The sequence below is a fragment of the Ylistrum balloti genome, unplaced genomic scaffold (genome assembly GCF_031769215.1).
Source record: "Ylistrum balloti isolate Yb309-2 unplaced genomic scaffold, AGI_CSIRO_Ybal_v1 Utg370246, whole genome shotgun sequence".
In the NCBI taxonomy this organism is placed as follows: Eukaryota; Metazoa; Mollusca; class Bivalvia; order Pectinida; family Pectinidae; genus Ylistrum; species Ylistrum balloti.
In genome coordinates, this window is record NW_026782198.1 from 647,928 (window position 1) to 720,016 (window position 72,089).

Genomic DNA, 72,089 nt, shown 5'->3' on the forward strand with positions numbered 1-72,089 from the left:
AATTACAAGTTGATGATATGTCAAATACATACATATATATATGTAAGGTCAATTACATATTAATTAAAGTGAAAAGTCAACATTTATTATTATTTTCATTACATACATGTATTTACAATTTATATGAAATAATTACACATCAAATTCATATTAGTCTAGATCTTAGTAACCAAGTAAGTTCAAGATTTTGTTGTCATGCAAAGTTAAAATAACCCCTGATACATACTCCTTGGTAACTTTATAAGCATACAAACAACATCCTTTAGATTATGTACTTCCAATATTCCACGTGCTATGCATAAGTAAATGATGAGGGATAAAAATATGTAGTGTGTTGATTTTGTCATGTGTTTTCTCTAATATACGTTGAATGTCAACAACGTATCAAAATTTAATACCAGGTGTTAGTTTCTGTATATCTAATGAAGTATTAAAGCAGTATTCTGTGATCGATTGAATAAGTGTGGTGTTATTGAGCTTATTCACAAAAATATTATTCAAGAATATACAGCTGCGAGGTTTATTGAACATTTCGAGAAGGTTTAAAGATGCGTACGGTCAGCTGTAAATTTCTCCGCTAACCTGTCAATGTTGGAATGTCAGATTTCAATTGTTCTTTATCTCAAAGTCTGTAACGATTCAACAACCATAACGGTTTTTGAAAATTGAGTTATTGATATTTCAAAGATGTGATAAATTGTCATTCAAATGAGAAATGAGAATAAAATTTCAAAATTTGTTTATCCAGTTGCCTGAAAGTTTTTCTTAGATGAATGTGTTTAACGAAATATCCTCTTGATGTTTCGAAATACGTATGAAAAAAGAAAACCTGATGACGTGAAAAGTACTACATGAACATAAGAAAATCGCATTCAAAACCACATAGGCCTTGATTGAGTATAAGCTATGATCGATCTAGCAAGTGCTATTTACCACCCAAAAAATAAATATGTAAAAACGAACATTCGAACTATAGATTATTCGTATTTAGTACAAAAATGCAGTGTCTAGTTCTATGTTGTAATATATCATTCCAAAATGAAAATATTGCATATGAATAAGTTTGATTTCTGTACCTAAATATACAGAATAATCTCAATACTTTTGTTAGTGCACGAGACGACAATAGCTGTTTTAAAAAAGAATTTGTTTTGATAATGTCTTTTCGATTTTACGAAAATCAATCAATCAAGAATTTTATAAAAAGATCCAAAATGGTGTTTCATAGAAACTGAAATATCTGTTATTGATGAAATGAATCACACAACAAATATTAATTCAATTTCTGATTGTAGTGAATATTTGTTAGTGATTGGAAAAGAGTAATCACGTGTCAGATTAATACTTTGCAACATTAACTCCACGTCCAGTCCATCCAGACTTGTGACGTCAGACAAATTATAACGCTGATGTCAAGACGCCGCGTGTCCATTCCTCATTTCCTTTGATGAGATATTGTCTTAAGTTTGGTTCAGTTCGTATATATTCGTAATAATAATGTCCTCCGGCTCCGGTTAATAAATATCCATATGAACAGAGGACAATAATTGGTAAGTTTGCACTGAAGTACACGTTGAAAACTTACCATAAGAAACTCCAACAAGGCAGATATAGACATTGATTCTAGGTTTTATGTAGTGTAAGGATCAGTGTCATGAAAGAAGTTTATCCGATGGAATAAAATGTGTTAAAATAATTTTGCATTGTTTATTTGATTCAAACGTTATATGGAGATGTGAAAGTAATGATTAATTTGTTGTGAATCGTTTACGAAAGAGTCATTAAAGAAATGTATTTTACGAATGTGTGATGAAATGTATATATGTATTTTTCATTCGAACATATAAAACTTTTTTCTCCTTGTCAGATTTATTTGTTCTGTTTTTACCATGTTTCGATTATGGAACACTCCGTATTGATTGTGGGGTCTATCGTCCCTTTAGTAGCCAGAGTCATTTTGAGGCGGGGTCGCTGTAAAGTAGCTCGGTGGCTATTTCACTTACCAGTATACGAAAGGCCAGTCACATGTCACCCAGAGCAATTAGGGTTAATGTCCTGTCCAACCACAATCAAGTCAACGGAGACCCGTCTGTTTCTCAGTTTCCTGAAAAAACACCGACGCGTACACAGCCAGGTTCTTTACTTGAAGTTACGTAAGCCACAGCCTTAACCTAATGAGACTAATTATTAATTCAGACAATTATGAATCATAAAATAAGATGTTAATAATCTTGTCATTTCTTATAAATAATAAATTAAACTGCAACATTTGTTATTATTGATTATTATTTCTAAGATTGTATTTCTAATTATATTAGAGTAGAGCAATAGCAGATTTTATCGATATCACACAGAATTTATGAGGCGTTAGTTTGCCACAATAACTACATAAGCCACGTTTGAATACACAGTGTATTCATGTATATTTATAATTTACTAGAAATGGAGTTGAACCCAGTGCATCACACTTAATTCGTACGAATGTCAAGAAGTGCTGTTGGAATACTTTGCTGTACTTTAGGTATAAAGCATTTTCTTGAAGTCATTTTTTGTTGAAATTTACGAACCTAATTGAATGACAGTATTAGTTCACATCTTCATATAATATAAATTGGCGAAAATTCTAATTTTGACTCTCTGGATTTCACTATTAGGCTATTTTCGGTTTATCTATATTTAAATATCGAGTTTGATTTTACAAACTCAATAATTTTTATCACTTATTTAGCAGGATTGAGGAAAGTTGTCTGGTGATGTAACACTCCAGTTAATGCTTTGTATAGCTTTACGGCAACTGGCCTTTAATTTCGCATTGTTGCATTGTGTAAGATTGTTATCTACCACGTATCCAACCAATTCTTATTGATATAAACTGACAATAATACTCTAGCGCCCTGTACTATATTTGTACAGTGTCGTATTGTACATTCTTATAACAGTCAATTTATTGATTGGCGTGCTTCTTACTGTTTAATTTTTGTTCTTTTCGTTATTCGTGTGCTTTCATATTCAAAATACTACAATGTTTATGGACGGTTGATGTGGCGAGTAAACAGCTTCAAGACATTCGAATTCAGGGCTTTAACGAAATCGACGGAAATACATCTTCCAGAAACATTAAAGTTTTTTTCAAAATGCATTAAAAATGAATAATTTTAGGTTGAATGCAAGTTTTGTATTTCTGTCCTATGATGTTAGATCAGTCCTTCGCTAAGCAACTACGTTTGTGGTCATACTGCAGTCTGGTCACTGTATCACTGTTGTTTCGAAGGGAACTTTAGCTATAGTAGTATAGTGAACGTCTATTGCTTTGAGATCAAATATCATTGGACATTTTAACCCTCCCGTGTGTCAATAATACCAATATACCTACTATTATTTCTACAGAGGACACATAAATTAATTGCTTTCAATACACACTAATATAGCCAAAATTTAAGTGCAGCTGCTTCGTCCTTTTAAGACTTGGAAGTGATGACAGGGGTTTCAAATTTTGAAATGTAGTTGGCGACTTGTGAGAAATGCAAACCGATCTCAAAGAATGTTAAAAAATGGATATGGAGGTGCAATATGATAATAGAAAATTTTTACGGAGTTCAATAGATTTCGTTTTTTTTCACTTTCCATTATATGATGGTTTCAAAAGAACGTGAAATTTGTGTATATTCTGAACCGTGCCATTATTCAAATAAATCAAAACGTGACATGTGGGTTAAGGCGAGTCTTTGACTAAAACCCACCACAGAATCCTGCTCACTGACATTTTCAAAAGACTGTGAAAAAAGAAAACTAACTGACCCATTACGTAATGCTCAAAGCAGGATTGTTTACTTATCAGTGACCAGGTAAGTAAATGAAATGACTTGCCTTCTGGTCAAAATAAGTAGGTCAAATCGAGACCCGAAACTATCTATATGCAAAAATGGTTTCGTATGTTAATATGAACTTAATTTATGTTACATTTGCGAAAAAAATTGTAACAACTTATACTAATCACTCTTGTTTGCCCGGAGAATACCCACGTGATCGGGCATGTGACCATTTCACGTCCGTTCCAGGAATTTGTAAAGAGTATTATTGATGAATGCGGATTGTCTTATGTATGGCAAAATCCTATTAATGTCAATAGTACTTGGTTAAGAAATGTTTTGCGCTCTGTTTTATATAGTTAGTTTCTACAATCCTGGGAAAGTAAGATTATGAATATTTCTAAATGTATAAACTACAGAATGTTTAAAAATGTACTGAAACTTGAAAGTTATCTAATCAAACTACCTATTAAAAACAGAAGGATCTTAACAAAATTTAGAACATGTAACTTCAATCTTACCATAGAAACTGGAAGACGAAGAAATGTACCCAGAGAAGACAGGAAGTGTTTGATATGTGATTCAAATATTTAAATGCCAAAATCCAGAACTGGTACAGTACAGAAATTTATATATTCACCCTCGATATCGTAACATACCAAATTGTATTAATTTCTACAACTTGATGAACTGTTCAAACTTCAGTACATTGCACAACCTATGTAAATTTCTTACTATTCTTAAAGATAAACAAAACCCTCCTGGGTAACCTGTTGTACATTGTATAGAATGTGTAGGCTATCTATACATTATTGTATAATCACATGTTGTACCTTCTCAACACTTATGTATTAAGTTATGAGAATAAAGAACTGATGATGAGGGATCGAACACCGGACGACTAGCTGAAAAGCAGTGCGTTATCGCTACGCCACCCGACCACCCTAAGTACCGTTTCAAATAACTTAACCTACTTTTCATCGGTGTGTCGGTATTGGAAACAACGGAGACTTCGAACGTCTTCTTGATACAATCACATCGAACAACGGTAGCTGGAAATGTTCCTATGAAGATACCACAACTGCATAATTGGCTACGTCGAAGCAATCGTTGAATACAGTCGTTTTTTTTCTTGGAAAATCCCAGCTTATCACGCTTATCATACACCATAGTGGTAGCTGTTCCCTTTGATGTTGTGTAAGAAAGTATCAATCAAGCGACTGGTACAGAAGACTCTGTCGTGTTATTGGTTTCCAGTTCTGGCGGGAATTTATATTAACACAGTGAGAATTGAATGATTTTTCCAATCGTTACACATTTGACTGTGATATATTGGTTATAGAGAACCTTATATTAATGTTGAGGAAATATGGAATTTCAATGATTTAATAGGTCTTTTAAAAGAATGAAATATCAAATTATTTTCCCAACAATATCCTTAAAACTCAATGCATTTATAGCTGGTAAGGGCGTTTGGAAATTTAATAATAGTCTACTACAAGATCTTGAATACCTTAATATTGTGAAAGCTTGTATATTTGAGACAAATGCCCAATATTGTCTCCCAGTTTATAATATTAACAATTTAAGTAGTATTTCAGATGATGACATTTTGTTTACAATAGATGATCAATTGTTTCTTGAAACTTTATTAATGAATATAAGAGGTAAAACTATATCCTACTCATCACACAAGAAGAAACAACAAAATATCAGAGAGGACATCCTTAGGAAAAAATTCAGGCTATGGAAGAGCAAGATGTAACAAATATTGTGGAGTTGGAAGTTAAAAAAGAGAATTACAGTCAATAAGGGAAAAGAAAATTAAAGGCAGCATAATTAGATCACGTGCAAGGTGGATTGAAGAGGGAGAAAAGCCTACAAGTTATTTGTTTTAATCTAGAAAGTAGAAACTTCACTTCTAAAACTTTACCTAAATTACAATTAGAGGATGGAAATATTTTAACAAATCAGGACAATATTTTGAAAGAAGTTTATAAATTCTATGAAAAACTTTATGTTTCAAATGGTGATTTAGATGATATTAATCTGAATGATCTTTTAGAACCATACAATATCAATAAAATTAGTCCATGTGATTCTGAAAAGCTTGATGGTCCTATCACACTCCAAGAAGCCAGTGAAACTCTGAAAGGTATGAAAAATAACAAAAATCCAGGAATAGATGGCTTTACTTCTGAATTCTTCAAATGATTTTGGAAACATGTAGGGAACTTTGTTGTCAGATCTATTAATCTAGGATATAAAAATGGTTGTCTATCTATTTCTCAAAGGCGTGGCATTATTTTATGTATACCAAAGGGAGATAAACCCAGGCATTTTATAAAAAATTGGAGACCCATTTCATTACCTAATGTTGTATATAAGATTGCTTCTGGCACCATTGCACACGGAATAAAAAATGTGTTAAACAAAATAATTGACAAGGATCATACAGGCTTTTTAGCAGGACGTTATATAGGGGAAACACTAGACTTGTTTATGATGTTATGCAGTATACAGAAGAAAATGATATCTCAGGTATGTTTTTAATGATTGATTTCGATTCTGTGTCGTGGGAATTTATTGAAAGGGCTTATAAATTTTTTGGTTTTGGAAATGGTTTAATCTCTTGGGTCAAAACATTACATAACAAAGCTAGTGCTACAATTAATCAGGGTGGGAATCTGTCTTCTTTTTTTGAAATAAAAAGTGGCTGTCGACAAGGGGACCCAATCGCCCCTTATATCTTTATTTTGTGTGCAGAAATATTGGCAATTAAACTAAGAAATAATGAGAAAATTAAGGGTATTGATGCTGATGGTTGTCCTATACTTCTGTCACAGTATGCAGATGACACTTCACTGGCACTTGATGGCTCAGAAAGGTCACTGAGCGAATCGATTACAGAGCTTAACTTTTATGCAAATATATCAGGATTGAAAATTAATATCTCGAAAACTCAAGTGGTGTGGGTTGGCAGCAAAAAAATCAGCACAGACCAAATTCTTCCTGAACTTAATTTACAATGGGGTAGGGATCACTTCACTCTTCTTGGAATTGAATTTCATGCTAACGTACATCGGATACCTAAACTTAACTTTGACAAAAAACTTATAAAACTTAAATCACTAATTAATTCCTGGAAAAGACGATTATTAACCCCAATTGGTAAAATAAATATAATTAAATCACTTTTAGTTTCACAATTTAACCATCTAATTATCTCACTGCCAAACCCTGATGACAAGTTTCTCTCTAAATTAAACTCATTGCTATATGAATTTCTTTGGAACAATAAAACAGATAAAGTAAGAAGAGATGTTGTTACCCAGGATTACATTGATGGTGGTTTAAAAATGGTTAATGTTAGAGCCTTTATAGATTCTCTGAAGCTGGGATGGGTCAGATGACTTTTTCAATCAACTTCGAAGTGGCAAGTAATTTTAAAAACATATTTAAACTTGGACCTTATGGCTAATTGTGGTATTGATTACATATAACGCTGTCAAAATAAATGTAAAAATATGTTCTGGTCTGATGTTTTTAAAGCGTATAAAAATCTACACTATGCTAATAACTTAAGAATAGACAAAAATGAAGTTTTCCTGAAAACCCCTATATGGTTCAACAATCAAATAACTGTTGACAAGAAATCAATTTTTATTAAAGACTGGTTTAGAAAGGGCGTCGTTGTTGTGAATGATCTAATAAAAGACATTAATTCTGGAATATTCTATACTTTTCAGGAATTCACTCATACGTACCATACACAAACTAATTTCCTTCAGTATCATAGAGTTCTAAAGGCTGTGAAGCATTTTAACCCTGAACCAGAGTTTCCTAAAATAAAATTAGAATATCCTTTTATCCCCTTGAACTTGGAACCCTTCTTTAAAGAGCTCAAAGATTCAAAATATTTTTATAGAATTTTAATAAGGAGCAAGGTTATTCCTTCAGGTCAGAAAAAAAAGTACCAATGGTTCCAGTTTAGAATTAATCATCACATTCTTACAACTAATTCTTTTCTTTTTAAAACTCGATTAGCTATATCGCCACTATGTATTCTTTGCAACTCTGAGATTGAAAATATAACTCATATTTTATGGGAATGCAATGAGGTTCAAAATCTTCTTAGTAGCTTGGAAGTTCTATTAGATGCACTTATCTTCCCATTTAACTTCAATAAAGAATCCTACTTATTTGGTTTCTTAACACAAAAATTGAATAATAAAATTGATAATGAAATACTAATTGTTATTAAGCATTATGTATATAAAATACGTTGTTTTCATAACTCTTAATATTAACGCCTTAGTAAACACAATCAAAGATTATTATAATGTACAAAGATTTATTGTAATAAGGAAGGGAGATAACTCCAAGGAAAAGTTTGATAAATATTGGAAAAAATGGGAAAAACTTATTGCATTATAAATCATTCTTTACTTGTTTCCCCTGCTTTGATTAGTTAGTCGAATCCAGTTAATCCTATGTTTATCTTCATAACAGTTATCCATCCCTCCTATCTTTATCCTTCACCCCTCCCTCTCGCTAATCTTTCCTCCCCCCTCTCTCTCTCTCCCTCTCTCCCTATCTCTCTCATAAGTCACAACACAATTGTATGAAAATGTTTGAAAACTATTTCTGTAAGTAAGTATACATGTAAAAGGTATGTATGTCTTCTGATTATGGCTGAATTATGAACACAATGGGTATGTAAGATGTACATTATACATGTACATTCACTATTCTCCTATAGATCTATATATGCTTTATTAATAACCCAATACTGTTCAGAGGATGCATGGACTCATACCAAGTACATACATTATTGTTTTAATCAGTACTAGTGTGCACTTGGGTTGTCTGTTGGTATGTGTGTGGTGAAAAATGAATGATCTGCTTTGTGTGTGAAGAACATAAAGTCAACAAATTTGCTGTAGTTTGAAGATTTATGATGTACAATGTATTGGTATGTGTTTGTGATGATGAAACTGAATAAAAAAATAAAACATAAAAAAATAAATTATTTAATTAGTATTAAAAAAAAAATCCTTTTAAAAGAAACTTATTTCGACGCTGACGGTGCGTTTTTCACTACCGAAACAATGACGTGACGTCATCAAGACGTGATTTATCTATATCGTCACAACATTGTTACTGCACGTCTCTCTATTTAAGACATGGTAGTATGACATGACACAAAAGGTCAAATATGCAATAAATATTTAAAAAGTAGTTCTTCTATCAGACACATATATATATGACCTCCGTATCTTTGCCCGATAGCGATATTTGTTTGAAGGATTTAAGTCGAGCTAAAATAAGACTCATTTATAAGCATATTTTAGACATGCACAATATATCCATCAGTCGTCTCTTTGGTTTTCAAATTAAGGACCTCCGCAGCATTGAAGAGGTCTTGATGCACGAAACATTAGTTTGATATGAATCATTTTAATGGTGATGAATTGCATTTCATTATTTGGTCATTAATGATGCTACATACATTAGTTTCATTTGAGACAAACTAATTTATCGCTGCAATCAATCAATGAAGTTTTAATTTTGGTTCTATACATTATTCTGTAATATATGCACATGACCACAGAAAAGCTTTAAGACGAAAACAAAATTACAACCATCCAATGTAAAGACTGATCGCCTATTTGTTTATACAATCCATCTAAGTTTTTTTTCAATTAGTGTGCATCGTCGGAAAACATATCGAAATTCTTAGAAATGAGAATCAACTGTTTCTCAAATAAACACGTAAATAAAACGATACAATATCAACCAAATTACTTTTGTCAGTTTGGCAGAAAAAAAGCAAAGTGCACGCCAGCACGATGGAATTTGGGCTTTAACCATAAACACGCGCCATGTTATAACACATAAGTACTTTTATAAGTTCCGTTTAAAATACTGTAACACAACTATGAATAGAGGAATTTACTTGAGTGTTGATGTGATGTGGAATGGATTAAAATAGTTCAATGATTTAATGTCTTTTAGCGAGTTAAATGTCAAGTTATTTAGCAAGTTTGATAGAGAGCAGCACGGACGTAAGTACGCCGTATATATTAACGGACTATCCGACCCATCGGACAGGGAATCAGAAGAGGACTGTAAAGAAAGTTGTAGAATTCTCCACCATCTCAATGTGCCCACAGACTAGGGAAGTTCGACAACAGGAAAAGAAGCGTTATAATGAAATCCACTCATTACAGGAAAAAGCAGGAGGTGATCAGGGCAAGACGGAGTCTCAAGATGTCTGGATCTACAAGAGCTTACAAAGCAATACATGGACGGTAAAACTTTTGAAATTTCCACGGCACAAAGCTTACAAAGCAATACTTAGAAATTTAGTTAAACTTCAATTATCGGAGGAAGTGATTTTTTTGTGGTGCTTTGTGTATCTGTTTGAAAAGGTTGCCACAACTTGGCCTTGCGCTATTTTCGACCTTTCTATGAGAATTTTATTATTTCCTTACTATTACTGAAGTCAATTTATTCATCTCTAAAATATGTGTGTTGTGCTTCTCATACGTGTGAGATTGTAATAACTTTGAAAATAAGGTATACAGGGAAAACGGGATTCAAATGGGAATTTTTAGCTACTAATATTGAAATTGATATTCATTGAACAACACTTATAAGTCTTTATGATCAAGATAAACCAGTCTGAAGTCCTTACGTCTACCTGCTGGAACACTCATCTTAGGGGCTACTCTTTTTCCTGGCTTTGGCTCTGGCCCTGGCTCAGCTCTGCGCCGTGTCTCCGATTTCCTCAGCCCTGATGACTTTGGCGTAAAAAAGGCGTTCCTGAGCCCCTGTAACCCCCTCATCCTCTCTGTCCTGCACCATTCCTTCCTCATCGTGAGGTATGTGTGCGAGAAGGTAGAACGTTAAACGCCTTATTTACCTCTGAGATCTCTCTCACTCTCTTGTCGAGGTAATCTCCAAAAAGATTTGAAGAAATAGGCATCTTCTTGGCACACGAAGCATTATATACTGACGGAAGGGCAGATCTCAGGATATATCTACGCTTTACTGACAACTGGTGTACAGTATTACCTAGCTTGATAGAGCATCAATACAGAGGGTTCTAAACGTGTCCCTGAAATCTGGATGGAGTCATCAAAGCCTCAGTGAGCGACATCATTCCATCAGACACGGCCTTCTGCGCCTTCTGAAGTTGATAACCTCTCGTTTGTATGGGTTTCCGAAGTTTTCCCCCAAATCGTAGGGTTTCATTGATGCACAGTCATATCGGCGAAATTCGCCTGTATCGGGTATTTCTCCGTCATCTTAGTGACATCGAAGATCCTGTACAGGTCATATTAACAAGTCTAGCTAGGCCCTCGTGAACGCTCGGACCAAACTTAGTGTCGCCAAAAACTTGGTCCGGGACGGCAAAAATATCCTCTAAAAGCTCTCGAGTTGTTGGCAAAATATCGGAACAAACAACTTCCGTGTCACAAGAAAAGCCCTTGTCATGTGTTTGCATACCCGGTGGGTCACTTAAATTGCCGAAATTTGTATCAATCTCATCACCATCGAAATACCCACCAAGACTGGCTTCGCTACTCTCCAATGTCGAACGTAAAGCGCCCGCCAACTGTTCCTCTAGAGCCTTCATCCCCTTCGCCATAAGCTGAAGCTCGCTGTCAGCGGCAGCATTATCACCAGTCCTTTTCAAACCCGTACGGGTTTGTGAACAAACTGATACAACGCCTCCAGTGCCACCATAACTGTTGTCTCAAACTACGATGAGCGTGAGCTCATTCCCAGTGTCTGAATCAAAATTCGGAAAGGGGTCTGAAGAAAAATCAGTATACCTTCTGTCGCCGTCTCTGCCGGATGGAAAGAGAGGAAATCGTCGAATTAACACCGCGGGCAGCGTCAAATGTAACAGCAAGAGGAAACCGATCACCACGGGTCTCATTACGATGAATCTTTTCTTTTCTACTTATATAAAGCGAAAGTAAAACAAATCCAAATCCTACACACGGAACAAAGGAAAGGAATCAAACAAAATAAAAACAAATATAAACAACACCAATACAATTTGTATAAACACAGCTGATACAGCGCGATTGTTCCCTGTCCGATATGGCTTTGTTTGTCATCATGATCGACAAAAACGCGGATGATGTTGGATGGTTGTGCCGTACCTAGGGTGAGCTATGGTGGGGTCAGGCACGTGTAGTGATGTATATTTTTTCAGTATTGAACTTCAGTGCCACGCACTCAACAAGTTGACAAATGTATATTTAACCTGAACAGCCGTAGGGCTGAATGGAAGAGAACCGAAATTTTATTTAAAAAATAATTCCTAAGCTTCAGACAGATGGCAAAACTATTTCCAAACAAGAAGATATTCTAAGATGAAATATATTTTTTCATAAAAGACAGATTTAGGGAAGTAAAGGGTTGCAATTTGGACAATTTTCTTCAGGGTTGTAATGTTCCAAATTTAAAATTGAATCTTGGAGTCTTGAGGGTTAACTTTCAATAAACGAAGCAAGAAATGTTCCAAAAAATATGAAGAGTTTTCTTGAAACATCGTAATTTTTTGTTAGATCAGTATTTCAGTTTGGCAACTTTTCATTACACAAAGACAAGGTATGATAACTTGTATTTCCAAGGGAGATAAACTTCTTCAATTTATAACAAAAAAGGAGACATATTTCACATCTAAATACCACATACAAAATAGCTTCTGGGATTATCTCACAAAGATTTAGGAAAATTTTAAATAAATTAATAAATAGTGACCACACAGGTCTCAAGGCAGGGCGATATACAGGGGAAAATATGCGAACATCATATGATGTTATGCATAGAATATTCCTTGTATGCTACTCTCAATAGATTTTGAAAAACCATTTGATTCTGTCTCATGGGTGTTTATTGAAAACATTTTAAACACTTCATTCTAACGTTTATTCATCAATAAATCAAGGTGGTAGTATCTCTGCTCGTATCAACATCCCACGCGGATGTCGTCAAGGCAACCTAATTGCTTCATATATCTTTATTCTGTTTGTAGAAGCACTTGCTGCAAAAGTGAGAGGAATGAGAATATTAGCGGATACAAGTGGAAATGTACCTTTTTTGAATTTACAGTATGCAGATGAGACTGGTTCAGTGCTAGATTGTTCACAAATATCCTTAAGGGAGTCCGTTAATGAATCAAACAGTCTCGGGACTTAACAACATTACTGATAAGACAAAAGTTGTAGGTTTGGTTGTAAAATGTACAGCAAAGAAACGTTTTACCAGAATTGATCATATAATGGGGAAAACTAGGTTCCCTTTTTCAGGAATTGACTTTTCTGTTGACTTGACTGGGATCCCTAAGTTGAATTATGATAATTTTTTAGTGACAATCAAGTCTTCAATTAATGCACGGAAAAAGCGGAATTTGACTCCTATTGGTAAAATGAATGTCATAAAATCTTTCTTGATATCTCAGCTCTGTTACATATACTTGTTTATTACTTTACTGAACCCTTCAGAGAAATATATTTGTAAACTTAATTCTCTTATTTTTATTTTCATTAGAATGAAGTGCCACATCAGATAAAAAGAGATGTTATTTGGATATACGGGGTTTAAAAAAGATTGATGCTCAAGCTTTCATGGGATCTCTTAAACTTGGATGGGTTCGCAAGTTATCTAAGTCAGATGGAAAGTGTATTGTACTCCTTAACACTATGATAGACCAGAAGAAGTTGCAGAATTAAGCAATGCTTTTATTCATTTATGTAGCTCCTCCCGTGCTAATAAATTCTGTGTTCATAACTGGGAAAAATGAACTAATCACACTCTTTATGAGGGATTTAATATATCGTGATTCTATTGTGAGAACTTCTATCTGGTACAATAATGATATACAAATTGGTAATAAATTCATTTTTTACCAACACTGGTTTAATATAGGTTATTTACATTAATAACTTGATTAAAAATCCGGTAAGTCTTATTTTTGATACACTTCAAGAAATTCTTAGTCTATATAGAGTTGACACAAACTTTTTCCAATACCATGACTTAGTACCGACAGTAAAAACGTTTTTTGAGAAATTTGAATTCCAGATGGCGAAACCATCCCAACCTTTTATACACTGCCAATGGAAATATTTCATAGAAATAAAAAATAAATCATTACACCAGCATCAGTGCCAACAGGTACACACATATGGAGGAACTCTTTTTTCTTTGATTTAGTGAAATGGAAAAATATTTTTGAAATTCCCTTTAAAGTCTCACAGTTACATTGGTTTCAGGTCGGAATTATACACCATATACTTTCTTTTTAAAATAAGAGTCTCTCCAGATAAGTTATATACATGTACCTTAATACACTGCTAATGGGAATGTAGAGAAATGCAAGTGTTATTACAGGAATTTGAAAATCTTCTTGATATTCTGTGTATTGATTTTCTTTAAGAAATAAAGAAAAAATTCAAGTTAGAATCATATCAACACATGCCAGTTCAGTTGATCATGAGATCTTTATTCTAATCAAACATTGTATTTATCAAACTAGATGTATCAACAAAGCTGTACATCTTGATGCTCATCTTAATGCCATTCAAAAGTTTTCAAACTGAAAAGCAAAAAAAAAAAAAAAAATTCGGTTGAGGGATTAGAATCAACCACAACACAGCACTAATCTAAAGATATTTATGCAGATTTAAACTAACTGTAAAAACATATACAATAGATCAGAAGAACAATAAAAATAAAATAAATTGTGAATGAGTATGACCTTCAATATCTTTACAGGTCTGAATACATTTATAATGAATGTGTTTTTCATATGTGTGTCTTTATGTACAATTGTCTTCTAAGGGGATATTATGCCTAATTGGAGATTACATTAAGAATTTTGGTTCGTCTCGTGTTAAAATGATGGGAATCATATAGTTTAGATTTAGTTATGATATATATATATATAGGTTACACGACCATAATCTCTGAACCTCTGCATTCAATATATAAAAAGTTTACACTTCCATTGTCTTTGAATCTCTTCATGACATCATGAGGTTACACGGCCATAATTTTATCTTTGAATAAAACAAAATGAGACTTGAATACCGAATACAAATGTAACGTGCTCTCCAGTGTTCTTGCATTCATATTAACATTGGATGTTTTCTTGACAAAAACAGACAAATATCGGAATGTTAGATTGGATTATGATTCTTTTAATAGATAAATTTAAGATTAAATCTATAATCACTTTTCAAACTGTGTGTTCTTACCTTCGTCACAATCTTTCACTCTTTATTCTTAAGTACTTACAACCTGGCGAGACCACATGTCTTTATCACGGACATAGATACATTGCAGATATCTGTATCATCTGATTTATCTGTGGTATGTATATCTCACATATTCTGAACTCATGAAGCATTAAACGATAGAATTATGGAAAACAATCTCTAACCTTTAATATTAGAAAATGTGTTACAAACCTTTCATAAAACCCACATAAATCTATCATTTATATTAGCATATAAAAATGATTTCTTATATGTGTTTGACAAATGATTCTAAAACCGTCTATAATTTACTGATGTCATAGGTAATGTATACTTTTGCATTCAAACTAGTGCTGATTTCTGACTATCACCAAAACGAGTGATCGCCAATAGCCAATAGCTTTTTTACAGATATTTCAAGGCTATCCCAGCTTGATAGATCCAGAAGTAGCACTCAAGAGCAGGTCTCTACTCACTTCTTAGTTCGCAAATCTATATAAAGTTAGTTAGTTTTACGTCTGAACGACACGGGAATAGTTGACGACAGACCGAAATTAGGACGTCCATGTGTAACTTCGGGACGACAAGATCGGTCCATTATGCTTGCCCACTTGTGTGACAAGATATTATACAGCAGCCGAAGCGACATGAAAAACCATTGGTAATGGAAACCGTCGAATCCATTCCAAAACTGTTTCCCATTTTCAGATATTGATATTTACGCGTACAAGAAATTTCATCTCCGTGGCAACGTGAAATGGCTGATTTATACAAACAGCTTTAAAAAGAAACTAAATGCAATTATGCAAATATAGTCTCGGTACGTGAATCGATGATTGATAACCAAGTTGTTATATAACACACGTGTCTCATTATTGTTCAGTTCATGTCTTTTTCACTGGTGGTAAGTGTCAGAAATACTATGCAAACTAGATTTAAAGAAAAGTTCATTCAAAATTCCATAAAAACTTGAAATTGTTATTTCATCCTTTATTTTCATCTTTACAAATATCTGTTTTATAATTATTTTTATAACTTTATTACTTTATTAACACAATGCTTAATGTGATGTGCTGTTGTATTAATACAACATACCTAACACATAGAATTGTTTTGATTTGAAGAAAAGCACAACTTTTTGTCAATAAGCAGTGAATACAGACAAAATATATCATTATTGTGTTTTCAATTCTGGAATTTAGGAAAGTTCACTGCTTTTCAGTGCACATAAGATATATGAAAACTCGGGGTGGTCTTCAGTTGTTTCAATTCGTTATTCCAAAATGTTTGAGTCACTTCTGTTGATTCGGGCAATAATGACTTTCCAAATATCTTCCAAAAAGGATGTTTCTAGTGTACCGAAGGAATACATGATGAACTGGTGTTTGTTATTGACAACAATCCTCCTTGTCCACATGGCGTCTAAAGGAGAGTCTACTGGAGATATAAATTCCCTGATACAGGCTATAAGAAATGCTATCGATTTGACTTTAAGAGAAGTCAGCTCCACATCGAATCTTTTCCAATCGGATGCAGGTAAAACGATGTTTTATTTATTTATGCTTTTGAAAATATTTGATTTATGTACATCCCTACTGATAAATAGTCAGCTAGTGCCGGATTTGTTTACTGCCTAAACTATATAAATTAAATATTATATGAAAAAGCAGCCGATTTAAAAACAAACTATATAGTGTTTGTACCGTCGCAAATTATTTTCATTATCCAACCAAAAGTTGTGTTACATCTCTTAAGAACAAAGATAAATATTTCATTACAGGTCTTAGTGATACTTTGCTTCAAATTTGAATTAAATCAACCGTATAATTGATTATTTTCTATTTATATAATTAAAATTAATATTTCAATTTCTCCTGTTGTTGTTGATTGCTTTTATTTATCTATACATTTTGCGATGAGATGTTATTTGTTTGCCGTTGTAAAACACACGATAAATTTCCAGGTTGAAATGACTTATTATGGCTTTTATTCTTATTTTACAGCTGCAAGATTTGCAGAATTAGAGAGAAAGACGCAGTTTCTAGTAATTGCCTTGGACAGAAACTCACAGTTAATACAGCGAGCTATGATTATCTTCGAACAAATGTAAGTCTTTTAATAACATAGAATTCAAAATCTTAAAATGTGTTACGTTTGATTCCATTTTTCTTGAACACGCAACATAAAACTCTCGTCGATGTTATTTTTACCTTATATAAACAAAGAGACTTGTATATCTTCAATGCCTACATACAATACCTGTTTCTTCGTTCTAACTCTCTAATTCATTGCGCCATATTATCATTCCATGTAAGTGGAAATCAAATAAGTTTTTTCTTTTGTCAGACCCCAGTTTTTCATTAAATTTACTCAAAAGAATCCATGCAACAGAAATAATGAAACGTGCAGATAGGATGTTTTCTTTTTAATTGTGTGGACTTTAAGGTACTGAGTTCAAGATAAGGATATTTGACTGTATGATATAAGGTACATCCATAATCTTATGACGACACAAGTAATGTTTAAAAGGAAGAAAAAAGTACCATCACTAAGCACTTCCATACATAAAAAGAATTTAAAAGATCAAATCGAAATTGGAGCAAATCAGAATAAAAATGCTACTTAAATTTATGATTCCTTTCTATCCGGATATCGTATTTAAATGACATTAAAATATATGATTAATTTTTAAACTGACATCGTGTTTTAATGATCTTAAAATATATGATTCTTTTCTGATCTGACATCGTATTTAAATGACATTAAAATATATGATTCCTTTTTAAATTGACATTGTGTTTTAATGATATTAAAATATATGATTCCTTTTTAAATTGACATTGTGTTTTAATGATCTTAAAATATATAATTCCTTTCTATCCGGACATTGTATTTAAATAATATTAAAATATATGATTCCTTTCTATGCGGTCATCGTGTTTTAATGATATTAAAATATATGATTCCTTTCCAACCTGACATCGTGTTTAAATGATATTAGAATATATGATTCCTTTCTATCTGGACATTGTATTTAAATGGTATTAAAATATATGATATATATTATACTATATTGAAATACTACTGCGTTTAACGCTTTCCTCTTCTAGATCAATGTAGACAGTCTAAACCACTCAATGCACGAAGTGATATATCAAATGACATGAACATTTGCCAGTCATTTTTGCAGTGTCTGAAAAACAGAATTGAGTTATGGTCTGGTAATTAAAATTACCATATTTAAATAATGTAAATTTACTCAAAGGTATAGAAGGTTGCTCGCTTACTCATGATCATAAGTATATCATCAATCATTACATGTGTGTGCACTGTTATTTTTTTTAACTATTTCAACGCTGTTTTTGTTCTAACCTGACAAATGTAATGATTATTTTTAAAATGCTAGACAAACTAGCAAGCAAACAAGCAAGCTAACAAACAAGCAAGCACACAAATAAATAAACAGCAGCCTGTAACTTATGTACAGAACATTGTTTTACTTTACAGAGTCTACCTATAAACTTTTTCCATATATAACCAAAAATAATTAAGAAAAAGAAATTCCATTTAAATATTGAGATGTTATGGAACACAAGTCGCTTTCTGATAATTACAGAGACTTCATATAATACATATATACAGGATTTTAATATATTACAAACATTCACAGCTATCAATATAATGAACTCCACTACATTTGAAAGTTCTCTTTTATATCGATAATGCTAATCTTTCTCATGCGAGTAGTGACTCTCTAATACAACTAGTGACTCTCTAATACAACTAGTGACTCTCTAATACGAGTAGTGACTCTCTCATACAAGTAGTGACTCTCTAATACAAGTAGTGACTCTCTAATACGAGCAGTGACTCTCTCATACAAGTAGTGACTCTCTAATACAAGTAGTGACTCTCTAATACGAGTAGTGACTCTCTCATACAAATAGTGACTCTCTCATACAAATAGTGACTCTCTCATAGAAGTAGTGACTCTCTCATACAAATAGTGACTCTCTCATACAAGTAGTGACTCTCTCATACGAGTAGTGACTCTCTCATAGAAGTAGTGACTCTCTCATAGAAGTAGTGACTCTCTCATACAAGTAGTGACTCTCTAATATAAGTAGTGACTCTCTCATACGAGTAGTGACTCTCTCATAGAAGTAGTGACTCTCTCATACAAGTAGTGACTCTCTGATACGAGTAGTGACTCTCTCATACGAGTAGTGACTCTCTCATACAAGTAGTGACCCCCATTCATGTAGTGACTCTCTCATACAAGTAGTGACTCTCTCATACGAGAAGTGACTCTCTCATAGAAGTAGTGACTCTCTCATACAAATAGTGACTCTCTTATACGAGTAGTGACTCTCTCATAGAAGTAGTGACTCTCTCATACAAATAGTGACTCTCTCATACGAGTAGTGATATATCATGAATGAGAAATCCACGAGTAACTTTAACGAATGACACACTGTGGCTGAATGACGCGCGTCATAAGATGCATCTGAGAAACTAAGTTTATTTTAAATAATATCTTTCCAACGAAATATTGTGAAAACGTTTTTTCTTACGAGATAAAAACTATTTTAATAATATGGTTAGCTAATTATAGTTATAAACATGAAATACGTAGTTTGTTGTCAGACGTGTTGAAATGGTAGGCTATTCGAAGTGATAGTTTATAGAGCAGGCAAACTGTGTGTTTACTCCCACAACATTGAAACGGATAGACACGAAACTAAATGGCAATGACGAGAAAAAAAGTATAAAATATTTGAATTGAATTTTTTTTTATTTGGTTATGGAATAATAACTATTATTGAACTTGTACAAGTTTTATAAACTTCGTCGGTTACCAGTATTCGATTGACCCGAGCTCACTTGTAGATATTTATTGAAACAGAAAAAAGAACGATAATCCTTAAACCTAAACTTTTTTCATCATAGATATAAAAAATATCAGTTCCTAATGTCTAAATACAACAAAGGATAATGGTGTGACCGATCACCTATAACTTTTGTTTGTTTCTCCATTAGAGCGAGAGTTTCCTGGATCGTCATATTGAAGAGTCCCATCTTGCTGATGGAATGGAGAACACGCATCGCTCCAATCTGTTCTATATCGCCAGTCAGATGTGACCCATTTACACCCTATAGAACAATTGAGGGCCAATGCAATAATTTGAATTTCCCTTTATGGGGAAGCAAGATGTCACCCCAGGAGAGGCTCATTCGGCCTTTCTACGATGATGGTATGGTGACAGATTTACAAATTTTAGATTTAGTCAATCTTCTCTTCATAAGATGTATTTATTTTGCATGTTCTGACACATGTTTTATAAACAATTGCAGACTCATTGCGGGCTGAAATTTCATGTTATAAAAATGAATTTATCATTGGTACTTTGTTTTATCTGCATATATAGACCCCGAGGAACGTACTAATGATTCATACTACAATTAATTGTAATAAATATTAATACGTTGACTTTCTACGAAATTATAGATGACCCAAGAAAACAAATTATTTTACAGAATTCAGATTATTTTTGATATGCTCTAGGGTTAAATTCTCCTCGTACAAAGTCGGTTGCGGGAGGAGACTTGCCCAATGCACGAGTGATAAGCAACGAGTTTCACAGAAACACAGGTCAAGCACCAGTTTTAAGCAAAATCTTCACAAACATGTTCTTTGCCTATGGACAGTTTCTAGATCACGATATTACATTAACCCCAGTTCTGAAAGGTAAGATTTTTTTTCTTTTGTTATGGCGATTTTAGCAAGAAATGACTGCAAATAAAACTAAAGGCAATAGTTATGACAATAACCCCCCCCCACCCCCCCAAAAAAAAGTTTTTCATAAATATGTCTGCTAAGTATGGATAGATTATGTATTGAAATTCATAAATGAATGATAAATATAAAGTAAATAAATAGATAAATAGATAACAGAACATATTTGAAACACTATGTCCGAAGGGGTAGCCATTTATGAATGGAAGGACATTTCTTGAAGTCATTATTTTCAAAACATCAAGGTGTAGGTGAACAACCGTAATATCGAGTAACGAATGTATGAGACAAGATATCATATGTCTTTCTAAAAGAGTATAAGATACTGATAGGTATGGAGACTATGTGAGTATGCAAGTAAAGCATATACATGTATTTAGGTTTGCCAAACCAACTGGAGTGTTTATATTGTCTTACTTCTATTTATATTTCGTTATCAAAATCCCGTAACTCTTGCAAACATTGAAGGATTCTGACCAATATTGAACCCATTTGTGATCTCATTAATATAAGGCAAAGACTTAACTTTTTGATCAAACCTGACAGTAACAATTAAAGATATTATACCGATACAAAGAGATTATCTTTTTTAAGGATTTTAAATCACGTAACTGGCAGATGTTGACTGATTTTGACGCATATTGAACTCATCTATTCAAATTTTTCTTTTTATTCAAATGAAGTAATATAAAAAATTCGACGGAAATCCTAAAACAGACAAACAGTAAGACAAACCTAAAACAATATGGCCCCCGATCTTCGATCTGGGAAGACATATACAATAAACAAAATAAGAAAGTGTGTGTTTTGAAATATTGATATTTTTTCTTGAAGATAATGACGGAAAAAACCTTGAATGCTGCAGAACAGGTGGTTTGACTGAGTAAGTGAGGTTAGGAATGCATTGAGTTGAGCACTAGACTGTATATTTATTAATGATAAACCGATGGCTATCAAATGTGTTGGTTGAATGATAAATGATACAATACTATGATGTCACACCGTGTCCATGGTGTTACAAGTGTTGTCATAGGGTCCTTGTAAGAAATCCAGAGCTTCCGGTTTCAATCTGGTAAAGTGCACTTTCATTTAGTTGTAACTCTTGTACACTCTCCCCCGCATCCTCTCTCTCTCGCACATCCTCTTTCTTATTTATCCTCGCCCTCTCTCACTCTATCTTTCTCTACCCTTTTTCTCTCTCTCACATCCCCTCTTTCCCCCATCCCTTCATTTCTCACACAACCTCTTTCTCGCTCACCCTCTTCCCTAAAACCTCCTCTCTCGCACATCTTTTTCTTCCCTCCCGCTCTCACTTCTATTCCGTCTCTCATCTTTTTATTCTCTCCCTTTCGTTACTAAAGGGCTCCAACGAAAACACAACCGTTAAAAGCAAATACCTGTAAATAAGTGGTAACCTACAAAAGTACTAACCTGTGATGTTATGTTACATTATAACATGATAGTATGGAGATGTTTACGTGTGTTTTGGGTAATTAAGGGATTATAAGTGGTGCGTTCTGGGGAGGAAATAACTTACCTGTGTTAGAGGTACTTGGCGTGAACTTTAAATATTGTCAAAATTAATTTATATGTGCCGGTATGAATTGTAAGAGTAAATGAAATAACTGTCAGTTTGAAAAACATGTGACGAAATTCTTCCACGGAACAATATTTAATCTTATCCTATGCATCGTAGACACCTGAAAAGATCAGTGTGTTTTGGGTATAATGTATAATGTAATGAATGACATTCGAAAATGATTTTTGCCATTTCCAACACAAGTGCAATATGTACCGCTCTATCGTCAAAAATCCCTTAGCACTTACTTCCTGTAGGTTTCCCTGATGTAAATGTTGGTTGTTACAGTGTGCTACCACATCGGACAGAAATATTCCAATGAAGGTAAGACATTTCTAGCTGTCGGCGTAATAGAATCTTTCCCTAGCTTTCTCTCAGAGGAGATTTCCAGCAGTCTAACCGCTGGCAAAGCTTCTTGCTGGGCAATAGTAAATCTCGCCTTGGGTAGAGATTTCCCTGTCCTGCCATCAAGCAAGTGATATATCCTGTACTTTCATCTTTATTCGTGATATCTACAGTTGTAGTTTAACATTGGAGAGTCCTACGAATTGGCGAGTGTGTGAGAGAGGAAGAGGGAGAAAGAGGACGAGGGTAGAATGGTGAGAGAGAAAGAGTGAGGGGATGGGAAGGTGAGGGAGAGAGGAAACAGATGGAGGGAAAGTGAAATACATTTGCTGTATAACCACTTCAAACTCAAATTCGATATCAGTCCTAGAATGGAATAGGTCGTCGAATGTTCAGGATTTACGACGGTGCAAATGACAAGTGCATTACCATCATACCAACCGAACAATACTAATAGTTTGACACCTAAGCGTCGGGGTTTCTTTCAAGGACTATTTGATAACCATAGTCTTTCATTCAAAACTATAATGATAATTAGACCGAAGAACACTGATCAAGTGGTTGATCAAATTGACCAGTGTTTATTGGAGGTACCTCAAGGGAATGGTTCGATAGACTTCGATAAATAATCCCAGGAAAAGTCTGCATAGAAAACAAAACGTGAGATGAGAATGACCTTAATACAGATTTGATGTATGGTTTTAATGGTGTTAAAAACATAACTTGCTGTGTTCAACGTTCAAAAAGTATGCCTGGTGGTTCCGTTTTAACAAACCTAGTTTTCATTTGAAATATAAAGTCACCAAGTTTGGTTAACCAAGATTCATGCCTTAGGTTTTGTAAATAAAATAAAATACGCCGACCTTTCCGAAACACTTCGGTCTGCATTAGTGAAGCCGCACTCATCCTAAAGGTACGCATTGTGTGTTCAGGCTGTAACAATTTTGGTGATAAATCTGATATTTGAGTTCATATTTCTTCAATAATTGGGAGAACTTCAGAAATGATATTTTCAATGTTGTAGGGTTTTTTCTGTTAAACAACTATTTCATGATTTAAAGGAAATTTGATTTTATTTGTTCATATTTTGTTTTCTTTTCATGAGTTTTGAGTTTTGCTTAATCTATTTAACCTGGAAGTACTTTCGAATTATTTTTGCAGTAAGCGCTGCTTTCCTATTTCTGTGCCTCCAAACGATCCAATGTTCCACATATGTAAGAGTTTTGCCCGTTCCGCTGCCAGGCCTTCATTGAGTTGCGATCCTAGTACGTATGAAATATTTAAAAATACAATACTACTATTAATGGTATTGATATCAATCGAAAGAAGACATAAAATCAAACAAAGACATAGCATAATTATAATATTTTCTTACTAGCATGAAATGAACATTGTATTACATTAGCGATATGCTTGCAAGATGGTTTTGCATTCTCATGTACAATGTGAACTATTAAAAGTAAACATGTAAATTAATTAGATTATTCAAAAAGTGTGTTCAGTTAGACATATGCTTATTTAGTTATTGACATATATCGACCACTGGTCAATTAGGTATTGACCAATGGCCAGAGGTATGCTATTGTTACTGAATCTACTTCTAATGATCAATGATGTTTATTCCTTCCCTAATTACATACGTTATTACCGAAGCTCTATCCCGGCAGTTCGCCTGAAGGTCAGCGTATACTAATCTTATGGAAAAGTTTATCTATTGTGTACAATTACTTGAGCAACAGTTTCATAACACTTTGGTATAAAGATACCTCTCTTGGTCTGCGAAATAAGAAGAAATGAGAGGAGCGGAGGTCAGACAGGAGAGAGGATGGTTCTCCGTTGGCGGAACACTTTACACGAGAAACTTTACATCTGAATAAAAGTATTTTAAAGGCATGCTTATCGTAAATTCTTACCACATTGTTTACATGTTTTGTGTACATAGTTAAATACATGCAAAGATTAAACGATATTCAACAATGAGTGTTTGCATCAACTATTTCCATCATATCTAGAAAATGACTGGATTTCAACCATACTTCCGTCATGGACTTTTAACATATCAAACATTTAACAAAATTTGATTATTAATGCCGTTACTTTTGAGTTTAGAATTCAATATCACTAATAGAATGGATTAGATTTTTAAAATTTTTGTTCTCAAAGTATTCTTTTCTTTTAAAAAACAGAAAATGGTTAGGATTATATACTGAAAGGATAAAGAAACGCAGGGTAATATTTATTCCGATATTTTGAAAGCGCGTTCTCCAAATAAAGTGAAACTTTGTGGATTGAGTAATTAGGTCATATCACACCTTGTCATGTATCGAAAATTTAGTCACGGTACAGTGCGCAGCTCTGGTAAATGGAAGAAGGGAAAAACAAGAATCTCGTGCACCGTGTTGTTCTGGTCTCATGCAGCGTTGGTCAAGTCACTCTTTGTTAGTCTTTATACAGACCAACTGCTTCCCTAAAATTAATTGAGAATTAGATTCGTTTTAAGAATGGCACGACTCACAGAAGTTCAGAGGGGTCAGGCCATTCAGATGCTGATGCAAGGACAGCTGCAAAATCAGGTTGCTAGGCACTTTGGTGTTAATGGTCTTGTAAGACCTCTTCGGGAAACTGGGCGATTGGCCGATCGACCTAGGTCAGGACGTCCGCGCGTAACGTCACGACGTCAGGATCACTATATCGTCGTCTCTCATGTGCGTAATCGGCGCCTTACCGCCGTTGAGAGTGCACTTAATGTTCGTGGAAATCATGGGCGTCCTATAAGTTCAAAAACTGTCAGGAATCGATTACGAGAAGTTGGTGTAAGAGCACGTCGCCCCTACGTAGGTCCACACCTTACCCCTGCTCGACGTCAGCGTCGTATGGCCTGGGTCGCTGCACATGCTCCACGACGGTTTCCACTGAGGCAGTGGAGACAAGTTTTCTTCACGGACGAGTCTCGATTCTGTCTTTATCGATCTGATGGCCGTCAACGTGTCTACCGACGTCGTGGCGAACGTTTTACGGACGCTAGCGTTGTAGAGAGGGATAGGTTTGGGGGCGGTTCAGTAATGGTGTGGGGAGGAATCTCACACGGGTTAAAATCACAATTGGTTGTTATTGATGGCAATTGAACAGCAGCTTAGTATAGAGATGAGATCCTCCGACCCCATGTTATCCCTTTCTTACAGCAGCATAATCTAACCCTCCAGCAGGATAATGCTAGGCCCCACGTAGCAAGGATTTGCAAAGTCTTTCTGGCCAGCAACAACATTCAACCACTAGATTGGCCGCCATATAGCCCTGATTTGTCCCCGATCGATCATCTTTGGGACCAGTTGGATAGACAGGTTCGAAAGCGCCAGCCACCCCTTGCTACTCGAGAGCAGTTGACCAGAGCTCTGATTGAAGAGTGGGACAACATCCCCATAAGACGGATTAACGCTCTCATGAACTCTATGACAGGATGAATAAGGGCCGTGACCACAGCAAACGGCAGACACACAAGATATTGATGACTCAGTTCAATTTCCATTTCAAAATCCTATGGGTCCATTCAATTTAATCGTTAGTACCTTTAAACCAATTGTCAGATGCAAAATACAGACTTTGGGAATTTTTAAGCTTTAATTTATCTGTACGTATACAAAATTTCGTTTTAAATGAAGTCCGATATCATACTTAATTTCTGGTTTAAAGTTTACCTTGCGTTTCTTTATCCTTTTAGTATAAAAGCAAACGTTTACCAATCTCGACATTAGAGTTTTTAGAATCAATCTGGTGATCATGTTTAATTAACCTTATTGACAAATCTGTTGCATATTAATCCAGAAAAAGGGTCAACAGAATACAACTTAATTGTATTTCCCTTTATTTCGGTTCAAGATATTACCGAAATCAAATGCAGGAATCATACTTACGTACATACATACAAACATACATACATACATACATACATACATACATACATACATACATACATACATACATACATACATACATACATACAAAGAAACGCTATTCACTGCTTCATTTGCGCTATGATATACTTTCTTTTATATTTTGATAAAACGATTAAAATATGAATGTTATCAATATCTTTTAAAACAATAACTTGTTTTCTACTTTAGGTCCTCGACTTCAAATTAACCAGCAGACTTCATACATCGATGGATCAACAATCTATTCGTCATCGTCGGAACAATTGAACATCTTACGTGAAAAAAGATTTGGTAGGTCACGTTGTATATCAAGTTAATATTATCGAGTTACTTTTGATAAAATATATAATTCGATTGCTGCTGGCTATTGTAACATCTTATTTCCTCGTGGCGTTCCAAACATATACATTTTCGATGGCGCTTGCTTTCGTGGATGAATGCTGCTTACGAAATCCACTAGTACTATTTTTATTTGTTTATTATTCTGTGGATATATAAATTCGTGGATTTAGAGCACATATGAAGTCAACGTGAAAATTAAAGATATAACAGTATTTTGTTAAATCTAATAAAAGGAATTAATTTGATTTACTCATTATTAATATTTGACTTTTCAATATTTTGGTCGTGAAGCTAAAATTTTTTTTGATACTGTGTAAACCTGCATTTGCAATATTATTTATGTTTTTTTTTTATTCTGAGTTTATTTGAGCACTTCACAAGAATGTTAACGCTGACCTTATATTCTATGATAACAATACATTTCGACTTGTTTGTTTGAAATTAAAAAAAAAAAAAAAAAAACCCTTGTGAATCCGTCGTTACTTCAAACCTAGGTGGCGATAGAGGTAAACCTGATATAATCGGAAGAAATGTCAAAATCTAGATGGGGAGGTGTACTAGCCCAATGATTCAGTAAATTTTAGAAGAAAGCCAGTTACATATGTATATTGGAATTTGGATTTTTTTTATTCATTTGAGCGAGCCTTTGGCAAACGGAATATTTGTGTCATGTTTCTTAAATAGCAAAGGAAACAGGTGCAAATTAAAGATCCTTGGTATCATTTTATCCATCGTCTTTTATAATATCACATCAAAAATGCTACTTTTCAAGACGTTTCCTCTAAATATTTGGCAGTCACCATTGTGATGCCATAATATATTTTGCGATTGTATGACGTCATTTTATGAATATATTTCGATGTCACAATAGTCTATGTTAGCAAGGAATATGAGCAAAATATTACATGAGCTAATGTGATGAATTTGGTAGCATATCTAACAATACACGAAAGTGAATCTCGATATTTGACATCTAATGACACGTTAATAGGTACATTTGTATACATAGCTATGCTTTGTAGCATAACCTGTGATATTTTGAGCACTTAATAGCCTGTGTTCCTCCGATATCTATTTATATATACTAAACAAAAAAAGAAAGGTAACACTACTCTATTCTGTGATTAATTAATTAACCCCTTCATAAATCCTTACCAATCATGTACGAATAAAGTAATTGATCAATTCTGATAAAACTGCAGTCATGGTTCATTATAAAACTTTGCGTTCAGTTGATTTTATTCAACTGTAAAGGACGTTGGGGTCAATTTCAAAGGTAACACCATTAGTAACGGGTATGGCCACCGTTTGCGAAGTAAACAGCATTGTAGCGTCGTCGCATGGAACTCGTAAACCGGCGGATAATTCGAGGAGAGATGTTGATTTTGACGTTCTCTCACGCGTCGCCCAAGAACGTCCCAGACATGCTCAATCGGTGACAAATCAGGTAATTTAGATGGCCAATCTAACACCTGTACGTTATTCTGCTGCAAGAAAGTTCTGCTGATGCGACTGGTGTGCGCTGGTGCGTTATCCTGTTGAAAAATGCCATGGCGTCTTAAGAATGGCAGAACCACTTATCTTAAAATTTCGTCCCGATATCGAATGCCGGTTGAATTGCCATTTAACACAACAAGCCTGGTACGAGTGCCCCACAAATACCACCCCAAATCATTACACTTCCGCCGCCAAAGCGGTCCCGTTCTGCGACGCAGCAGTTCGCAAAACGCTCCCCTCGTCGCCTCCACACTCTGCGCCTTCCGTCACCGTGTTGCAGACAAAACCTGGACTCATCTGAAAACAGAACATTGATCCATTTTCGTAAGGCCCAACGACGGTGAACACGAGTCCAGTTACGCCGATTATTACGGTGACGTCGCAACAAATTGGGTCCAGTGTAGGGACGCCGCGCTTTCAATTGGTAGGCCCTCAACCTGTTGCGGACTGTTTGGGGAGACACACGACGCTCAAACAATGTCCTTGTAGTCTCTACTGCGGTTACGAATCGATTGCGCAAGTGAATCAATCGTATACGACGGTCATCCCTGGCGGTCGTTTTACGGGGTCGGCCGCTTCGGGGACGATCGGATGTTGACCCAGTTTGGTTTAAACGACTTACCAACTGGCAAATTGTCTTAACACTGTAACCAAAATGCCGTGCAACTCGACGGCGAGACTCCCCAGCCTGGATCATGCCTACAGCCCTTTCTCTCTGTACTTGTGACAGCCGGGGCATAATGATAAAGTTGATAGATAACAAGATTCGGTGATTTCTTAGTCCTATGGATCTAAGGAACAGTTGTCAGTTTGAATGTTTATGAAATTCAAGCGAAGATACAATTTAGTCGCAGAAAACCTCGTGCAGCTCTTTCGCTAATACAGACTTTCACGCTCGAATGATTTTGTAACCCCCTTGGATTTTGTAATGTAAAACATTACCATTTTTTAATATTGCACAAACGTCATTTTGCTTTCACTCTTTTACAGGTATTCGCCAAGGAAACATGTTAACCTTTCTTTTTTTGTTGAGTATATATATATTGAACACTTTTATTTTTATCTAAACAGGTAGACTCCGATTGACGGCCATGAATCTCCCTCTGTCTGGGTCTGCCGATATGTGCATGCTTTCCTCTCCAGGACATCACTGTTTCCTAGCAGGTACACACATATTTACGTTTTAAGTAATTACAAAATACAATAAAAAATATCATCCATATACGAATACCACATGCGACGATAATTTTGAATAAATTATTTTTCGAAATTCGTCTGATTATATTAAAAATGAATGCACGTCACCATTATTAACTGTTAATTGAAGCTTAGCTTTCTCGCACTGTTAATGATACATAACTAATATTCATGTTATTTCAATATTCCATGTTTAATCTTACAATGCTTGCATGTTTAATTTAACATCCCAATCAAGACCAGAATCAAGCATTTGATTTGAAGTGTTATATAATTCTAAATAAACGGCCATAAGAAAGGGATAAATTTCAATATGTAAATGTAAGCCTTGTCGTACACCTACGATAACCTTAATTAGACTTAGATTCCTCGTACTGTAAGTTTGGTATTGCCACCTAAACATGTTTTACTGGTAAATCATAAACATGCTTATACCGCATTTGAAAAGGGCACGTTAAAAAATGACAAATGCTGAAAGATGGCGGGCTTTTAGAATGGTTCTGTTATTTATTGGTTACTGCAGCACCAGAACCAAAGCAGGCATGTTGAGGAACGTCCTAGGTCTTGCATACCTCGCACGATAGTAAAGATAAACTCCATTCGCCACTGCTAAGTTCAGTCGATCGTAGATCCATTTGAATGTCGGCCTATTTTCTAATGTAGCGCCCAAGCGCACATAGCCCAGCTGGTGCAAATCTATCTCCCTTGAAAAATGACAGAACCACTCCAATGGCCTTTAATTTCACAGATATGAAACCAGTTGAGCATGTGTTGGACTATTCCGGAAAAAATTGCTTGGGATCCAAAATGTCAAACTATTGGAAAATATGGTTGCATTGATTTAAGTGTAGCTTAAGTTTCTTCAGAACAACAAGCACAGCATTGTACAAAAATCGTAATGGCTATACCCGATATTGTCATTTTCATTCCCAACTCGTTGATTGATCTTTTTGGTCAACACGTTTTGGTGATTTGATCAAGTATCCATTAAAACACACAGTTAAAGTCAAAGTTTATCTAGAATTTGGAAATGCTTTTTATGAACATTTTAAAATGAAAAAGCGCGTCCCGATCTGTAAATTTCTTTCCCTATCGACTGTGTTTGGCGTTCTTAGATGCCTTAAAACACTTCTACATATACCATGTGTTGTCATTGAAAACATTCCTTAAATGAACAATATCAAGTCCAATATAAGATATGTGTGGTCCCTAACTTATGGCCAAGCGTAAAGAAAGAGACGCTCATGGATTTTTAAAAGTAAAAGATGTATGCATTGAAAATGTGTTGTTTGTGTAAGCACTCATATCTCATTGTAAATATGCAATTTTTCCTAGTTGTAAATATTGATGTGGAGTCATTGTTGTAAACATTTGTTTTATTAAATGCCATTAGAAGTCTACACGTCATTATTCTAGGTGATGGTCGGCGACATGAAGTTCCTAGTCTTACAACGCTGCACGTGATTTTCGCAAGGGAGCATAATCTTTTAGCACGTGGTCTTAGATTAACCAACCCTCATTGGCATGACGAGAGATTGTTTCAGGAAGCGAGACGTATCTTGGGAGCAGAGCTGCAACACATAGCTTTCAATGAATATTTACCTATCGTACTTGGAACTGACGTCATGATAAAATTAGGATTAATTCCAACCGCACAGGGTTACCGCACAGTATATGAAGAAACCATTAACCCGACGACTACATCAAGTTTCAGTACAGCAGCATTCCGTTATGGTCATTCGCAAATTCCTTCCGTTCTTGGACTTATGTCTAAAGATGGGATAATTGTGGACGAAATGCCACTGCATACTCAATTTGACAGACCCGATATATTATTCAATAGGGACGGTTCAGAAAATCTGATGCGGTGGTTGACTAATTCACATCATGAAGAAAACGATAGACTTATTTCGGATAGCGTGCGAAACAATCTTATGCAAAACATGGGTCCGCTAGCAATGGATTTAGCCGCCACAAACATACAACGAGGACGGGACCATGGCATTCCTCCGTATAACTTTTTTAGAGAATGGTGCGGTTTGCGACCGGTTATCCATTTCGGGAAAGGACCAGGTGGACTGAATGATCACGACGATATAGCCAGAATATTTCTATCTAAACTTTACAGGTACATTGTAGATACATTATACTCTACCTTCTGCAATCTCGAAGATTAAACGAAAGACACACAAATGAATTACACCTTTGGAATTAGATATAGAAGAGTCGAGAAATAAATAAAATTACTTGTCACAGCTGTATTGTCTTACTTGGACGAATCAGTTATATCAAAGTCTAAATATTCAACTTGAGGGGCGACAGAAAAAGTAAAAGGTGATCGAAAAAATGTTAAAAGCTAGATGAATTTCGTAACCTTTATATACCTGGTGTTTGTAAGTTGACCACAAGCCTAGAGTCACATGGATATGAAAGAACTTACCATGGACATTTCTATACAGCCCTACAGACGGCTTCATTCCGAAGCTTAAAATATGCTGTAATAGTCGGTCAACATACAAGCACAAATCGGTGGTATATACCCACTAAAACTTCGAATAATGTCCCTCCTTTCAAATTTTAATGACAAATTCCTATCTTGATTTCAGAAATCCAAATGACCTCGATCTCTTCACGGCAGGTGTGTCTGAGAAAAACCTTCCGAACGCAGCTGTTGGACCGACATTTTCTTGTATCATTGCGACACAATTTAATAACTATCAAAGAGGAGACAGATTTTACTATGAGAATGCAAATTTACCGGGAAGTTTTACAGTTGGTAAGTTTGTAAAATAAAATTCTACTATCCGGTGATAAAATAAGCTAGGAAGTTTGGTGGTATGAAACAACTTTCATACATTAAGCCTACGACACATCAAAATTGTTTGCATTTGACATTTGAAGACGCTATATATAATAGTTTGGCAAATGTTTAAATGCCAAAAAAATTCTTTGGTAGATCTTATAACAACCATTCAATTTCAGATGAATCAAAAAAGGATTTCACGAATGCAACGAACATTTCCTATCAGATTAGAACTTCTTGTATTCAACGAAATGGAGTGAAATGCTATAAAAAGAGTATATAGCACATACAGAAATTCGCTTGTTTGTGCATATCTCAGTGAGTAGTCTCCATTCAAGATGTCGACAAAGTATATTGACGAAAGTAACGTGTTAAAATTGATTTTCATGAAATCATTTAACATTCTTGTAATACTAACAAAGATTATAGAATCTCCTATGAACGCCCTCAAAATAATATACAGTACTTCCTTGTGCAATGAGGCGATATTTTCCTTGCAATTGACCTGGATTTCGTTTAGAGCACGTGGCATTGTATAAATCAACGGCAAATGTAATAGGAATGTATAGGACACCTACCCTTCCAGAGTGGTGGATATCTTCGTATAATTCGCAAAGTGTCTACGTGTTAAGAGTTCCATCGATGTAGGATTACAGTCTTATTACCAGTATTACATTGTATTGTTGACTTTATATTTGTAGATCAGTTGAATGAAATAAAAAGGAAAACAACTTTAGCCGCTATTCAGTGTAGAAACTCCCGTATACATTCAACACAACCACAACAGTTCCTGAAACCTGATCACATAAGGTAATACTTTATCAATAATACTCATGCACCCTGTCTTCTACAACACGATAGTCTTATCTATGTTCATCGTTTTCTTCTACAAATACAGTCATTTCAAAAGTTATTAATCATGATTAAAATCATCCTTATTATTACGTTATCTATGAATAGATTTTGCGATGTATGACTGCTGCATGGCATTGATTGTTTTGTAATATTGTTTTATTTCAACATCAATATCATCTTTAATTAACAATAAGCTTATATAAGTAACCGTTGTTGAGCTGAATGTGCTGAAGGGAAACTTATATTGTACAAAAGAAGGGTATGACTCCCCTTGTGACAGAAAAGCAGGGCATAATATAGGAATTAAAGAAACCTTTTAAAACATTCTTTCATTGGGAAGAAATTATTATGAACAAATTTGACCAGAAATATCATGGGGAGAAAGGAAACCATTTTTATGTAAATAGTGGGCCCCAGGCCCCTAGGGCCTGAGGGACGGGCTTAATATTGAATTCTTTATAATCCCTCCTCCTTCGGATGGCAAATTTTCCAAGTTTGATGTGAAGTATGCTGTGATAAATAGGGTTTGATGTTCATAAAAGTCGTAACTGTGATCATCGTTATCATCTTAGGGACAGAACATTGGAACCCAAATGCTTTTTAAATCCTTTTTTTGTAGGCATGATAGGATTTTCTCTAATATCGTGATGCGTGTACCATATTAAGGGGAAAAGGCAAATTAGTTTTACAACACAGTGAAAATATAATCATCGTTGCGGTCAAGTTACTAATGTTGTCCTTTGCGTTTTTCCCCACAGTAATCCAACGATATCCTGTCGTCAGATACCGTCCCTCAATTTGAAATATTGGAGGGATCATAGCCCAACAATTACTATCGTTCCCTTAACTCCGGTGAAATTCCTCCAGGCACCAACATTAATGGTATAACTATGATGACATTCTGGTCAGTAAGGAATTAAACCAGCCTGAATTTTAAAAATGTAAAACGAAAGAAATGTTGAAATACACGCAGTTAGGCAGCAGGTACAATAAGTACATGGTATTTACTTGTTCTATATAAAATGATAAAATGATTTGTCTCATAAATGAGCATCGATTTAATTTGGTGGCACTAGTTTTACTTGGGTAACATGAAGTGTGTCAAATTGATGTGATATTTTGATATGTAGGTATGGTAGAATGTTATACATAATAATAAAAGGTTTTGTTTCAAATTGAAACTTCTGTTTTTCTTAACGTTTTGTTCTTGTAAAGTATAATATGATAATATACCAGAATCTTAATTGAGGTGCTAAATTATTAACATCAGATTTTCCTATACACATCTGATTCCATGCTTGCTTTTGGTCACTGGACGTCAGTGGTATTAAACATTCTCATTTGAGTACAACAGTAACTGATTACATACTTATTAAACTTCATTTCTATCAATATTTGACATACCCATTAAGAGTACATTGTTTCTATCAATATTTGACATACCCATTAGAGTACAGTGTTTCTGTCAATATTTGACATACCCATTAGAGTACAGTACTGTGTTTCTATCAATATTTGACAAACCCATTAGAGAACAGTGTTTCTATCAATATTTGACATACCCATTAGAGTACAGTGTTTCTAACAATATTTTACATACCCATTAGAGTACAGTGTTTCTATCAATATTTGACATACCCATTAGAGTACAGTGTTTCTATCAATATTTGACATACCCATTAGAGTACAGTGTTTCTATCAATATTTGACATACCCATTAGAGTACAGTGTTTCTAACAATATTTGACATACCCATTAGAGTACAGTGTTTCTAACAATATTTGACATACCCATTAGAGTACAGTGTTTCTAACAATATTTGACATACCCATTAGAGTACAGTGTTTCTATCAATATTTGACATACCCATTAGAGTACAGTGTTTCTAACAATATTTGACATACCCATTAGAGTACAGTGTTTCATCAATATTTGACATACCCATTAGAGTACAGTGTTTCTATCAATATTTGACATACCCATTAGAGTACAGTGTTTCTATCAATATTTGACATACCCATTAGAGTACAGTGTTTCTAACAATATTTGACATACCCATTAGAGTACAGTGTTTCTAACAATATTTGACATACCCATTAGAGTACAGTGTTTCTAACAATATTTGACATACCCATTAGAGTACAGTGTTTCTAACAATATTTGACATACCCATTAGAGTACAGTGTTTCATCAATATTTGACATACCCATTAGAGTACAGTGTTTCTATCAATATTTGACATACCCATTAGAGTACAGTGTTTCTGTCAATATTTGACATACCCATTAGAGTACAGTACTGTGTTTCTATCAATATTTGACATACCCATTAGAGTACAGTGTTTCTAACAATATTTGACATACCCATTAGAGTACAATGTTTCTAACAATATTTGACATACCCATAAGAGTACAGTGTTTCTATCAATATTTGACATACCCGTTAGAGTACAGTACAGTGTTTCTAACAATATTTGACATACCCATTAGAGCACAGTACAGTGTTTCTAACAATATTTGACATACCCATTAGAGTACAGTGTTTCTAACAATATTTGACATACCCATTAGAGTACAGTGTTTCTAACAATATTTGACATACCCATTAGAGTACAGTACAGTGTTTCTAACAATATTTGACATACCCATTAGAGTACAGTGTTTCTAACAATATTTGACATACCCATTAGAGTACAGTGTTTCTAACAATATTTGACATACCCATTAGAGTACAGTGTTTCTATCAATATTTGACATACCCATTAGAGTACAGTGTTTCTAACAATATTTGACATACCCATTAGAGTACAATGTTTCTAACAATATTTGACATACCCATTAGAGTACAGTACAGTGTTTCTAACAATATTTGACATACCCATTAGAGTACAGTGTTTCTAACAATATTTGACATACCCATTAGAGTACAGTGTTTCTATCAATATTTGACATACCCATTCGAGTACAGTGTTTCTAACAATATTTGACATACCCATTAGAGTACAGTGTTTCTATCAATATTTGACATACCCATTAGAGTACAGTGTTTCTATCAATATTTGACATACCCATTAGAGTACAGTGCTTCTAACAATATTTGACATACCCATTAGAGTACAGTGTTTCTATCAATATATGACATACCCATTAGAGTACAGTGTTTCTATCAATATTTGACATACCCATTAGAGTACAGTGTTTCTATCAATATTTGACATACCCATTAGAGTACAGTGTTTCTATCAATATATGACATACCCATTAGAGTACAGTGTTTCTATCAATATTTGACATACCCATCAGAGTACAGTGTTTCTAACAATATTTGACATACCCATTAGGATATAAAGCTGTACGTTTGGATGCTCGTTGTAAACCTTGTTCTCACTTGAGAACGTGACATTACATACTTTGATCGGTTTTCATAGCGGAGTGTCGTCGATAAAGCAGAGGACGCTTCATCCTGAACACCCAGTCTTATTCTCATACCTTATTTTATTCTTGGCCAATAAAAAAATTCTCTTCAGGTAATGTATGTGTTACTAATATCTACGGACCCTAGAATATAAAAATTACATGAGTGAATTTTTTTTTGCCTTTTCCATCTCCAGAGTTATACCACTGGTCATTATGATACATTTATATTAACCTTTGGTCCGGAATTCGTGCCAAATCCCTGTGATTCTTCATAGTATCAGTCTACCAAGGTCTTCTGTACACGAGATTTTAAAATTTTGTAATCATCTGTCCAGTTTACAGACCAAGAACACCATAGCATCACCCCAATAACATCTACATCTTTGGAAGGTCAAAGGTCATCCTTGACCACTATTGAAATAAAAATCTTGTCTACATGATATTACTCTTTATTGTGCTTGTTAAATGAACCATATACATAGTGTTTGTTAAATAAACCATATACATAGTGTTTGTTAAATAAACCATATACATAGTGTTTGTTAAATAAACCATATACATAGTGTTTGTTAAATAAACCATATACATAGTGTTTGTTAAATAAACCATATACATAGTGTTTGTTAAATGAACCATATACATAGTGTTTGTTAAATAAACCATATACATAGTGTTTGTTAAATAAACAATATACATAGTGTTTGTTAAATAAACCATATACATAGTGTTTGTTAAATAAACCATATACATAGTGTTTGTTAAATAAACCATATACATAGTGTTTGTTAAATAAACCATATACATAGTGTTTGTTTTATGAACCATATACATAGTGTTTGTTAAATGACCATATACATAGTGTTTGTTAAATGAACCATATACATAGTGTTTGTTAAATAAACCATATACATAGTGTTTGTTAAATAAACAATATACATAGTGTTTGTTAAATGAACCATATACATAGTGTTTGTTAAATGAACCATATACATAGTGTTTGTTAAATGACCATATACATAGTGTTTGTTAAATAAACCATATACATAGTGTTTGTTAAATGAACCATATACATAGTGATGTTAAATAAACCATATACATAGTGTTTGTTAAATAAACCATATACATAGTGTTTGTTAAATAAACAATATATATAGGGTAGAGAAAATCACATTCGCCATAATTATACATATTTTCTATAAGCCAACGACTCGATGCCATCTCCAAGACTTCTACACTAAAAACACATTCATCAATTCTGAAAGAGAAGAAATGCAATCCTGCTTTGTTCTAAATCAGTAAAAAGTATGAATCGCAAAGTGTGTATTTACTTAAAATAAAACTATTTAAAGATACGTGTAGTTATTAACAAGCTAACACAATCCATCATGGACTGAAATGTATGCTGATCCGAAGGTTTCAGATTTGAATTATCTGTTGTAATTGCACCCGAGTTTGGTGTGTATGTTCGTACACCTATTTATTTATTATGTATATTATTCGTGATAAACACTTTACACCATGACAGAAACGTTTAACCGGGTAACACAGTGATGGAACTCTGTGAGATTGGTATTGTATATTCCGGAAGTGACGTATATAGTCCGTAGATAGTAAGAAATCAAGGAAGGCGTATTCACATCCTTCACAATTCAGTGTAACTAGGGCATCTTTCCTATTTTTAACTTTTAGTTTCTAGGGCAAAGTCGACATGGAAACTATATTAAGTTCTACCATGTCCCTAACTTGTCTATAAACTCAAGTACCATCGTTACTTTTACCGGCATAAAAAGTACCGTCGTTGACATCCACTATCCGCTATGTTGTACAAAATGATGTTTGGCCAATCTTTAAATGTCTCTTGTAATATTTTGAAAAACTCGGCAACAGATTCAAGAACGACGTAGACCTCCGGATATCTTGTGTTGAGTTCCCTAATGTCATTCCCTAGGTGACCTCCGGCGTCGATTACCAAACTTTTATTGTTTAAATAGGTATGACTTGTATATCTAACATTCTTATTAGCCTGATCTTGTTGTGGACCTTTTCTGTCGTCAGTTGTGTAATCTAACATGCAGTTATCGACCCTTTCCGTCTGCTCTGTTGTCAATGCAGCCCGAAGTCTATGTAAGTTTGATTGCTAGAGCAGGATTTCCGAGGGTACCTTGGCGCTTCACTACGTATGACTGTCTGAAAAGGCACCTTGAGTATGGAAGATTGTTTGTCTTAATTCTATAAGGCCATACATTAGAAGCAACACTAACAGCACGTATACATATTAGATTAGTACTTGTGGCCGACTCATCTTACGGACAAGGTCCTATCTGAAATGATAGAAAACATATGACATAAAAGAACACATCCATGAGTAATGTAAGAATAAAAAATATTGATAGTTTTCGTGATATGTTGATATATTCATATATTTTAAGCGGTGAATTATTACAAAAAGATTTAAATACATTTTTTTAGCTATATATAGAATTTCGTTTACATTTAATAGCATTGTGTACACGATAACTGGTGCATATCAAGATATAGCCACAGGAAATAGGCTATGGCTCTCAAAATATGACAATTAAAATCAAAGTTACCTTTGCCTAACTACTCTGTTTACGAACATATGAAATCATCCACGAACCATTTTAAATATTTTGTAATAACACAAATCATTTATATTATAAGTTTTTAATACACTTAAAGACTTACCAAGACGAAACATATATATATCCGAAATAATCCTGTTTCTGCTGTTGTCTTCATGAATATCCGGAAACACTGTTTGCGCTATCCGTATATAATTCGTATATGGGGGAAATTGTTTGTACTACAACCAATCAACGGTAGAATGATTTATCCGATCAAGTGGTTTTCACGTTAGCCAATAGATGAAATCTAATTACTCATCCAGAAACAGAACGCATTCCAGTCATTAAATTGTTAACTATGTTGTTTGTAAATGATATTTACTACCAATAAGTACAAATCAGTACAAATGTTCTTTGGTGAACAATAAAATCTGACGTATGTTTGTAAAACTTTCAGTCGATCTTGTTTATCTGTACAGCATCGCATCTAATTACACTAACACCTATCATGGCATGGAAGGCGAAAACTGTACAAATAAAGTGATTAATACGAAAATGCAAACAATCATTTAAATAGATATCTTAGATATCTTTAAACTGTCAAGTCAGTCCATGTAAGGTGAGGTCCAGGTTAATGTTAATGTTAATGTAGGGGGAGGTCCAGGTTAATGTAAGGTGAGGTCCAGGTTAATGTTAATGTAGGGGAGGTCCAGGTTAATGTTAATGTAAGGGGAGGTCCAGGTTAATGTTAATGTAGGGGGAGGTCCAGGTTAATGTTAATGTAGAGGGAGGTCCAGGTTAATGTTAATGTAGGGGGAGGTCCAGGTTTATGTTAATGTAGAGGGAGGTCCAGGTTAATGTAAGGTGAGGTCCAGGTTAATGTTAATGTAAGATGAGGTCCAGGTTAATGTTAATGTAAGGGGACGTCCAGGTTAATGTTAATGTAAGGTGAGGTCCAGGTTAATGTTAATGTAGGAGGTCCAGGTTAATGTTAATGTAGGGGAGGTCCAGGTTAATGTTAATGTAAGGTGAGGTCCAGGTTAATGGTAATGTAAGATGAGGTCCAGGTTAATGCTTATGTAAGGGGAGGTCCAGGTTAATGTTAATGTAGAGGGAGGTCCAGGTTAATGTAAGGTGAGGTCCAGGTTAATGTTAATGTAAGGGGAGGTCCAGGTTAATGTTAATGTAAGGGGACGTCCAGGTAAATGTTAATGTAGGGGGAGGTCCAGGTAAATGTTAATGTAAAGGGAGGTCCAGGTTAATGTTAATGTAGAGGGACGTCCTGGTTTATGTTAATGTAAGGGAGGTCCAGGTTAATGTTAATGTAGGGGAGGTCCAGGTTAATGTAAGGTGAGGTCCAGGTTAATGTTAATGTAAGGGGAGGTCCTGGTTTATGTTAATGTAGAGGGAGGTCCAGGTTAATGTTAATGTAGGGGGAGGTCCAGGTTAATGTTAATGTAGGGGGAGGTCCAGGTTAATGTTAATGTAGGGGGAGGTCCAGGTTAATGTTAATGTAAGGGGAGGTCCAGGTTAATGTTAATGTTAATGTAGGGGGAGGTCCAGGTTAATGTTAATAATGTTAATGTAGTAGGGGAGGTCCAGGTTAATGTTAATGTAGGTTAATGGGGAGGTCCAGGTTAATGTTAATGTAGGGGGAGGTCCAGGTTAAATGTTAATGTAGAGGGGAGGTTAAGGTAATCCAGGTTAATGTAGGGGGAGGTCCAGGTTAATGTAAGGGAGGTCCAGGTTAATGTTAGGGGGAGGTCCAGGTAATGTTAATGTAGAGGGAGGTCCAGGTTAATGTTAAGGGGGAGGTCCAGGTTAATGTTAATGTAGGGGAGGTCCTGGTTTATGTTAATGTAGAGGGAGGTCCAGGTTAATGTTAATGTAGGGGGAGGTCCAGGTTAATGTTAATGTAGGGGAGGTCCTGGTTTATGTTAATGTAAGGGAGGTCCAGGTTAATGTTAATGTAGGGGGAGGTCCATGTTAATGTTAATGTAGAGGGAGGTCCAGGTTAATGTAAGATGAGGTCCAGGTTAATGTTAATGTAAGGGGACGTCCAGGTTAATGTTAATAAAGGGGGAGGTCCAGGTTAATGTTAATGTAGAGGGAGGTCCAGGTTAATGTTAATGTAGGGGGAGGTCCAGGTTAATGTTAATGTAGGGGGAGGTCCTGGTTTATGTTAATGTAGAGGGAGGTCCAGGTTAATGTTAATGTAGGGGGAGGTCCAGGTTAATGTTAATGTAAGGGAGGTCCAGGTTAATGTTAATGTAGGGGAGGTCCAGGTTTATGTTAATGTAGAGGGAGGTCCAGGTTAATGTTAATGTAGGGGGAGGTCCAGGTTAATGTTAATGTAGGGGGAGGTCCAGGTTAATGTTAATGTAGAGGGAGGTCCAGGTTAATGTTAATGTAGGGGGAGGTCCAGGTTAATGTTAATGTAGGGGGAGGTCCAGGTTAATGTTAATGTAGGGGGAGGTCCAGGTTAATATTAATGTAGGGGGAGGCTCTTTAAACGCCAGTAAAAGATGGCCGCGGTCATCCAACAACTCGCTAATTTATGAATGTTGAATTGGTAAATAAGGTAGTGAATGTTATGAACATCACCGACAATTTACACCAGAAGTCTGTTCTGGCTAACGAATAATAACGAAATACAGTGTAATAAAACATAATTAGATATTTCTACACATAATCGAATGCAATTTACAATGTTGCCAACATCCCCATGCAAAGGACCGGAGGGCACTCCAGCAGTTGACATACTAGGCTACATGTAACACCCGATATTTCGGCCAACGAAAAAAAGTAGATATACTGTACATTGTAAATGAAGAGATATTAACGTTGTAAATTTAACGAGGTTAACATTTCAAATGCAGCTGTATGATTAAAGCATGAGTATATCATATTTAAATAATATTTTACATGAGTTTCCGTTTCATACAAGATCTAATAAACGAGTCTAAGATTTTAGTTTCACAGAGCCTTTGACGAGGTAAAAAGGCCAATTCGTGAATTAAAACCCTTTGTTGTACACTACAGTACATTACATTATGATACATCATACGTCAAGGTCTTCAATATCGAGAGGTTCCATTGTTTAGTTTATGGGGAATAAGAATATACTGCCAAACTAGAAACAGTATATACCGTGAAAATACAAATTGTATAGAAAACAAAAAGTCTTCCTCCATAACATAATTTTTTTGTTAAAATTTAAAATTGACAAAAATACACACACATTTGCAGAATTATTCGAGATTAATGATTGTAACTTAAATCAGTATGTTGTATAGTCTTTCAGGTTGAATTAGAATTCCGGAATTCCGGACCTGGAACCGACTCTATGTTTATATCAATTATTGTTCTTTCACTTGATTCCGCTCTCCTCTAGTAAAGTTGCCTATGTAACTTGTCATGTTATTTACAACCTCATTGGCGTCGGGCCAATATTCCTTGTCCTGATTCGCTTTAACAGGTAATAAATAAGGTTATATCAAGTCGCCTCACAACGGATAAACCCACTTCCTTGTTTCCCTACAAACAACTGCCACCCGGGTAGATATGTAGTGTTTAAAAAAGATCAATAACCTTATCTCTTATCTAGATCAATACATTGTAGATTAGCTTTGTATTATCTTTCGGCCGAGAAGGTTGGTTGTGATTTATAAGTTTTAGCAGAACAGATAGAAGTCGACAGAGATACTTTCAAACTTGAGAACAACTAACACTGTTTCAGTAGAAAAGTATGGCGAATTTATATGGATGCCATGACGTCATCACAAAATCGGTGAGTGACATTATGTAACTACCGCTATTAATTGACATTTACAAATACATTTACTCTGATGGTCATTCTTACTGCACTGGGAACAAACGGAATTACCAAAAAACAGTTATGATTACATGTGAATTGTTCTTTACTGCGTCAAAACAAACCTCTGACGGGAAATTTTAGGTTTCTCTATAGTGGAAAATATCGACTTATTAAGAATCAAAATGGCTACGTCCCTATATAAAGGTCAGATTCCTTTCCGTATTAAAGGCGGAAGTGTGTGTATCTACCACAAAGGGAACCAACTGGACCTTTACTGCGAAAAATGTGAACAGCTTGCATGTATTAAGTGTTTATCTAGTGTGCATAAGAGCCACCCTCTTTGTGGAATTGGCGATATTTCTGCACGGAAGAAACAAGACATTCAAAACTTCATTAAGAAAAGTGAAAATACTGAGCTTGTACAAATCGACCAGTATATCATGTCTACAGATAAGCTGCTCATGGAAAACGCCAGCAATTTTGGAAACCTTTCACAACGATTAATGTCACAAACAAACAAATTAAAAGAAGACCTTGACTTTCTTTCAGCTCAGACTTTATCCCTTTATAAACAAATGGAAGAGGATAACGCTAAGTTGTTACAAACCTATAAACATGACCTGGAAATGTACAGCACACAACTAAAACAAAAAGTACTGGAATGTAAGGAAGCACTTCAGCGTGGCTCTAACATAGACATTTTCGACACAGGATGTGAGATTCATTCATCTGTCACACTCCCCGTTAAACCTACCCTTGGTACCGTTAGCTTTACGCCGAACGGGAGTCCTCAGTGTCACTTGAAACATGCTCTTGGAGAAATGGACGTCTCGGATCAAGGACAGGGTCAATCCTTCAAAGGTCATGATCAGGCAGGTCAAAAAGGACAATTCATTCAACAACAGAGGTCAGGACCGAATGTAAAGACGCCTTATACACAACAGAGGTCAGCTGGAAGGAGAAAAGGTCCTCGGACGAAGATATTGGGAGAGTTGGAATCTCCATGTAATATCGATTGTATATGCCCCGGCACTGAAGGACGCATGTGGACCAGTGCACATAACAGTGACACCTTGATTCAACTGGACAAGCAGGGCAAAATTGTACAGGAGGTCAAACACAACGCCAAGATCAAGGACATTAGTCTATCACCAACAACCAACATATTGTGGGCATGTGACGAGGAAAAATACATTACAGAGCTTGTTTCAGGCCGACTTGTACAAAGATTCAAAAACACGGAAGAACCACAGTGCATCTGCATTACAGCCAGTAAGCATGTCGTTTTAGGAGCGCCCAAACACATCAAAAAATTTACGGCAAACGGTGAATTGGTACTCAGTACAATGGCTGCGGGCATTGGGAAGGCGTATACACCACACAGAATTTCAGAATGTCCCGTCACTCATAACATCGCAGTGGTCAATTTAAGTGATGGAAAACACGTTGGTAAAAATCAACAGGTTATTGTTATGGATACTGACTTCAAGGAGCTCTTTCGATATGGAAGCGAAGACCTCGACACACATCAACCAAAAGCGCAGTCAGAAGTATTTGACCCCTGGAATGTGGCGTATGATAGTGGAGGTCGCCTAGTTATAGGAGACCGCAAAAACAAACGTGTTCTACTTATTAGTGGGCGTGGTGAGTTCCTAAGGAACCTGCACAGAGATGTCTACTGGACTACTGCTGTTGGTATAGACAGAGAGGATATCCTATGGGTGATGTTTGGTAGCTGCAATATCAAACTACTGAAGTACAGTACGTAGTGCATGTGTGATACCTCAACTGTTCTTATTAAGTTACCAGGATGACAAACGCTGATGAAAGGAAGGTAACTGATCAAATGGTAGTCATCAGACTTGTACTCTAAATTTACATTTAATAAAACTTTATGAAAAAAACTAAAACCTAACAAAACAGACATTATTGCAATCATTCAGTTTACCGGATGTAGATACGGACCTTTCTCGTTCATATTTGATTCTTAATCTAAACAACGGTGCAGTCTCAATATATAAGTATTTAAGTGTTATGTATGTAACTCTGAAGGCACAAACTGGAATCTCAGTTCAGGGATTTACAGGAGAGAGTTTAGAGGATAAGAACAGTATGGAAAGTGAATACACTTTTGGAATATTGATAAAATAAAATATCAAAAATTACTTCTCTAGCATTGTTTTTGTTCATTCTATCGACAAAGTTCTTTTTAATGTCAACTTTAAGTTGTCTGTGACGTCCTAACGCGACCGTAACGATACAATCATAACTGGACAGTCAGGTACCACATTCTAAGGAGACACAATGATTTTCCAGAACAATCTATTATTTGTGAACGAAACGGGTGATCATACGACATATGCCATCCTTATATCAACACAATTTAGCTTTTGACGTTCAAGATGGTTTTAAAAGGGAAATGTAACACATGTGGGAAGGGATGTAACTATCTATTTCATGCAGGCCTATCTCGTTTTTAACATTTAAGAGCTTAACTCGGGCGCTGTTGCTCTTAATAATAATTTGCAAATTATTCAAACGCATAACAGATCGATTTCCAAATATAAATCGACCAGCAGTAGATACTGCTACAATAACGAAAACAGTAGGAGGTCAACATTTATCTCTGGAAGTGTGCTGCCAAACATTCTCTGTGTTCAACAAAACATGTACATACACAGGTTAGACAGGAAAAAAATATGAAATTTTCTTATGAAGATGACCATGTTGATCTGCTTAGAGTTTTTCAATGAAACGGTCTAAGTGCGATATTGGTCTTGTGACACATGTACAGCAGTGGTGATGAAAGAAAACACCTAGTGTATTCACCAAGTTTCATAGTAAAATATCTTAGACTCGAGGAAAAATAAGTAAATAAAAATTAAACAATGCAACAACAAATAAATAAATAATTAAATGAATAAATAGATAGATACAAAGTTTCCCAACAAAGCTTCGAACCCTCAGCCATAACCGAGATCCTTGTTAACTAAACGACTGTTTACTCTAAAGAACATAAACAGTTAACCTATAAATATTTCGCTTGTAACTTCCTACTTAAGGAAATAGTAATCAATACATTTCTGAAGAAACTTCTGAGTCGTTTAGAAGCGTTGCAAGTCTGACTCTTTCAAACGCGCAAATGCTCTAACGCAAGATGAAGCGTTGTAAACAAAATGGCGGTGACGACAGAGAACATATGCTTTGGAATTGGATAGCTACGGAAACGTATTCCGGCCACGTTGTGTTTTATTTTATCTCGAAATTTCGAGATAGCAACTCGAAATTTCGAGTTAAAATAAAACACAACGAGGCCGGAATACGCTTGCGTAGATAGCAAATATTTCGACAAGAAAACCCTACACAATATCCCCATGTGTTAGGATCATCTAATTTAGTCAACGTGTAATCTGATCAGTTGTAAATAGTCGCTAATATATTTACAAAAATTAGTATTATCATATAAATACAAATCTACATTGTGAATTAATACTTATGTATATATAACAACAGTGAACTTCTTGAAGGTGCCACCATATATCCTGATTCGACAGCTATGTTTGGGTGTCAAAAGTCCGGACTTACACAATAATCGGTGAAGAGATTTATGATAATGTGACATGCACATAAGCCCGTGTTCATTTCATGTGGTGAGGAACGGTATGCAATTTTATGGTTTAAAATATCTACACGTGTGAAGTCAATCGGAAGATGATCCAGTCATAAACACGTATGTGTACCATATTTAAATAATTTTAAAGAATATTTATTCCGTTTCAATTTTATGACATTTATTACCATAACATATTAGAAACAAGGGAAGCGATTCTTATACACACCAAATGTGCTGTGTTAGATATCATTATCGCTCAGTAGTTAACAGTATATTTCTCCACACAAGTAAATGTTATCCAGCTAATGAAAACTGTCAGCGATAATAAGATCGAGGTCTGCTGTTTCTTTTTCTTGTCCGTTCAGTTGGTAGGTCTGAGGGATTATAGAATGTACCTGTGCTTTTCACGTTTATTGCATTTTAAGTGACAAAAATAGAGACATATCAGAATAACTATCTTCTGTATTTCAACCATCAATCATTGACATCAACATTCGTTTTCGACCGGATTATTGCTTCATCGATAACAAAAACGCTTGATTTTCAGTCCCCGATGATTTTTTTTACGATATTAATGTTTTTTTTCCCCATGAGCTTTCTACTGTATATCTTAATCTTTTTTATTTAGGAAATAAATATTGAGGTAATTTTAGGAATCTTTCCTCTATATACAATTTCATGTGAAGATTTGTTTATTAACAAAAGTCCTGATATACTTTCATATGTACAATATTATGTATGTAAGATGGTAATACTTCACCCGAGTAACACAATTAAGACACATGGACAAGCCCAATTATTCTGTTAACTGTTATATGTTATATGCAAATTGAAACATTTTTCTGTGTAAGTATGAATGCAAACTTTGAATTGCAATTTTATTTTAAAAGAATATATTCTATTCTAAAATGAAATCACCACTGATCTACAAATAGACATTTCAATCTCAAATCTGTCTCAATAATTTTCTAGAAATAGTTACCGACGAACAACCTCTCGTATGAGAGATTCTGTATTGTACGACTTTTAAACTCATTCTTCCGACTGCTTATCTTGAAATACAAGTACAACTTTTAAATTCGTTCGTACAACTTAATTATCTTTTTCGTTTGAAAAGTGGCTCGAACCAACTCGCAAGCATGTAATGCACATCCAGAAAACACGGGTGTGTTGACCTGCACAGAACAGTACAACAAAGATTCTAACAAAAGATTGAATACAAATTGAAATTTACATAAAGTAGAACGAGATGAACCTTTATCATACCGCTGTTTCGTCCTTCACTGACTCGTCTGTGATGCTATGGGCCTAATGTTTTGACGACTGAAGAATTTTTTCAGTCATCCATAGAAATATAACAATCCAGATGCACATGTGTAACAGCTCCATAATTTATCAAAATTTCGAACTAGTATTTATCTGGTTACAGCAAACATCGGGAGAATGAGAGAATTTAATCGCCTCTACGTAAACCTGTCTTGGCCATTTTACAAGCACAACACAATAAACACATGCACAATAGGATCCACCTGTGTAATATTAACATTCTCTAGTGTTTCTATTTTTAGACTTATAATTGATTGCATCGTTATTAAATCCTGGTTTCTAATGTTAGTGTTTAGAATTGTGTTTGTCTTGTTTTTACCTCTGATTGCTATTACTTTCACAGAAACAAAGTGGTATAGAATACCCGATGTTATTGTGTATTAGTGCACGAGTTATCTTTCTTGTTGCGTGACTCTGGTGGCTTCACGTTATTTCATTCCTAATTTCCTATTTTTATAAACAATCGCACGTTCCGAAACCATTGAAAAAACATACTTGTATCATGGACATTAAGTACAATTCCACAGAATATATGCGATAGAATTCAAATTCTAATAATATTGAGGGAAAAAACCCACACGATTTACTTTCTTTCAGTAAGAGGACATCAGTAGATATCCCTGATGTGGACAGTGTTACAAACTATCCAATTGTTACAGTGTCTGCGTGTGTCACTATATTTTTAACTGATGAAACACAACATGAGGTAGCTTTGATATCTAGCTAGAATGGGATGCAGGGAATATAACTCCAGATGTAGGTACGGTACATTTTAGATACATCTGAATATATAGATGTATCTATAAACATAAATTTGATACTTATGAGAGGAATATATGTAGCATAGGACACGGGTGAGGTAGATATGATATCTATGTAGTATATGATACTAACACAGGGAAAGTAGCTATTGAAATACGGCATATAGATAGAATACCATACATGTATTTATACATATAGATCTGGACATTGATCGGTAGATACATTTGAATGATACATTTGTATCTAGCTAAAATATGACACTAATACAGGGAGTGTAGTCCTGCAGAAATGACATCTAGCTAAAATATTATACAAGGAATAAAGCTATAGAAAATATAATATTAATTAGAATGTGATACTGGTACAGGGAGTGTAGTTCGGAGATATGAGATATAGCTAAAATATTATGCTAGGAATAAAACTCTAGAAATATGTTTTATCTAGAATATGATATTGATATTATACTGCGGTAGATGTTATACCTAGCTAGAATAAGATAATAATTCAAAGGAATATTCCGCCCCTGTTGCAAAATTTCTTTCTTTTCTGTATCTTAAAAGAATTCATTCTAAAGACTTTTGAAACTATTGTTAGCACCACAATATCTCTCTCGCACAAGATAAATTAGTGGGAATACTTCCAGTCAAACCTTCTACATATTGCGCATCGGGAAATCTGGAACTGTAAGGTCGCTGGATCATAGATTTTATGCCGTGTAAAATACGCAAGCGTGTATGCTGTTCATTAAAGCTTCTGCTGGGTTATAGTTTTATCACTTCAGAAGACTTATTTTCTGTTGACTTTATAATATACACAAAAATCATCATGTTCAGCTTACTATTATGACGCAATCAAGGCCGCGCTTTTGTAAATCGATCTAGCTAGATCAATAACGACTTTCCATAAATTAAATATCATATCTTTGTTTAAATGGTAAAATGAGGTGAACGATTTACATAAGAACTTAAGTAGAAGGTTTGAATAGTTTTCTTAAAAAGCATCCCATGAAATCCAAACTTGTGTGGAATACCCATTTACAGCAGTATACCATGTTACTGCTGAAATACCAATTTACTACTACAATGTACTGGGTTAGGCAAGTAAACCATTCCAATATGTACTGTTGATAGTTTTCTATTGTAATCTACCAAAACATCGCCTAATTTTGCGCGGTTGTCTCCCTTTGGTATACTGACGCGTCACTGGAATATTACATCAGTGCGTTTCTGAATCAATGTGACTAATCTTTAACACATTGTACTTTCCCTTATTTCAATATTAAACGTGCCATCATAATATCACTATTTGTTGGATGAAGCTATGTCGAAAATTAATAACTGGACATTTTTTCACGTATTTTCCTTTGTTTTTTTTCTTCTACATTTTACTCGTTGGTAATCGCCGTCTTTAAATGGTTTTTTAACAACCATTGGAATACATGTAATTCAAAAAAATCTCCTCAGTTACACTAACCATACTTTGAAGAAAGTTTTGGCACAATTCAAACGCTTGGCAACTTATTCAAATTTCAGCGAATGGCAGAGATCTGTCGGGCATGCAGCTTTTTAAATTTCAAACTTTTGGTTATTATGAACCAAACAAAGTTACATGTATCTAAAAAAACACTATAACGACCATCCTTCTCCATCAATGTTTTCACGGTGGTAATGTTGCTGTTGATTAAATTTACCGACTCACCTGAAAACCTCAAAGAGACGGCGTAAGTGCCATGTGTGATGCACATCACTGCTGTATCTCTTTTGGGTGTACAAGTGCAGCACAGCGAGGTTTAATACAGATGCGTTTCCCCCCTGTTATTGTAAGATTATTCGGTTTGAAAAAAATTCGCTGTGTCCATAGTTCTCTGTTTTACTAATTACTTAATTTAATTAGCTACTTTTTACTTGCCAGGTGATCTGTCGGTTCGTCCATTAAGTGGAAACCTATATAACTGACAATGTATAACGATTTCTGATGTACGGGCACGGACTCGTGAGCTAAATGTGCCAGTTTTGTTTGGATGGAAATCAATTTTTTTTCTTTCCTTTTCTCTTCATTTAAACATGTTTTTATTCATGGTCTTTAAATATCTCTTCCACATTTCAGGTAATTATAGACATGTCGGCAGAGCAGGTCTACAAATGATTCCTTTGGAAACTTACCCTACAATTATACATGATGGAATTCGATTAACTTTAAACTTGTGTTGTCGGCCATGTGTTCTCTCTATACGGTTCCCACAAATGTTCTGACAAAGCAATACACATGATCCACTCTATTCAACAAACTCTATCATTTTCGACAAATATTGATTAGTACCACACATCTCAATTTCAATTTAAGGTAAATATCGAATTACCTCTGAACATTAATTTTGTATTTCTTAACTTTTGAATTTTACTTCAAATTGAAGCTACTCGGTTATCTCTCAAAACATCATGATTGTTGATATATTTACTTTTAAATGGAAATTACAGCAAATCTTCACTTTTTTCTTGTTTTTTTTTCTTTATACCATTTTTTAAAAAACATGATCTTTTTTCTTTTTTCTTTTCTTTCTTTAATTTGTCGAACGATTTATATTTGTTTTTAGTACTTGTCTTCTTTTCCTATCTTTCACTCTTGGCGTATCATTTTGGTTAAAGGATATTTTGCATCACCCTAAGAGGATCAGATTTAATCGTTACTTGTCCGTAATACGTAATTCTATTATACGTGGTCTCTCTCTATATATTTAAACATATTACGCTGAGACTAATACAATCCCTGTCCAAGATCCCCGAACAAGGCAATTACTTATATACACTGTAACACTTTTAGGTGGCTCCTTTTCCGTGTATACCTAACACAGGGCAATGTATTTAGATATAAAAGCAAAATACACATAAGTTCAAGTCTTTGGTGATGGCTTCTCGCCAATGTAATGTGCATCAGTCAGGCAATTCTAGGCATCCGTCCTTTACTAGCAAGTATTCTCTATCACGGAACTGTTGTCTATATTGGTGATAAAGATTCGTCCTTCTGAAGGTCATTTTATCGCAGTTTTGGTTTAATTAGGGAATAAACTCAAAGTAAGCGACAAAGAGACGGACAAACTAATTTTGGCATAGCAATCGACTGCTATGGGCATAGTTTGGAGGTTATTGAGAAAAGATTTCAGCATCAAACCATAACCATCAAACATATTAAAATATCTTTTCTGTTTTATTTTCGTTTTTATTTATATATTAATCTATTTTCTTTTTATAAACGTGATTCCCAAATAAGTTCATGAAAATTAAGAATTGTTGATAAGAACTAGGCATTGTTTTACAATTATCAATTTACAAATGTATTTTTCGTCTAAATACACGTTTTGGATTCAGCCTCGTATACCAGGGAACATGTCGTAAATCAGCAATGAAATTGACGGTTTTGTCGTGTCATCTTTGTCATTTGTTTTCCTATATAATACAATCGCTCCTTCGATTTTGAGTTTTCCTTTGATGTATGTGATACTGGAGAGCTTTGACATATTTCCCATAATGCATCAAATTCAAACTTCCGCTTAGGTCTGTTTTACGTGTAACCTTGACCCATATTTAATCAGATAAAGGACTATAAATACATTGAAATGAATGAGAAATACTTTGGTTGAGTATCATTTTTCATACTAAGTGGTTACGAGAAAGGATCATATACTATTCCGAACCTTAACCCTAACTCTAAATGGAAGCAATTCGAGACCTTCCGAAGGACGCTGTCAGTGCTGTGTGCATTTATTCGTTTGACAGAATTTGGCTGTTTGGCGTTCTGGATACACCAATAAACTCACTCACCGTCGCTGACAATTCCGATCGTACGTAATTACGTGCTCTCGTTTTCAACAGGAAACATGTTGTGGCGCATTAGAGAAATTGGATCCGCGGCCATGTTTGAGTACACATATATAACAGAAGTGGATAAAGCGCTCTGGTCACATATCGTTTGATATTGAGGAAAATCAGTGGCATTAGAGATTCGAGTGTCGTCCATTAAGAGCGCGGCAGATATCGCCAGAATGATTTCTGATGTCTCGTTTTGTTAGCCATGTATCTAGTCAGAATTTACTTCTGTATGGCGAAACACTTACATTGACAAATAGAGTATATTGTAGAAAGACTGTATAGGTCTCAACTGATAAGGAAATATTTTAAACTGTGCTTGTCACATTAAATCTCATTTTTATTTGAAACGCCATCGCTTGTTATCAACTTATCCATGAAGTTTGATTCATGTTTGAAAGCAGAGGTACCACAACTGATAAAAGCTACATACTGAACACATGCCTTTGACAATAGCGGTTTAGGCTCAAATGTGCAAAATGACGAACAATATCTAACATACGAAGCTCAATTAAATGTTCAAACACGGGAACTTCACGTACTATCAAAGGTGTCTTTGTTTTCTCTTTGGTTCATACGTTACCATGGTAATTGAATGTTCTGTATCGCACGCGAAAAAATATTTCATTTCTTTAAATCATTTTGCGTGTTTTGCTTGTAATATGAATTTTGTTTTCATCCAAGATGTTAACTTTAAAATATGACAAGAATCTCACGATAAAGATATAATATTTCAAAATCAATGTTACGATGATCTAAAGACTAGAATCTACCATAGATATCGACATTTACACGAATTACTGAAGTAAGAGGAGGATTCAAGACCGAAAAAGACACAATAGTGAATACCATCTTTTAATCAAATTTAGAATTAGATACATATACAACATATTTAGAGCCAAATAATGAATACATCATACAGCTGTTTCATTCTTCTTTGACTCGTCAGTATGCTAAGGGACCAAAGGCGGGGTTCTAAAAACTGCCGATCCTCTGACTTAAAATTACTTTGACTAACATATACTTGAATATGTCAAAAAAATCAAATTCATAAAAACAGCTTTCTAGCATTCTGGACAAATGTCGAACAAATGCATTACAACGACATTTTAAGACTTCTATGGACTGTAGAATAGGAAAAATAGGTTTTTTTTTCGAAATTGAAACTGAAATTTACACCGACAATGAATTCATGCGAATGAGATAGCACGGAGATGACAGGAAATGTCCGAAAATTGTTTGCAGTGAATAAAATAGAGACTAATACTTGGAAGTGGTATATCTGTGTATGCTCATTTGTTTAATTGCCCAAGTGGGTAACTCAAGTGCTAACCACCGTGAAATGACCAGGGTCGTGGCATCAATAACGTCGAGTGTTTAAGGGCCGGAGTAATTAGGCTTATTGCTTTACCACGAATTTCCCATTCGCAACCAAATCTCGCGGGACTTCGTCTGTCTATTCTTTGATCCGTACCATTGAACCAGTGTGCTGTTATTTTTCTATAACTCTATTATTTAAAATGTTTCCAGAATGTGCTAAAACCCAATGGAACCGAACCACAACTATTTCATGTCGCTCTTTCCACACGTGACCGGTAACTGTGACGAGGGTTGATGACTGAAATGCACGTGATTCACGACCTGCTTCATCGAAGCCAAACTTACAAATCAGAACTGAGTATGCCATATGGCAGAATAGTAGTATCTGTCAGAATCTAGGAACCGGGCTGTTAGAATTTCTCAGCATTTCTACATTTATGGTGGCCGGATGGCGCAGTGGTAAACTAAACATCTGAAGTTCGATTCCCCGAGTGAACGCGTAAAGGTAAGAGGGTCATCTGCCCGACCATGTGGGTCCCGCAGTTACACCGGTTTCTTCTCACAGTAAGCTCACTTTCGCGCTTTGATCATGACCAAAGTGATTGATATAAACTGCCTGCTTCGCAATTGTTGGAAAACAAATAAAGTTTACATTTATTTCTACGTATTACAAGGTTCCCACAGAAATTGTTCAATATTCCATGTAAACAAGATCTAACTGCTTCTTTGTGCATCGTCATTGCAGAGTGAGCTTTCCATTTTAGGGATGACGTGACCTTTATGTTTTCTCTGACCTTTTCTCATGAAATGAAAATGGTTCCGTATTCTTTTTTTTGGAAAACAGATATCTCCTTTTCACAATCTGTCAGTCGTTTGTTGATATCACCATGCCAAACGGAAGAGGCATTTATATGACTGTGATTGCCATTTCCTGGGATGTCATTATGACGTCAAAATCAATTATTTTTTAAATCGAAATGCGCTGTCCAGTTCTCTAGACCTGACACTGACCAGTCATTGCAGTTATTATAAAGATGTCGTTAAAAACGGATGCGCTACCATAATTTTTTTCAAGATGGCGTCTAGAGTTATTAAAATGCCATGAAATTACTTTATTTATTTCTCTTTTATCACTCTGTTTGAATTATCTGGTGTGGTTGGGAAAATGTCCTCTGTTAAGGGACATGGTTAAAGACCTAAAGACATTTTTACAAGACTCAAGGGGAGAGAGTGTGCATATCACTCATTTTCATTAAACATTGGGTCACGCAATGAGACGATGTCGTCTGCCTCTCGCGTCAATGGACGGAGGTGAACGACCTACATACAATGTGCACTGTGTTCAGCAGTGAAAAACAGCGCCACACTTAACTCCATGTATATTTCACATCGTTTCTGAGAGTAAAGTGATTGGTGAACACCCCTGTCGTAGATCTAAATATATTGCGAAGCTACAATACATGGTTTAGAAAGAGGAATGTTGCTGAAAATACGGTCATCATTCTGATCTCAGTGAGGAATATACCATTTACTTATGCGGTGTTCGTTAGTACAGGTATACCTAGTGGTTCCATTGTGGTCTACTGCGATATTTCTGACAGTCGTACTTGGAATGATGAATATTTTTGACACCGCACCACCTGGTCTCATTTTCCCTATACCTTATCAAGAACCACTGTGTATATCTTTTGTTGTTGTTAATATTTTGCCATAGTTTTATTGATTCGAGTTTGGATCATGATTCTTTTGAGTTGTTTGTATTTTCTTCTTGTTGTACACGTAAACAAACTTTATACAAGGTAAATACACATGTAGTCCTCAAATGTAAGCTTCCCAAAAAGCTTGGCGTGGCAACAGGAAAGCGAGTGTCAGCAATTAATGACCCTATAACTGAGTTATTATAACGGACGATATTATTTGAGACATATCAATATCTTACTTTCTTGGAATACTGCACTACTACATTATATCTTCATGCCACTGGCGATCTGAATTGAAACCTTATATAACATCTTTTAACAGGACTATGAAAACCGTGACAGGTCTTACATCTCTTTAAAAGGGGAAAAATATATAAGTACTATAGATGTTGCTTAGTTATATAGATATTGTGAGGTGCTATTTTGTAATTACATACCAGACTACCTGAAATACAAGGAGCAACACATCACTTGTTCACATTAGCGGATAGGTTGATGGATCGCTTTTGCTTTGGTAGTGAAAAGCGCGGAAATTAGTTATCAGTCATCAGAGAAAAACCCGAGAATTTCGCGAAAGCATGCTATTTGTGATAATAAAGGTTCTCTCGGAATTTATTGAATAATGCTGAGCAAAATAAATCCGGGAAATTTCCGTAAATTGTTTTTCATATTACTTCGAGTATGAACGATAGTGGATGCTATCGCTGTAGCAGCATGACTTATTTGGAAGATAGTGACAAAATCCGGAAAGTCTTTAGGTCAGTTCCCGTAGGTTGCTTTTTTATGACTTATCTACAAGGCAGTGTAAATTACATATGAAATTGCTGAACGTGCCGACGGATGTGTCATATGGAAATACCGCATTCTTGGGTTAATAAATCCTCGTATTCACCTGAAAGCATGTCAGTAATTGCATAATATATAACAGTTATACTTCTTCGTACCCTAATGAATAAAATGAAACAAGACAAAGAAATACCATCGGCTTAAATTCATGTACGTTGTAGGTAGATATGTGTTATTTTTAAACAACTCGCAATGGAATTAATTAGAAGTTGCAATATCATATTATATGCTTATAACATGCGGACGGCTTTACCTACAAAGAGCGAAGTTACAATGGAAAGAAAAATAAAACACACAGAAATGTTGGTTAGCTGGTTAATATTTCACGAATTGAAAAAAAAATCATGAAAATACCAACATGGCAACATAATCACAATTGAAACTCAAATTCAATAAAACTTAGCCAAAATATGAACAAAAAAAAGGGACTCCTGAAAAATACAAGGAGAATAAGACAAGGTGTTTTGGAAGAGTAAGTTTCTTATATTTCATCGACGACACCTGTCATGTACACCTTGGTCAATTAATGTCAAGTTTCTCAAATTGAAGATATTTTGGCACAGTTATTGTGACGTTGACCTTTTGTGCGCTTGTGTTACGACGTCATGATACTGGTTGGCAAAGAAATTTTGCTTTGTGCAAGTTTCATTTATACAAAATAACGTTTATGTCTAATAAATATTATAAATAAATTAATAAATTCAGGGAACCGAAAATGTCGTCATAGTATTTTCCATTAACATTAACCTCGGGTTGTGCCGAAAGATTTCATTGTTGCATCAAAGTTCCTTTTTGTGCAGACGAAATGTCTCGCACATGTTGACAACAAAGAGCTTTTCTCTAAAGAAATAGATAACCGGAAGTTTAATTTAAACGTTGACAGTACTAAATTGTAACCTTGGTGAATTCCTTGTTTATGGCGGTGGTCTGGAGAGCGGGGTGAGGGACTGAGACAAACGTCAAACGCTGGTAAACAATATCTCATTACCGGTTTGCAGTTCCATAAATCTTGCACCGTCATAACGAACCAATCAAACCTATCGACTTGTCAGTACCAAACCACCATGAAACGACGGTTGACTCAATCAGGGAAAAAGTAGGACGGACCTTGCTTGCGACCTTTACCTCCCCGGTCTGTTATCGATCGATCTAGAAGTAAATGCTCTTTTACGAGAACGAGTGAATGTATGTGGATTTGTTTTAGAATTCTGTGATGCTCACTATTGCTTGTATGTTTGTTTGTTTGGTTTACCGCCCCATGAACAGCCAGGTTCATTTTGAAACAGATTTTTCTTGTATTAGCTGTTGGCTATCTCACTGAACAACATACTGGAGGCATCTCCAATGCCTTCCAAAGCAATAAGGGAAACCATTTTGCCCAAAGACACAACAACGTCACCGCAGATCGATCCTTTTCTTAGCTTCCTCGGAAACATAAACCACCATGGTTAGGGAAAAGCTTGTGAGTGTATGTCTCTGAGATTCTAATAAGATGTTTTTCTCCAATTTCACATTCATGTGAGCATTTCTAATGACAAGTGATATATCTTATATGCATTGTATATATAAATAATACATAAACGCTCGTCCTATTACATAGAATATAGTGCCTTGAGTTTGATTGGACCTTGCAGCTGCGTTATAACATTTCGAAAATAGTCATGAACTTAAAATAATTCAAAGTCTTATTTGATGTTATGGGTCTGAACCACCGAAATGTTTGCACTTATACAATGCTTCAGTTTTCTTCTATGTTGTGAAATCAAGAAGACGCAAGTAGTTTGTACTGCTCAAGAAACTGATATTACAATTTCATATCAATGTATGTTGTCATTCTTATGCTATAGGACAATGCACTTCACTAGAATTGTTTTGAATAACATACAAATGTCCTCCTGCATATTGCTCATTGGTGAGGCAGCTACTTACTTCTTCAAAGATCCCCCGGCTGAAAATGTCCTTGACTGTTCTTGCGGTGATAAATTGATGAAAAACTTGCAACGTAACTTCTGACATTTTGGTCGTTTTGCCGACTTCTGCGTAGTAGAGACGGATAGGTTAGGGATGGATCAGTTATGGTGTGGGAAGGAATCTCCCATTGAGTTAAATAACCGCTGGTTGTGGTAATTTAACTGCCACTAGGTATACATAGGAGATCCTCCGGTCCCATGTTGTCTCATTATTGCAGCAAAACAACCTCGCATTTCAGCTGAATAATGCTCGCCCCCATGTAGCTAGGATCTGTAGCGACTTTCTCACTAACAACAATATCTGCCCACTGGGCTGGCCGCCATTCAGCTCCGACCCATCCCATTGGAAGAATGAGCCAACATCCCAATGTGGAGGAAAACCTCATTCATGAAGTCCATTCCTAGGAGAATCAGGGTGTGATCTTCATCAGCAAGGAATATCAATTTAATGTTCAAGAAGTGTTTGTTTCAAAGAAAAAGAACATGCGTAAATAAAATATGAATACGTTAAGTGATAAAAGTGTTAATTTATTGATAAAGAAATCGATTAACCAATTGTTCCTGAATTTAGTAAAATCTTACATGACGACGCCCATAATTCCCGTTTGAAAAAAGAAAATGCATCTATATTTAGAAATATTCAAAATATTAGAGAAAGTTAAAACTATACGGAAATATATCGCAGCTGGATGTCGCAGGAAATGTTGATGTTTTCTTTTCTCGAAAATATAATTTATACAACAGTTTTAAATATTGATAAGGAAATAATACATTACAGAGACTTCATTAATAAATAAATATGCAGAAACAACACTCGACAGGTCTCGACTGGGTAATCTTGGATAAACATACTTACTGACCTCACCGAGTCAGTGAAAAATATTTACATTCCGAGAAATTTTACGGGTGGATAAATGAATCGCACCATGGCGGCAGTTTCTGTTAAATGTTGGAATGAATGGTTCGCTTTAGGCAATATAAACAATTAAATCTGTCAGGTCTATTACACCTTAATTGATTCAGGGAAAAATATTAGCAACGCTAGCTAAAACAAACACTAATTCAAGGTCGCTCCCCGTATACATCCAGTAAAGCAGGGGGAGGGCTGATGATGACACAGCTATAGTATCGGGGCATGATGACATGTAATTAAACGACAGCCCGTACCTAGATGGCGGCTTGGTTTTTACAGGTGGTTAAAGAGTCGATTTCAGCATTGATTAGTTAATAACATGTTTCATCTGTCATGGCTGATACTAATGTAGAAGTATTAGTTTTAAGACTTAATTACGACACTTGATTTTGTCCGACAGTTTCATGCACGATCGAAACCATTTAATCGTTTACATCAGTTTGAGTAGTGTGTTAAACTGCTATATTGATCACAATACACTGGATATAAAGTAAACAAACAAACAAACAAAAACGATAGTCCGAATAAATTCTATATAAAAACCAACATTATTTCATAGTCTATACATAGTTACTTTCCAATCGATTATATAGTTCGAAAGATTAAATAAACATATTTTTTAGGGATATGATGACAGAAACACGTTGATCACGAATCAACTGTAAAAACAAAACGATTCCTTTATATTTAAAGAGACGTCGGAAAAATGCGAAAGGCATGTCGCTACCTTAAAATTTGTAGCAGGTAACCAAGATTAAGTAGTTTACTGGTCAACAGGTAGGAAACCCTGACAAGGTAGTTTATTGGTCAACAGGTAGGAAACCCTGACAAGGTAGTTTATTGGTCAACAGGTAGGAAACCCTGACAAGGTAGTTTATTGGTCAACAGGTAGGAAACCCTGACAAGGTAGTTTATTGGTCAACAGGTAGGAAACCCTGACTAGGTAGTTTATTGGTCAACAGGCAGGAAACCCTGACTAGGTAGTTTATTGGTCAACAGGCAGGAAACCCTGATTAAGTAGTTTATTGGTCAACAGGCAGGAAACCCTTACTAGTTAGTGGATTAGTCAACAGGTAGGAAACAGTGACCAAGTAGTTCATCGCTTAAAAGGTAGGAACTTCCTGTTTGTAGCTCGTTAATAAACAAAGAATCATGTAGGTGATCTTGTATTTGAAGTAAGCTTGTAAACTGGGTTTAATATAGCAACAAAATCCCACATATGTTTGGCATCATTTGTAACAAATTGATAACGACCAGTAATTACGTTATGCAGCATTAGGACGGCGAAATATGATTTTTTTTCTGAAGGCAATGAAGCGGTGCTCTCGACGTTACTAATGCAAACATGAATTAAAGCTTGTCCTGCGGCGATATCTTTATGAGATCTTTCTCTCCCCGATACACCCTCTTTGCTAACTCCATAATTATGAAGGGGTGTTCAAATTGTGCTCGCACACATTCTGAATAACAACATGGCTTTATGAACACACTATCGGAAATTAGCGACATCACTCAGAAACCAATCACCGGTATTTTAATCAGTCCGACTCTTCCTTATCGTCTATCCAGGAACTCAATTCTAGGTTAATTTCTGTTGTGATTATCACAGAAATGGACACTTAATCACATTTGTAATTATCTTCCGAATTTTTAAAAATAAAAAATACATAATAACATCACAATGATGAAATCAACGACATCTTCTTCATTTATCGTGAAGTAAATCTAGAAAATACAACAATGAATAGTACAAACAGTATCAGTGTGTGTTGTTTTTCTCTAGAGATGTCACTCCAAATCCTCATCTGAAAATATTAAACAAAATGTGTTATGCTAACTGTATGTGGCTTTTGAATGTAGACTATCTTTCATAATTTGAATTTAATGCTGATTACTGACTTTTTCATTAAATTAATTATATACTTATTTATTATGCTCTTATCAGTGTCAAAATTTAGCAGCATATTAACTTTATTGAAATAAGTAATTCATTATGAATTATGAGTTATAATTTAGAAATTTGCACAAAACATCTACATCTAGCTGTCAGATTGGATTTTTATAAACTTAGAGAATTTTATAAACTTTGAGAACAAATCTATGACTTTGAAAAGTCAACATATGTTTTAATGTGCTAATAACACCGGTGATCGGTTTCAATTAAGTAGTTCATTCTGTGACACCTGGCTAGTTTACCCCACCTGGTGACTAAATAGCCTACGTGAATGAGGTATGACCATTGATCGTCCCAGTACTCTACTTGTGCTTTCTCATTTTACCTCAGATCTCCTTCCGCGCTTTCTGGTTGCCAGGTAAAATCACTCCGCAATGCCAGATCGTATATTATCATTACTATTTTTATGACCTGTTCCACCGAAGAATTTAGTACTTGTTTGTATATAACCTCCCATGATAAACACTCTACTGTAGTTTACAACCTAGTTCTTATACGTTGTTTACTTTTTCGTTTGTATTAAACAAGTAGCGACAGTTTGCAGCTATCTCCCTTAATTTATTTTGCTATTAATTATAAATCTCGACTCTTTCGATAACCAGCATTGAAACAAGGAGTATTTAGAGGTAACCTTTCTGTCACGAAAAAGATCGTCAATTAAATTAAACATTGTAATGATAGGTAGGTCTCGATGAAACGGTAAAGGCAATATTACCGTTATAAAAATAGGTGTCATGAAAACCATTTTCGCTGGATAAATTATGTTGTTATAAGTTTTGTATTTTTTCAGCACAAAAGTTCACTGAATTACAGTAAGAAATATTTCAAATTTGTATTGATATTTTACATCCGTAACTAAAAAGTCAACGGCGTTACGGACGTTAAATGTAGTTATCTGATATGTTAAGTTATAACGACTCTATGATTAAAGATTTTACTTCTGTACTTTTAACTTCAGTATAAACGGAACTTTATCGCGAAATTCTAATATTTCTTTCATTACACTTTAAAAACCTTTCTTTCTTTCGTGAAGAAATCTGTCTTTAGAAAGAAAGATTATCACATATTAGCTTTATACGTGCACTTAGAATTCGTCTTGAAAAAGAAGAGAGTGAGAAACGTCAATAAGATGGCATTGCTAGATTTAGAGAACCCACTGAAATGGCATTGCTCCAATCTTCTATTTCAGAGTCTATGGAAGGCAGATCTGGCAAACCACTCTGACCTCTGTTAGATTTATGTTGATGAAATTATCGTTCTCCATCAATAATACAAAACATACTACTCAAAATCAGGCAAAAACTGTGACAAGATTTATTTGTTATGAACTTAGAATATTGATAAATTCATTCTCTCATGATTCTTTATAGGTTTTGCTTGAGGATCCATTAATTGTTTTTTTCAAAGTCTTGACAAATCGAAAAATATTATAGTAAAGAGCTTAAAATGAGCAATATATATATCCATTGAGTAAAATATTCGTTGCATGTGACTTCCAAGGCTGCCAATACAGACAGAATGGGTGTCGTTTATTTTCTTTCCTGTAATACACGACAGATTTACGGGAAGGAAATATATATCTCAATCGAGCCGTTGTACATGCAGCAATGATTGTCGAAAAAGACATGGTTGGGTATTAGAATGAACAGCCCACTGACATCCAAACGGAAGTCCACTATCGCAGGACAGATGTGAAAGGATTAAAGAGTCGATAGAGAGAGTTCATATATGGAACAAGGACATTGATTTTAGCTACTTCCAACCAGGAAGACAAAACAGACAATTAGTTTTTGATCGAAAACATGATGCAGTGATTCCTGTCTGTTCCAAGTAGACGATACAGAATGAATTATACTATGGTTTGTTGTAAAGAGGTCCCCTGCCATGACCCTCTGTGATACATATTGGACAAAGCCCATTGATAAAGCTTAGGTCATAAATTTGTGTAAACTACATAGTGAACAAGGAGCCAATAAGATATATAATATAAACTTTATTTTACAAAACAAGCTATCAGCTTCATTAATCATACTTGTTGGCCCGGAGGAAACGCATAAGGGGTCCTATTGTGGGAGGAAACCGAAGTGTCCTGGCAGATTATCCGCATAATTTTTCATATTTGGCCGTTGAATCGAACCCCAGACGTCAAGGTTGAAGACAAGTATTTTACCGACTATCCAAAAGCATGCCAACCTTTTCACCCATTCCCGATGTAATATCTCGAAAGATGAATTTGTATTCTATATAATGAAAATAATGATACACATCTAGAAAATAATATAAATATCATTCAACTCTCACTAGAAATGAAACACAAGATTAAAGGGGGGAATTATGATACAAGGACAAGCGTGCATGTATTTTAGGTGTTCTGAATAAAATATCACTACATCATCAATGATCAAAATTAAGAATACGTGAACGTTTGTCTGTTTGCAATTGTGGAAGAACGAAAACCATTACGTATAGAAATATTTCGAGAAATCACGAAATGTTTACATTGATGTCTCGACATAATGAATGACGATTCTCAAAAGGCAAAATGAAAACCGCTTACATTATACCTATTGATGTCATAACATTGAAAGGAAGTAACAAAAAGCACTATCGCCTTTAGCTTCGTATTTTGTTCATTTCTCGATTAACCCAAAGGTTTCGTAGGGTTCATGTATATATACATCCACTTCATTAAAAGATGTTAATTTGTAAAATTTTGTTTTATACACATTTAGAAATATATATATATATATATATATATATATATATATATTTGAATTGTTCATGACCGAAATTAAAACGGCATTGCACGTACACTGACATTGCTAAAAGTGCAGATTAACTGAAATTCCCTGAGGAGTATAAAAATGATTGTAGCCTATGTCTTTTAAGCCATGAAGTGGCGTCAGAACCTTTGCAATGTTGTTTCTGAACATGCTGTCATGTGAAAAAGATTTAAAGTCTTTTAATTATAAATACTCGCTGTACCATATATCATCACAAATATTTTCGGAAAGTGATGAACTTTATGTTTCACAAACTTTATTAAGTGGGTTAGGTAAAGAAGATTGAGTTTTTCTAACGAAAATGGTGTGTAATTTATTTGTACGAGACAAGCACTGCGTATACACACAAGGTGGTCTATTTTCTACATGTGAAAATAACAGCTTTCTGATGGAAGCGTTTTAACATCGTCACGGTGGGTGTAAATTTGACGAACTTAAACACAACGTGAGAAAGAAATTTGTTAAAATCAACATTCGTTTTACTCTACATACATCTTTCTGAGTGGTATGTACTTTCACTATACCTGAAGTACATGGATCGCAGAGAACTTTGTACACACACACACACACACACACACACACATATATAGAAGCAATATATATTTATCGCTTCATTGTGTAAATGAAATCAGTACATGTATTTCAGGACTACTGAAATATTCCTAATTACATATGCATAACAACGAGTTAGGTCCTTGTTTCTATAATGAATACTGTACATATCTCGAATATCACAAGATTTTATCGACATTCCCGCCCTTATGTAAACATGTCGGAACCCAGCGGTGGAGACTCTTGAAAAGATAAGATTCTCTATACTTTGCGGATTTTTGTATCTTCTACCCAGTGAAGGTTGAAGACTGTGAATGCAAGTACTTAAAAACCTCTTGTAAAGTATGAACTCGCTTCGCTGGAGCAGCTGTTTGGAGCTTGCGTTTGGATTGATTGGTTTCTAAAAGATGGCTGTAGAACTAGGACTATATTGAATGCTTGGCAGTGAACAGGACTTTTGAAAAGTTATTATACCTAATACCGATGGATTTACATGGCAATCTGTAACGGAAAGGCGCCCACCGAAGAACATGTTCACTGGTGCTCGAAACGACCGCAAATCAAACCTAGCGAAACCCTCTTGGTTCTTGATTTATGCTGCGGAGCAGAGCTGACTATTATGAGTATCTATTATTTGAAGCGTGGTGTAATAAAGAATGTTGTCACGCCATTAGTTAAGCACTCTTGCTTGTCCATGTTTTCCCCAGTTAGGAGACACTCTATCAGCTTAGGTCCTTGGGAAGTGTGCTATGCACTGCGTACTGAGAGAGTCTTTGGCTTATGGTAACCATTCAGTTAACTTAATATAAATAAGAAAACATACAAAAAAATGTAAAACCAAGTCATTTCTAAGTTTTATATCCATTTCGGTAGTTTCCCGACATTTCCGAAGTGTTGTCCCCTATCATCGCTAACGAGTATCACCTGCAAATGAACGCGTGATGACGCATTGTTAATTGTTATACTACACATGCTCTTTTTCAGTATTTGAATTGATGTCAAAATACGTCTTTTTTGTGTCTGCTTTAAGCACCCAATCGCAGGTCTTGGAGCAACATGTCTTAAGAAACAAATCAGTCGATGAAACATTTTCCATTAAACTTAAAGAAAATGGTGGGGAGGAGGGGGGATACGGAAACGAATATTAATCAACCTTCGGAAATGAGAAAGAGTTATGGAAATCAAAACAGTTGTAGGATTACACTAACTCCATGTTTTCATATATGTTTATCTGTATTTCGAATATTAGAACTAATACACGTATATATATTCAACTGTTGACAATTTGAGATGATGTAAACGTTACACTCAGGGTTATGTCTGACCTCAAAGATGCATGCATCACCAACAAATATAATCCCTTGATTCCTAGCGATCTGAAATGAAAAAATAATTTTTAATAAAGACTACTTCTAATACTTCTAATTTCAAGTAATGAAAATAATGTATCACAGTTGTCACGTCCTTGATGCACTTAAAATGTTAGAAAAAAACATTTGAAATAGCCTGATTATACTAAACCTTGGAATCTTGCCGAAGGTAGGACTTATCTGTTTAAATCTCTCAGGAGCGACCGATCCTATCATAACACTTCATGAAAATGTTTCCGGAAGTAAGCGGTATGATGTGTTTGCTATCGAAGGTGACAAAAAAGGCGAAACCGGATGTTAATGATGTAAAGTGTGTTACAGATGACTGACTCTCTGGCTGATAAATGACTTTCAGAAGTGACTGATAAACAAAGCAAATAAATACACGTTAGGGAAGTGTGAAACGACGGTTTGAAGACTGAAAGTCTGGCTTTGCTTCCTAAATCTTACTAAATTGGCGCATTATTGCAGAGCTACAATTATTCGGAACATATCAGTTCTTTGATAAGATCGGTAGATGATGAACTGCTTTGGTGAGATTTTAAATTGTCTTACTTTGGCCCCTTAGGTAACATGTGTTTGTTGTCTTCTTTTATACCGTCTTATGTAGGTGCTGTATGTGTATTAGACCTACGTTTACTGCACTGAATTTGTTGTTTCTAAAAAATGTATGTAAACTATTTATAGTTTCGTCATGTACATAAACAACAAAGAAGATAATGACATCAATAAAATCTTAGATAAAATTGAAATTCGATGACAAATATGAACAAAAGAAAGATTGACACGGGGACACATGGAAAAGTACGAGGATAATAAGGCTATGTGTTCAGGAAGGATAAGCGTCTTCTGCTTCATTGGCGCCACCCAGTCAATAGAAATATGTAAGGAATTTTCCTAAATGAAAACACAATAACTAACGACAGGATTGCCTTGTATATAAATGAGTGATCTTGCATAAAAATCGTGATATTACAAACTGCGACATGTAAACCGTATTTGTTGGGGGATGCAGGGATCCAGAAATGGAAAATTCATAAAAGGGAAATTGAAATCAACATGTCAATCATATAGCTTTATTGAAATCTCTCCCTATTGGCTTTGTCATGAACGTGCATGCGTTATCCAAATATCTTTGTAAAACTCGGGACGTACATATCGCGTGTTGTTCAGTAAGATAGCCATCAGTACGGCCACTTTAAGGACTTCATAATGACCATGTCTCATAGGATATTTAAGAAAATAAGTAAAATTCCTTGATTGATAAATCATGTTCTTTTCCAAAACATTTTTATTTCCTTGTACAGTTGAAACGTAATCGCCACAGAGATGTTAAAATATTGCAAAAAACGCAGAATTTCCTTCAAAATGAATGGAAAATTCTCTTTTACATTTTTATATTAAAATCGTATAGCTTTAAGATGATTTTTTCACAGCTAGTGATTGATAGAATCCTTCTTAGCGCTTACGCTTCCGTTCAATGTTCGTGTATCTTCATTTAAAGTACAAACAACCTTATAATTTCACACCGATAATTGTTCATTGCCGTGTTTTTACCGTGCATTAAGAACGGGATAATGATAGACTCTTCTCCTCTGATTGCAGGGCTGTATTTCTTCGGAATTTCGAAATATGAGATTTGCTCTCAATCCTAATAGAACAAAACTGCCGATATCTGACGATACGACTGATGTTTGCCTCAGTAGTGTTAACATTGATCTGAATATTTTTTACCACGTCTTCTTTGCCAGCATTATATCGGTCCAGTATGGAAGAGTAGCAGGGTCACATAGGAATGTTTTTTTTCTTGATTGCATTCATCTGGAAGGAGCCAGATAACTATGTATCAGATTCTCTACCAAGATGTTTCATTTTAATCATTATGTCATTATTCCCATATAAACTTATATTACATTAATGTGATAATCAATTAAATAAATGAATGAATAAATAATAAATCAATCAATCAATAACAGATTAACAGTTGATATGAACACAAAACATTAATTTTAAAATTGAAATCCAATGCGTTATACATTTTATTTTTTTTAATGTACATGTAAATCCGCTGCCACCAGAAGTTTGAGTGATGGCCGCCAGATATACCATTTTTGCAATGTGAAAAGAAAAAACATATTCCTGTATGACCCTAATAGGCTTCCGTAGAAAATCTTTTCGCCATCAGGAAAAACATATTCCTATATGACCCTAATACGCTTCCGTAGGAAAATCTTTTCGCAATTAGGAAAAATGTATTCCTATGTGACCGCAAAGCGCCTCCGTATTCCGGGTTCTCTTGATGATAGGGCGCGTGTAGCTGATTGATTACTTGATCCCTTACTGTACTGTTATATAATATATCGATATATAGCTTCATCGATAACGTACAACGTTAGAATATGTTTGTGTGATGAAACATATGTTCTGGTACATGCTGCATGCTCTCATAATCGTTATTGACATAACTATGTTTATTTCATGGGAGATATGCTTCTATCGTTATCAATTGTCTTAATTTTTTTCATAGAAATTGACATAATCGACGTATTTGTATGGTGTGATTTAAAGCTATTTTAGTTATCTTTTGTTACTAAGATTATTATAATTTTGGTGGAGATCAAATTCCGCATTTATTTCAAGAACATACTATTTTGTAAGCCGTTTAATTCATTTGCAAAATGTCCCTGATAGAATTAATTAAAACTATCAATCCATATCAAGTATTTTACGATGAATTTGACAGTGTGTCATTCGAGGAATTTAACAAGTTATCAATTCATGGTCATAGGAATTTGTGGATTAGAATTAACCTCGGATTCAGCGAACATATGAACGTGTGTTTATTCAATATACATGTTATCATATAACCACTGCTTCGCAAGATGACAGTGCAATATCTCAAACAAAACAATTATACCACAACAATATTTAATTCTCCGCTTGAATCATATGGTTATGATCAGCTAAACCTATCACGTTACAGAGATAAATCGTACTGTTGTTATTATTACCAAATATTCAGAAAACAGATAATATTTTGTGGCCTAACGAGACCTAAATCGTTACTTGTTGGAACAGCCTTTGTTCTGATACATTGAATATTATGGTCACAGAAAAGGCAACAGACCCACAAGAGATTACGAATTCTGCAGATCAGGAATCGCCATCTTCTTTGTTACCGTCACAATACACACGATAAAGCCTAGAGTACATAAAGGTCATCAGAGCGATATTCAGAGAGGCCGTTCATCACGATTACTCTGACGTCACTTTAATTAAACTGATAACTGTTCTTTTGTAGAGGATCATAAATCATTTCTTATAAAACTTAATAGAAACAAAACGAAAATAAAACTACGCGTTCCTGAAATAGCAGTTATTAAGATAAGGAACTCTTTTGAAATGGAGGTAATTTTATAGATATCATGGGGCAACTCAGTAAACAATCAAGTATAACGGATTTCTAACTTCTGGCTGGCTTTGTTCAACCATCTCATATCTCATATAATGTCATATTTTCTCCTCATGTATATGATTTTAGCAGGAAATTGTCTCTATTAGTTTAGTTTTGGAATTTGGATTATTCTTTACCACCTGAGTGCATTGGTCTATGTTTTATTGTTGGAATACTTGTAGAGTTTTTCTTTTTTCACTATCCCATGTCCCTCAAAATCTTACTCTATGCTTATTAGATTTAAGTCTTCGGCACTTACGATTAAAACAAGGACGATAACTCCAATCGATTTACATGCTGGGTGTCACAATGGCGGATGTCAATGATGTATAGAGAAAACACATGCCTTTCCGAAACACCTGGTCTTGTTTTCATTGCACCCTTTGGAAGTCATCGTGTAAATAGTTCTTCCGATCATTAATCCTTTTTATCGTTCGAGTTTGGATTTCGATTTCTTAACATGTATGTATACTCTTGCATTAAATACAATGTGGCCTGACATAACAGCGACGCATTCAATACATCAGAATACAGTGTAGCATATAAGTACAATGGACATATACACTGGGCACGACAAAGAACGACAAAGGTCAGTTGATATTGCTGGCTATAGCATTCTACGTTTGACGAATGATACTCAAGACACAAATAAAGACTAAGCTGTTGCCTGCCCATTTATATAATTCAAGACGAAATTATACCCCTGGTGCCAATTGTGACCGTAAGCTAACTGTACGTAAGAATCCACTTACAATAGCGACTGCTTATAGCGCACCTGTCTGTCAATAATTGGATGATATTGTCTAATTATCTTCTGTCGAGACGAATCCGAGCTTTGACGTCTACAGACACTTTAGCAGAGATATTACAATTTTTCTTTCAACTCAGCAGCAACAGTTTATCTTCATGGCAAAAATGGTGAATGATTTAGCAAGTAAGGGAATGATAAATGATCTATTATTCGGTTTGAGTTTGATTTCCTTTACTCTGTTCTGCTGACCGACCACCATAGTTTGAAAAAAAATAGCAAACACATACCGACATGTTAAAAAATCTTAATTCAATCGCAAATCTATACAGGGACTTCATCTGAACAAAATCAAGATTCACAATTGAGACGTCTTATAAAATGAAAAGAGAAAAAAAACAGATGTTCCGGAAGAGTAAGCGTCTCGTGCTTTATCGACGACACCTTCATATTAATCTTGGTAGATCCAAGAAAGGAATGTGACGTCCCCAAATGAGAACAAGGTAATCAACAACGGAAGTAACAAGCACACTAAAATAGCAAGAATCTAGCATGTGTAATGTAATATTGTATAAAGACAGTATGTTAGCAATAACTACTTAGTTCTAATGTTTATATCCAAACTTCTAAACAAGACAGCTTCAAGATCGACTACTCGACAATCGGAAAGCTCACATCAGAAGTTATGTTTTTTACTGATTATGTATTACAATGGCTATAATGATAAGTATAAACTAACTACGTAATTTGCATATTTATTATCAACTACAAATCTGTTATGAACTGAACAAAAATTACTTATTTGAGTGTTATTGCAAAAAAAGTACTGTTCAAGGTGTCAGTTCAATGAAGTTTTGCCAACGCAAAAATCCATCAGTAACACAATTCACGAACAATGTGCATCAGTTTCATCATCAACTTTGTCTGGCAACACTGATCTACATGCAGTTCAAGCAAAACCGGACTTTCTTTTCTCAGGTATTAAGACGCTTTATGTCATGGAACACCAAGTAAAGAACATTCACGCTACTCTATCACAGACTAACGAATGCATTGGAAAAGAGAATCACAGAGTTTGAATATCCCGATGCCTTTTTCTCTCTACGATAGGATGTTGGTTAGAAAAAGAGTTTAAAAAACAGAACAACTGCCAAAAAGTTTGCAAGAAAAGTGAGATAGTATATATTTATCTAATTTCAGAGAAGGTTAATTTCAGAGAGGAAAACCCAGGGTAGGAGAACAGTGACACAATATCTATTTATTTAATTTCAGAGAAGGGAAAACCTGGGGAGGAGAACAGTAAGACAATATCTATTTATTTAATTTCAGGGAGGAAAAACCTGGGGAGGCGAACAGTGAGACAGTATCTATTTATTTTAATTTCAGGGAGGAAAAACCTGGGGAGGAGAACAGTGAGACAGTATCTATTTATTTAATTTCAGAGAAGAAAAAAACCTGGGGAGGAGAACAGTGATACAATATATATTTATTTAATTTCAGAGAGGAAAAAACCTGGGGAGGAGAACAGTGAGACAGTATCTATTTATTTTAATTTCAGAGAAGGAAAACCTGGGGAGGAGAACAGTGAGACAGTATATATTTATTTAATTTCAGGGAGGAAAAACCTGGGGAGGAGAACAGTGAGACAGTATCTATTTA

The 72,089-nt window shown here is 35.0% G+C and overlaps 2 protein-coding genes across 2 annotated transcripts; both read left to right on the plus strand.

Moving 5' to 3' along the window:
- The first annotated feature begins 16,506 nt into the window (after positions 1-16,506).
- On the plus strand, positions 16,507-33,397 carry LOC132552396 (peroxidase-like protein). Its single transcript, XM_060216565.1, has 8 exons — positions 16,507-16,627; positions 17,095-17,197; positions 20,132-20,346; positions 20,658-20,840; positions 29,655-29,747; positions 31,197-31,908; positions 32,387-32,556; positions 33,285-33,397. Exons 1-8 carry the CDS (start codon positions 16,507-16,509, stop codon positions 33,395-33,397), a joined length of 1,710 nt encoding a protein of 569 aa, XP_060072548.1.
- A 10,434-nt stretch (positions 33,398-43,831) lies between these two features.
- Positions 43,832-45,025, plus strand: LOC132552397 (uncharacterized). Its single transcript, XM_060216566.1, has one exon. The coding sequence runs from the start codon at positions 43,832-43,834 to the stop codon at positions 45,023-45,025; it is 1,194 nt and encodes a 397-aa protein (XP_060072549.1).
- The last annotated feature ends 27,064 nt before the right edge of the window (positions 45,026-72,089 follow it).

What these genes read in the sequence shown, in the direction of transcription:
- LOC132552396 (XM_060216565.1), top strand. Translation starts at nt 16,507, where the DNA reads ATGGCGTCTAAAGGAGAGTCTACTGGAGATATAAATTCCCTGATACAG. An exon ending in TCGGCCTTTCTACGATGATG is followed by an intron (nt 20,347 to 20,657) that starts GTATGGTGACAG and finishes GATATGCTCTAG; the next exon opens with GGTTAAATTCTCCTCGTACA. An exon ending in ACATCACTGTTTCCTAGCAG is followed by an intron (nt 29,748 to 31,196) that starts GTACACACATAT and finishes TCATTATTCTAG; the next exon opens with GTGATGGTCGGCGACATGAA.
- LOC132552397 (XM_060216566.1), top strand. Translation starts at nt 43,832, where the DNA reads ATGGAAGAGGATAACGCTAAGTTGTTACAAACCTATAAACATGACCTG.